The following is a 71,926-nucleotide window of genomic DNA, read 5'->3' on the forward strand; positions in this document are numbered from 1 at the left end:
AGACACATCAGCTGAGATTAGATTACAGAGGTGGTCGGGTTGACAGGGTAAAGTGTAAGCATGAGACCCGAGCTAGGACAAGCAGAACTTGCAGGTCTATTACAGATGTAGGGGAGAGAAGTGCCAGGGTGACTCTCGAGTGTCTGGCTTGAGCAACTGGGCAAATGGTGTGGATCAAAAAAGCAGCAGGTTGGAGGGAGGACGGGAGTGCTAATCGAAGTTCTGGAAGTTTTAGGTTCGATACGACTCTGAGTGGCGATGTCAATCAGTCAACTGAATATCAGGTGTGAAGATCGGCAGAGCGGGCAGAACCAGAGACATTCATTAGAGAGCAAGCAGGTAGAGGGCACTTAACCTATAGGAAGGATAGAGCGAGAAAAGGGCCAGGAAAAGTCCTAATGTGTAGAGAAAGGCAGAGGCTGAAAAGAAGCAACGGTGAGGTCAGAGGAATATCTTTAGGGTGTGATCACGCCTACGCAAGTGGGTAAAATGAGGGCATAATGACGCGCACTGGATTGCAATAAACAGCTTTTATTCTTTTATCAGAGATAGTATCTAGCTTTGTAGCCCAGGCTGCAGTGCAGTAGCATGCTCATAGCTCGCTGCAGCTTCATTGGGCTCAGGCGATCCTCTCGAGTAACTAGGGGTACAGGCGCAGGTCATTGTGACAGGCTTTTTCTTTTTTTTTTTTTTAGGAAGAGAGGGTCTCACTATGTTACCCAGGCTGGTCTCGCAGTCTCGCACTCCTGGCCTCGAGCGATCCTCCTGCCTCGGCCTTTCGGCCTCCCAAAGTGCTGGCCTGTGTCCAGCCAATGGCTGTTCCAAATTAGGGTCTACGGCCCCGCCCCGCGGCCACGCACAGTCCTGTGCACCCAGACTCGACGCTAACAACAGCCGCAAGCTTCCCTGGCCCCGCCCCGCAGGGTCCTCGCCCCACCCCGGCTCCACCCCTTTCCCAACCCTGCCAGGCGCTCCAATCGCATGTGGAATTATTGCTCTACCCAGGCGGTGGTGTCGATCTCCGCTCCAATTGGGGCCGTACCATGGCGGAGAAGACTCAAAAGAGGTGGGTCTGCTGCTTGAGAAGAGCCCTTTCTCAGCTTTGCGTAAGGGTGGAACCTGTTCCTGGTCGCCAATGGTGGCGACTCAGAGGGTGTCTCATCCTGGGCCTTCGGGCTGAAGGTACCTCAAGCCCAGACCTGGCGTCCACTGAGGGAGGGGGCTACGGAGTGGGGGCGGGGAGGGCTGAGAAGGGACGCGGAGTCGCCGCCTGGAAGGTTTTTGTTCCTGTCTGTCCTTCCCTCCTCGCAGGCGCCTGCGCAGAGGGGGTCTCCCGGCGGGGCTGCGAGGGGAGGGTGACGTCAGCTTTTTCCTGGGGCGCAGGGGGAGGCCGGCTCCCTTCTCCCGCATAATCGGCGGTGCTTGGGGCGGCTGTACCCCACGGCTTGGCGCTGGATTCTCTGCTGCATGTTGCGAGACCCCCACGCCAGTGCTGGCCGCACCCCAGGCCCTTCCTGTCTCTGGAGGGTGGGGTGTGTAAAGGGATTTATGGTCGCTGTCAGAAGGGGGGCCGCGCCTCGAACTGTGACACACACGCACGCACACACACACTATATATTAAGATGCAGGGAGTACATGCGCAGATTTGTTGCACAGATATATTGCGTAATGGTGAAGTTTGGGCTTCTGGTGTACTTATCACCCAAATAGTGAACGTTGTACCCGATGGGTAATTTTTCAGCACTCACACCCCTCCTACCCTCGCTGCTTTTAGAGTCCCCAGTGTCTGTTCAGTTTCCCTCTTTATGTTTCTGTGTACTCATTTTAGCTCCAACTTAAAAGTGAGAACATGTGCATTTGATTTTGTTTCTGAGTTATTTCATACGGTAATGGCCTCCAGTTCCATCCATGTTGTTGCAAAAGACATGATTCCTTTCTTTTTTATGGCTCTGTAGTATTTCATCGTATAGATACACATTTCCTTTATCCAGTCATCCGTTGATGAACACTTAGGTTGATTCCATACTTTGCTGTTGTGAGTAGTACAGTGATAATCAAAGGAGTTTAATTGTCTTTAGTACGATGGTTTTCTTTGAGTAGATATCTGGGTCGAATGGTAGTTCCATTTGGATTGGTAGTTCTGTATGAATTGCTGGGTCCAATGGTACTTCTGTCTTTAGTCCTTTGAGAAGTCACCATACTATTTTTTTTTTTTTTTGAGACGGAGTCTGGCTGTGTCGCCCAGGCTGGAGTGCAGTGGCGCGATCTCGGCTCACTGCAAGCTCCGCCTCTCGGGTTCATGCCATTCTCCCGCCTCAGCCTCCGAGTAGCTGGGACTACAGGCGCCCGCCACCACGCCCGGCTAATTTTTTGTATTTTTGGTAGAGACGGGGTTTCACCATGTTAGCCAAGATGGTCTCGATCTCCTGACCTCGTGATCCGCCCGTCTCGGCCTCCCAAAGTGCTGGGATTACAGGCTTGAGCCACCGTGCCCGTCCCATACTGTTTTCAATAGATGAACTAATTTACATTCTCACCAATAGTGTATAAGGTTAGAACTGTGACATTTTCTGCCAGGCGTGGAGTGGACAAGCTCCTTTGTAAACGTGTGAGGACGGCAATTTTGGCTTCTTCTCCGGTAGTCTTCATTGCTGGGGTCTGTTGGTGGCTGTTGGTGGCTGGGATGACACAAGTGCAAAAGTAAAGCCATTTTGAACAGCAGCAGTGTTGAGCTCCCTCTGCTGACTCTTTTTGAAAAAGAAAACTGACATTGTTTCTGGTGCCATAAATTAAAATTTAGATTTTTCTTCCATTTAAGCAGATACTCTATAATTTTTTTCGTAAGCTAAAGAGGAACAGATGTGTTATAAATATTATGTGCAGTAGATAGTAGCTTACAGTGAAGATGAAGGTATTGTTGACTTGTTACTTTAACAGATCTGAGGTTAAGTCTTGCCCTCCCATCTGCCGACTCACCTCTCTGCTCCCACCACTCCGAGATACAGAGGGGTCCTTGCAGAGATATTGGGACCACGTTTTAGTTGGCCTAGTTGTGAATTAATTCTTCCCTGCCCCACTGAGAAGTGTGCTGATTGTGATGCAAGCATTACCTGGGATCTCTCCCTTGGGCGTAAAACTGAAGGCAGGGGGCACTTGTGAGTCTCTCCTACTCTCAGTTGCCCAGGACAAGTTAAATGTTAGATAATGCTCTTTTCGTAATGAGAAGGAAGCTGAGGAAATGGAAAATTGCAATGAGAAATAAGGTCTAAAACAAGAGACATTTTATAGAGGCTAATTTATTTGACCGGGGCTTAATAAAACTGCATATTTTACCATAAAAACCCACTTTAAATGAAAAATATCAGAGAAATGACATTTACAGATGGTGATACATTCAAGGACAGTGTCATTCATTTATCATGGAAAAACATCTGGAGTGACAGGATGTTTCCAGAAAACTTTCAACTAGAAGAGAGATGACTGATTTCAGGACAGTGATGCCCCAGGAATGAACTCTGCTCCAAGAAATTTCTAGTCTCTGAATTTCAGTTTTTTCTGTAAATATGAGAGGGTTAGACCAGATGATTTTCTGCTTTTACTAAAAGTTTTCTTTCTTTTACTTTCTTCTAATTTCTTCTAATCTTACTAAAATCTTTCTTCTCCAATACAGTAGGGGGGCTACATATTTTCTGTTATTTCAGCAGATTGACTTTTTTTTTTTTTTTTTTGAGACAGTCGCTCAGGTTGGAGTGCAGTGAAAGCTTTGCACCATGCCTGGTTCCTTTTTTTTTTTTTTTTTTTTTTTGAGATGGAGTCTCACTCTGTTGCACAGGCTAGAGTGCAGTGACGCAGTCTCAGCTCACTGCAACCTTTGCCTCCCGGGTTCAAGCAATCATCCTGCCTCAGCCTCCTGAGTAGCTGGGACTACAGGTGCCCACCACCACACCTGGCCAATTTTTGTATTTTTAGTAGAGACGGGGTTTCACCATGTTGGCCAGGCTGGTCTCGAACTCCTGACCTCAAGGAATATGCCCACCTCGGCCTCCCAAAGTGCTGGATTACAGGCGTGAGCCACTGCACCTGGCCCAGATTGCCTCTTGACAGGCTGTATCACCCAGAAGGACCATTGGTACGATTTCATTGACTTATGCCTTGTAAAAAGGCAGAGCCTGACAAAATGATGGAAACAGCTGGAGCTGTGTCTATTCTCAAAACCATTTCTTGAAGATAGACTCAGGGATTAGTAGTGTTTTCTATTTGATACATTATTTTTCTCTTTACTTAGATCTTTAAAAATAACCTGCGGTGTGAAGGTTTGACCACCCTAAATTGTGAAAGAAAAATTTGTGTATGTCTTTTTTTTTTTTTAGTTCATCACACTAGTAGGGAAATTGGTACAATCTGAAAAATAGTTTTCATCTTACTTTGCCTGTATATTAGGGAATACTCTGGGGTAAGATTCTGGCATAGAAATGATGGAGAGACATGTTAATGAAAGAATCTTTACCCTTCTGACTCTCACAGCTATATTTTTAGAACTCTCTTGTGAGCTTCAAAATCTGTCTTTTCAATTACTTATTGGGCATATCTGGTGACCATTCCATAGATACCTCAGACTGAGTTAATCTAAAATTTAGCCAAATGTCTTTTTTCTCTGAAATCTGCCCCTCCTCCCATAGGCTATTCTCAGATAGTGCCATTAGTTTTCCAGATCAGAAACCTAGAGGCTTTGACTTTGCTCCTTGGCTCCTGACTTTTGGTTAGTTTTCTTTTTCTTTTCTTTTTTCTTTTTTTCTTTCTTTCTTTCTTTCTTTTTTTTTTTTATTTGAGACAGGGTTTCACTCCATCACCCAGGCTGGAGTACAGTGGTGCGATCTCGGCTCACTGCAACCTCTACCTCCTGGGCTCAAGCAGTCCTCCCGCCTCAGCCCCCCAAGTAGCTGGGAGTACAGGTGTAAGCCACCATACCCAGCTAAGTTTTGTATTTTTTGTAGAGATTGGGTTTTACCATGTGACCCAGGCTGGTTTGGGTTGTTTTTCTGGCATAAATGAAGCTGAGTCAGAGCGAGTCAGAGCAGCTGATTTTGAGCCCTGGAATTTCAGTTTCCCTCTCCATCAGAAATCATCACTTCCCAGGAAGGGGACAGGATGGCACCAGTTTTCTTATTTCACTCCATGCCCCTCACCCCCATCCTTCTGTAGTTGATATAGTTTGGCTGTGTCACCACCCAAATCTCATTTTGAATTGTAGTTCCCATAATTCCCACATGTTGTGGGAGGGACCAGGTGGCGATAATTGAATCATGGGGGCCGTTTCCCCCATCCTGTTCTCATGATAGTGAGTGAGTTCTCACAAGATCTAATGGTTTTATAAGGGACTTCTTTCTTCACTGGGCACTCATTCTCCTCCCTGCCACCATGTGAAGAAGGACATGTTTGCTTCCCCTTTTGCCATGGTTGTAAGTTTCCTGAGGCCTCCCCAGCCATGCTGAACTGTGAGTCAATTAAACCTCTTTCCTTTATAAATTACCCAGTCTCAGATACATCTTTATTAACAGTGTGAGAACAGACTAATACACTAGTCAAACTTATTTCCCCTCCACAGAGAAGAAAGCAAATATAGTTTGCTCTTTATATCCGTGGGTTCCACATCCATGGATTCAACCAACCTCAGATCAAAAATAGGAAAAAAAAATTGTGTCTGTAAACAATACAGTATAACTATTTTCATAGCATTTTCATTATATTAGGTATTATAAATTATCTAGAAATGACAAAGTATGAGAGGATGTGTATAGGCTTTATGCAAATATTGCAGCATTTTATATCAGAGACTTGAACATCTGAGGATTGGTCTGGGAACCAATCTCCCAGATACTGGATACTGAGGGATGTGACTATACACACCTTATGGTCCTTGGGGCCTGTAACAAGGAATGGAAAGTACCTACCTTCAACGTTGCCTAGAAACCAGATTTTTGTTAAATGTGTTTGTTGCCAAGTCTTGTTTCTATTTCCTAGACATACCTGCAGCTTCTCCTATGTGCTACCAGTGCATTTGATATGGTTTGGCCCTGTGTCTCCACTCAAATCTCATCTTGAATTATAATGCCCACCTGTTGAGGAAGGGACGCGTAATCCAAGTGATTGGATTATGGGAGTGGTTTCCCCCATGCTGTTCTCATGATAGTGAGTGAATTCTCACAAGACCTGATGATTTTATAAATGGTAGTTTTCCCTGCGCTCTCACTGTCTCTCTGTCCTGCTGCCTTGTGAAGAAGGTGCCTGCTTCCCCTTTACCTTCCGCCATGATTGTAAGTTTCCTGAGGCCTCCCCAGTCATGTGGAACTGTGAGTCAATTAAACCTCTTTCCTTTATAAATTACCCAGTCTCAGGGAAGTTCTGTATAGCAGTGTGAAAACGGACTAATACAGCATTTCAGGCCTGCATTATCTCTGTAGGATTAGACCAGCTGCCTCCCTGACCCCCACCACTGCCAAGTACTTCTTCATACAAGTGTCAATTATCTGCATACCATTTTGTGACATTGTTGGCTTGGGAATGGGAATCCTTCAGTGACTTCTTGCCTACAGTTGCAAATTCAAATCCCTTGTCATGGTGTACAAGCTTGTTCATGGGCTGGTCCTGCTTTTCCTCTCAGCCTTACCTGCTCCCTTTCTCTTCATGACTTTGGTGCTTCTACTCATTCAGTGATGTCCAACCTGGGAGGGGGAAGAGGTTTTTACTTTGTTACTTACTAGTCTCTGCTTACATGTATGCATATGGTATTTCAACATAGATAGAACAGGTAAAATAGTGTTTTAATATTTTTACATAAGTGTTCTTGCACAAACATTTACACTTTTCTTTTCTTTTTTTAGATGGAGTCTTGCTCTGTCGCCCAGGCTGAAGTGCAGTGGCGCTACCTCGGCTCACTGCAAGCTCCGCCTCCCGGGGTCATGCCATTCTCCTGCCTTAGCCTCCCCAGTAGCTGGGACTCTAGGCGCCCACTACCATGCCCGGCTAATTTTTGTATTTTTAATAGAGACGGAGTTTCGCCATGTTGGCCAGGTTGGTTGGTCTCAAACTCCTGACCTCAGGTGATCCACCCACCTTGACCTCCCAAAGTCCTGGAATTACAGGTATGAGCCACCATGCCCAGCCCAAAGTGGAACAATTGGAAATCAAAATTTTGAAAAATCCAAACAAAATTACAAAGACAAAATATCTAAAATGTTAGTGTTATTTCATAGTAGCTGAGAGCAGATTTAACACCATGAATGTCATTGCCATTTAGAAAAATTCTTTTCTTGCCGGGCACGGTGGCTCACGCCTGTAATCCCAGCACTTTGGGAGGCCAAGGTGGGCGGATCACAAGGTCAGGAGATCTAGACCATCCTGGCTAACACAGTGAAACCCTATCTCTACTAAAAATACAAAAAAATTAGCCGGGCGTAGCGGCGGACACCTGTAGTCCCAGCTACTCGGGAGGCTGAGGCAGGAGAATGGCGTGAACCCGGGAGGTGGAGCTTGCAGCGAGCCAAGATCGCGCCACTGCACTCCAGCCTGGGGGCAGAGCGAGACTCCGTCTCAAAAAAAAAAAAAAGAAAGAAAAATTCTTTTCTTAATGAAAAGAAGTTTCCTAATAACCATCACTGTAATGGGGAAGTCATTTGATGCACTTCCTCATGTCAACTCATGGTTCAGCTAGGGTCGGTGTTTACATACAGCTTTGTCAAACGAAAGATAACAGCAGAATAGAAAAAAGCATCAATAAGTTATATGGAAATTATTAGTCTTTTGAACAATTTGTACTACAATTTATATTACTTTGTGAAAAGTTTCTCGTGTGTGTGTGTGTGTGTATATATATATGAGAGTAAATAGAAATATTTGTAAATTTTAAATTTCTAAGTTAGTATTACTTTGCTGGTTGTTAAATAGTTTAAATGTATATTTTTTCACCCTGCCTTTACAAAAATAATGGCATATTACATACTGTCCATTTTCTCACTTCACTTTTTTTACTTTTAACAATATAGCTTGGAGATCATTCCATTTTTTTTTTTTTTTTTTTTTTTTAAGAGATGAGGTCTCACTATGTTGCCCAGACTGGTCTTGAATTCCTGGGTTTAAGCAATTCCCCTTCCTGGCCTCCCAGAGTGCTGGGATTACAGGTGTAAGCCACTGTGCACAGCCATTCCAAAATCTTAACAAGGGATTATTCATTCTTTTTCATGACCATGTAATAGTCCATAGTATACCATATTTTATTAACTAGTCTTCCACTGATGAATATCTAGGTCGTTTTCAGCTGTTTGCTGTTTAGAAACATGCTGGTATTAAAAGAAAAGGTTCAAAACTCTTCTCAAGCATTTTAATACTATAGCACATGTGATTTGGGATGATGGACAATATACCAATTAAAAAATTTATAATCTATTAAAACCTTACCCTCTTACCATTGACTTTCCATTTTTCCATCTTTTTTTTTTTTTTTCCTGAGATGGAGTTTCACTCTTATTGCCCATGCTTGAGTGCAATGGCACAATCTCGGCTCACTGCAACCTCCGCCTCCCAAGTTCAAGCGATTCTCCTGTCTCAGCCTCCCGAGTAGCCGGGATTACAGGTGCCCACCACCACACCCAGCTAATTTTGTATTTTTAGTAGAGATGGGGTTTCTCCGTGTTGGTAAGGCTGGTGTCGAATTCCCGACCTCAGGTGATCCGCCCACCTCAGCCTCCCAAAGTGCTGGGATTACAGGTGTGAGCCACTGCACCTGGTCTTTTTTTCCATCATTTTTTAAACCTTGTTTTCATTACAGTGTCAGGGTAGCTTCTCCAACAGTATTTTTAATCTTACCCCTGGTAAATGTTACCTTTTTCTTGCTACAGTGTGAAGATTGCTCCTGGAGCAGTGGTATGTGTAGAAAGTGAAATCAGAGGAGATGTAACTATCGGTAAGAAAATAGTTTACTTACTGTTTTTCAAGAATTAATGTGATTTAATCTATTTTAGTGCTTTACAATTAGATACTGTCTTCCATGTTTATTTCACGGATGTCCTAGTTTTGTTGACAAAATAATGCATTTTCTCCTATGTGTTTAAAATTTCTGAAGGAATACAGTGTGATGGAGGCTGTGTTTAAACTCCTATCTGAAATACTAATGAGGCTGTATAACAAAGTCATTCGTGTATTTGAGAGAGATCTGTTGTGTACCTGCAGTGTGCCAGGCACTGTGCTACGGTGCTGCCTTTGTGGGGCTTCGTGGAGAGCGTGGGCCATGGAGTCAACGGACCTGGGCTGCTTTGCTCCTTTTTCCTTTCTTGCTGGGTTACTTTGGACATATTACTTAACCTCTCTAACCTTGATTTTTTTTTTCCCATCTACATAATTGTGTATACCAGGATCAAGTTTGGCTGCATGTAGGGGTGGCTTACACCTGCAGAGGTTTATTCTCTCATATAAAAAGTTTTGAGGTAAGTAATGCAGGGCTGATCAGTTGATTGTCCAGCATGGACCTCCTGTCCTGTAGGCCAGGAAGTGATGGCTAGAGCACCAACTGTCATCTTGGATGAGAAAGGGGAGGCATGGAAGCAAAAGGGCATGTGTCCCAGCTGTGAGTCAGCTCCCTTTAAATAGCCTTCCTGAAAGTTCCACACGATCCTCCCCTGCAGCTTGATGTGTCCATGAGATTGTCTTAGCCATGAGACACATCAAGCTGCAGGGGAGTTTGGGAGATGTAGTCTTAGCTGGTTGCATTGCAGCTGCTAATGAGATTAGGGTTCTATTACAAGGAAAAAGAGGAGAAGAGATATTGGATGGCAATGAGCAATTTTCATAACATGCAAAATAGTAGTGTCTACCTCTTAGGTTTCTTGAAAGAGAACATGAAAATTGTGAGTAGTGAGCTGTCAATAACCGTTTGCTGTTAACGTGGTCAGATCTTCTCAGTGTAGCCTTTCCAGAGCTCAAGTCCAACATTTTACTTACATGAACTTGACTAAGTTCCTCAGACATTTTACTCTGTTCTTTTACCTGGGGTTTTCCTGGATATGGTGCCCTTGCAGTTTTATTAGTGTGAGCTCATTCTTACCAACAGCCGCATGTCACCTGTATGCTACCAGACTAAAGTGTTCAGTGACCTATTACACTTTCAGAGAGGAAATACACTTTATTTCCTTAAATGAACAGTTTCTTTAATAGAAAAAAAACCCTGTAATGTCATATTTTTTCCCCAAAAATATCCAAGCCTCCAAACAATTTAGGCATCTTGTCTTATAAAACCAGTGGAGATTGTGCCAGTATTAGGGAACATTGTTAAGAATTTGCCAGGTTGGTTGATTTAATTATTTTAAATTGAGATACTTTAAAAATGTAGAAGATGGCCCTGTTTCTTTTCATTGCTGTGTTAACTCTTTGTCTTCTGTATTATCTAAACCACTTGCAAAGTGTTTATGAAGGAAAATGAGGAGGGGCATGTTTTTTAATTTTTTACAATCTACTGCAGACTGGGACCACATATTTACCAAAATGCTCCTCTGTGTTCTTTTTACTCATCATTTTACTGCATTATAATTGTGGCTATCATCATGATATTCTAGGAATAATACCTTATAGTAGTTTACAACGCATTCTTCAGTTAGAAGGAAAGTAAGACTGAAGTAATTATGTAGATTTTCCCTGGCATTTCTACTTCTTCCCCATTTTACATTTTGTCTTTTTTTTTAAAAAAATCCCCCAATGTTACAACAACTCCGTTTTTTGTTGTTGTTGTTGTTGTTATTTTGTTACAGGGTCTCGCTATTTTGCCAGGCTGGTCTTAAACTCGTGGGCTCAAGCGATCCTCCTGCCTCAGCTTCCCAAAGTGTTGGGATTACAGGTGTGAGCCACCACACCTGGCCCCACAACAACCCCATTTAAAATAACTATATAATGTCTACTATAAGATAGATATGTAGATAGCATATGTAGATAGTATAGCTACATCTGCAGGCATAAATATACACAGACATTACGTGGGTGGGGGATATGTATTTCAGATTTGAAATAACATCTTTTACGGAAGATTTTCTGGGCTGTAAAGGCATTATCTGTGCAAGGAAGGTAGCTGCCAGTGATTGGTGGACCACTGCCTAGGACTGAGTTTTAGGGGTATCAGGGATCAGTATTCACTTTCCTGCTTCTCCCTCTGGTTTTCACTACGTTGTGCTCCTCCCCCTTTATGCCTCTTATGTTCCTACTTTCCCTACATGTTGAAATTATTTAAGAAAGCAGAGGCCAGAAAGAGTTCAAGACCAGTGTGGAAAATATAGTGGGATGAGAGAGAGAGATAGAGAAGGGAAGGAAAGGAAGGAAGGAAGAGAGAAAGAAAGAGGAAAGGGAGGGAGGGAGGAAAGGAAGGGAGAGAGAGAGAGGAAGAGAGAGAGAGAAAGAAAATAAAGAAGGAAGGAAAGAAAGAAAAGGAAAGGAAGAGAAAGAGAGGAAGGAAGGAGAAAAAAGAAAAATTAGCAGAAGGAAGGGAGGGAGGAAGGGAGGAAGGAAGGGAAAAATTAGCCGCATGTGGTGGCGCATGCCTGTAGTCCCAGCTACTTGGGAGGGCTCAGTGAGCTGTAATTGCACCACTGCACTCCAGCCTGGATGACAGTATGAGACCGTGTCTCCAAAAATATATATATATATTACATAAGGAGGTACATTGTTTAAAGCTATTTTCCATCTAGTTTGTTAGTTAGTTAGTTAGTTTGTTTAGAACCAAGGTCTTGTTCTGTTGCCCAGGCTGGAGTGCAGTGGTGTGGTCATGGCTCACTGCAGTGTCAAACCTCCTCACTCAAGTGATCCTCCCACCTCAGCCTCCAAAGTAGCCAGGTCTACAGCGATGCACCACCACACCTGGCTAATGTTTGTATTTTTGTCCAGGCTGGTCTCAAACTCCTGGCCTCAGCTGATCCTCCTGCCTTGGCCTACCAAAGTTCTGGGATTACAGGTGTAAGTCATCGCTCTTGGCCCTTCAACTAGTTTTTGACCACTAGCTGGTGGTGCACAATTCTGATAGTTAAAATGACATTTTAACACAGACTTTCTTTCTTTCTTTTTCTTTTTTGAGACAGAGTCTGTCTCACTCTGTTGCCCAGGCTGGAGTGCAGTGGCGTGATCTCGGCTCACTGCAACCTTCACCTTCTGGGTTCAAGCGATTCTCGTGTCTCAGCCTCCCAGGTAGCCAGAATTACAGGCATGTGCCACCACACTTGGCTAATTTTTTTTTGTATTTTTAGTAGAGACAGGGTTTCACCATGTTGGTCAGGCTGACTTCAAACTCCTAACCTCAAATGATCTGCCCTTTTCGGCCTCCAAAGTTAACACAGATTTTCAGTGATGGATTATAACATAAGAAGTGGTAATACATTTTTAAGGAAAGAAATATCTAGCGATTTAAAGTTTATCACAGCAGATGGCCTCCAAGTGAATACTTGTTAAATTTACTTTGACCAGTGTTTCTTTTTTTTTTTTTTTTTTTTTTTTTTTTTTTTTTTGAGACGGAGTCTCGCTCTTCCACCCAGGCTGGAGTGCAGTGGCCGGATCTCAGCTCACTGCAAGCTCCGCCTCCCGGGTTCACGCCATTCTCCTGCCTCAGCCTCCCGAGTAGCTGGGACTACAGGCGCCCGCCTCGTCGCCCGCTAGTTTTTTGTATTTTTAGTAGAGACAGGGTTTCACCGTATTAGCCAGGATGGTCTCGATCTCCTGACCTTGTGATCCGCCATCTCGGCCTCCCAAAGTGCTGGGATTACAGGCTTGAGCCACCGCGCCCGGCGACCCAGTGTTTCAAAACAAGAAAATTTTTGCTCAAATACTGAAGAGAAAAAAACTCAATTTTAAAAGTTAAGGAAAATTTGAGGAAAAATGAAGGTTCAGAAGAGTGTTACAGTTACTGATGGTTCTGTCTTCTACAATTCTTGTCTCATTTTTGTTATATATGTTTCTTATCTTCAACTGTATAATACGGGAATTTTCCAGAATTGGTATTTAGATAATCATTTTTGTCATTGTTGTATTTGGTATAAAATGTCTCAAGTCTTTTGGCTTCTATTAACTCATTTTTCTGATGTAATGCATCAGATTAAAAAGCTCCTGGGAGATATAATTATAAAAGCAAAGAGTGGAGATAAGTCATCTGATTACAACTCTCACCACCCTGCTTTATTTTTCATCTTAGGGCTTTTATTGTTGCTTTTGCTTAGTTTATCTGAGTTAAGTAGCAATAAACTATAGTTTAATTCATAGTTTTTTTTTTCAGGATGTTTTGTGTAATTTTCCATCCTCTAGTCATGTATACTTTTACAAATTATTCCATTCTGAAATATTTTAGGAAGGAAGTAATGTTTTCCTTTGCTGTGTTTCAGGCTAATGGAACTTTAAACTCAATCTGTTTTCCTAGAAAAGCAGGTATTTGTTTTTTCAGAGAAACTAGCTGGATGCTTGGAAGTAGGGTCCTTACCCAGAAACCCTATAACTTGAAACTCTGCTGGAGCCTGACCCCCTTATTCAAGGCTGTTCAGAGACAAAGCCTGGGAAAAGTAACAGCCCACTTGTGAATTATAATTTGGGTAAATAAGGTTTCATAGCATCAAGCCTATTTTTAGTTAGTCTGCCTTAATTCGTGGGCCATGAATTATTTCCCGTAAATCTTTGAGAGCTGAAAACCTTTCCGAAAGGTACCTTGAAGCACAGTCCCATGGTCCATTACAGGGCAAGAGGCTGGGACAGGACTTAGTCAGGACATCAGTATGTGAAGGCAGAATTCTTCACAGTGGAAATGTTTTGTGCTGGAAGCACTTTGTCCCACTTATTTAGTCTCTCTAGGAGAGTTTTAATACAGACCAAAAGCCTCCCTTTCATTGCAGCAGTCTTTTTCAGTAAGGCAGAACAGTGGCTTTGACTTGAGAAATTATCACCTATAAAGCACTCTTACAGGTACTTCAGCTTACAGTTCAAGAAAATTTAGTTGTCACAAAAACAGAGCTTAAGGCCTTTTGAATTATTTATTGACAAATGGAAATGTATACAAAAATTGCTTTCTGTGGCAAAGATAGACAGGAAAAGTGTCCTTTACCAGGGAAATGGAAATTGGATGCAAGGAATATCTTTCTGGCTATGTGGCACCAAGCCCAGCCAACCCATTTAGAAAAATAATTCATCAGCCAGTAAGGCAGTTCCAACTCTAGACACATTTATCCAAACAAGGAGATAAGCCAAATAGGGCTTCAGCACATTTGGTAAGAAAATACACAAACTACCCTGCCAGAAGGAGCGCCAGGGTTCACAGCAAGCTTTCAAACAGTGTTTTCCATGGTGACAGGGTTTTATTTTTAAAGCACTTTAACCTCAAGACCCTTAAACTTCATGTTGAATTCAGACCCGATCTAGGTATAATAAAAGTGCTCATGGCATCAGAAAAGCATGAAGTGAACCATGGCCACGTTTCAGTGTGCTATTTCTAATGGTGCTTGAGTTGCTGGGCTCTGGACTCTCTGCTGCCCAACCTCCCATCATCAGACCACACAGACAGAATTATCCGCATCATTCACGGAAATCACAGCCTTCCTTTAAGAAGTTCACCAGGCCAGAGGCAGTGGCTCACACCTTCAATCCTAGCACTTTAGGAGGCCGAGTCGAGCCGATTTCCTGAGTTTAAGAGTTCGAGACCAGCCTGGGCAACATGGTGAAACCCCGTCTCTACTAAAATACAAAAAATTAGCTGGGCGTGGTGGTGGGCGCCTGTAGTCCCAGCTACTCGGGAGGCAGAGGCAGGAGAATTGCTTAAACCTGGGAGGCCGAGGTTGCAGTGAGCCGAGATCGTGCCACTGCACTCCAGCCGGGGCGACAGAGCGAGACTCTGTATCCAAAAAGAAAAAAAGTTCACCAAACCAAAATCTTAGCGGTTACATATCCTGAAGTCCGCTTATGCTAACCACTTAATTCTGTGCCCAGAAAAGACCCACAAGAAGTTGAGAGAAGCTATTTGATGTATTATTGCCTGTGACATTTGCTGTCACCTCACAATTTAAAGTTGATCGTTTCTCAAACTTTTATTTCAGCCGCTTAACACTGGGACCTGTAGTTTGCAATGCTGCCAGCAGGTGGAGGTGGTGTCTAAATCACTGGTCTCACCTAAATGCAGCGGTGCTTTCTCTGCCTCTCTGGACACAGCCCTCAGATTTCTAACCAGGCATTTTCCAATTAGTTGTTTAGTAATCATTAATAATGATAAAGACAGTAATAATAATAAAATACATACTTAAAATAGTTCACATATTATTTTTTAAATATTGTGTAAGATGTCTTACAGGACTTAGGTTTATCTTATTTTTTTTTTTTTTTTTGAGACAGAGTCTCACTTTGTCACCCAGGCTGGAGTGCAGTGGCGCAATCTCAGCTCACTGCAACCTCTGCTTCCCGGATTCAAGTGACTCTCCTGCCTCAGCCTCCCAAGTAGCTGGGATTACAGATGCCCGCCACAATGCCCGGCTAATTTTGGTGTTTTAGTAGAGATGGGGTTTTGCCACGTTGCCCAGGCTAGTCTCGAATTCTTGTGCTCAAGTGATCAACCTGCTGTGGTCTCCCAAAGTGCTGGGATTATAGACGTGAGCCACCACGCCTGGCCTATTTTGATTTTTTAAAATGTGTGCTTCTGGTATCTTCTGAAAAAAATGTTTAAAAATTTTTAAAAAGTGTCCTTATTTGTTTGGGTTCTTTATGTAAGAAACATGGATTAGCCAGGCGCGGTGGCTCAAGCCTGTAATCCCAGCACTTTGGGAGGCCGAGACGGGTGGATCACGAGGTCAGGAGATCGAGACCATCCTGGCTAACACGGTGAAACCCCGTCTCTACTAAAAAATACAAAAACCTAGCCGGGCGACGTGGCGGGCGCCTGTAGTCCCAGCTACTTGGGAGGCTGAGGCAGGAGAATGGCGTGAACCCGGGAGGCGGAGCTTGCAGGGAGCTGAGATCCGGCCACTGCACTCCAGCCTGGGTGACAGTGAGACTCCGTCTCAAAAAAAAAAAAAAAAAAAGAAACATGGATTAGTCATTTTTGAAAGGGAAAAATGAAACTATCACTTGTTTTCGTTAGTTTTAAAGAAACACACAGGTCCCAGGGGTATCTTTGTCTTGTCAAGAGCTACAGCTTGATGATCAGCAGAATATCTAGTGTCTCTGGCTACTTATCTAGCAGTGGCAAAGGATCTGCTTTCTGTCACAGACGTGACGATCACTTCCTTCTATCTTTTTTTTTTCCCCCTCAGAGAAAAAAAAAAGACACTGTCAGAGACAGTGTCTTGCTCTGTCGCCCAGGCTGGAGTGCAGTGGTACAATCATTGTTCCCTGTAGCCTTGAACCCCTGGACTCAAGCAATCCTCCTGCCTCAGCCTCCCAAGTAGTTGGGACCACAGATGCACCCCACCATAACTGGCCAATTTTTTTTTTAATTTTTCATTTTGTAGGGAAGGGGATGTGACTCATTGCCCTGGCTGGTCTGGAACTCCTGGCCTTAAGTAGTCCTCCCACCTCAGTCTCCTGAAGTGCTGGGATTACAGGTGTAAGCCACTGTGCTCAGCCCCATAGCTAAGATTTTTAAAGCTAGTTATGGAAATACTTTCGTTAATCTTTTTACTGTCCGATCATGTGGTGTGGAATTTTTCCCCTTGGCTAACAGGAGGTATTACCCTGATACATGAGTAGAGGTGCAAAGCGGTTCTTTTTCTTCTGTGTCCCAGACCAGAACGTTATTTTGCTTACTATGAAAAAGTTATGCATTAGCTCTTAGTAGTAAATAGTGATAAATATCCCATTTTTTAAGAACCATGGTCCAGACCCCACAATCCCTCTTTCAAACATTATTTCATATAATTCAGATTTCAGCCCAATGAAGTGGGTTACAGATCTCTTCTTTTTATAGATGAGAAAACAAGCCTTTGTGAGAGTAAGCACGTCACCTTTAGGTGATAGAGTCCGGTGTCTAGACTTTCTAGACAAGGCGGGGGGTGGGGCTGGCTGGGGCTTTGATTATAAAGAACCTAAAAGAGGCAGATTGTGTCCTGTTATCATAGAATATTTTGACGTAAAATATAAACCTGGTGTGGTGCAAACTATAAGTTTCAGTTGGTTCCCACAGCTGGAAGCCTTACAGTTTCTCCTTTAAAAGAAATCCACTGCTCGTTTCCCTATTGTTTAGGGCCTCAGCCCCGAAAGTGGGATGTCTAAAATGCCATTATTAAGGGACCTGTGAAATAAATTATGGTATATTAATATAAAATGAGATACTTTTCAGCCATTAAAAAGAATATCTATCTAGATATACTTACATGGAAAAATCACCATGAAATAAACAAATTGTAGAAGAACAGGTGCTATTTCTTGGTTTGAAAGAAGTGTGCTTAAAATGCCTATTTTTCTCCAAATCATATTTATTTTTAAACTTTTTAATGAGATATAGCTTATATGGAGTGATATTTACAGATTTTTTTTTTTTTTTTTTGAGACGGAGTCTCGCTCTGTCACCGGGATTGGAGTGCAGTGGCCGGATCTCAGCTCACTGCAAGCTCCGCCTCCCGGGTTTACGCCATTCTCCTGCCTCAGCCTCCTGAGTAGCTGGGACTACAGGCGCCAGCCACCTCGCCCGGCTAGCTTTTTGTATTTTTTAGTAGAGACGGGGTTTCACCGTGTTAGCCAGGATGGTCTCGAACTCCTGACCTCGTGATCCGCCCGTCTCGGCCTCCCAAAGTGCTGGGATTACAGGCTTGAGCCACCGCGCCCGGCCTACAGATTTTTTTTTTATTGTTTTTTTTTGAGACGGAGTCTCACTCTGTCACCCAGGCTGAGTGCAGTCGTGTGATCTTGGCTCATGGCAACTTCCGCCTTCCAGGTTCAAGTGATCCTCCCACCTCAGCCTCCTGAGTAGCTCGGACCACAGGTGTGCACCACCATGCCTGGCTAATTTTTTTGTATTTTTCGTAGGGACAGGGTTTCACCATGTTAGGTAGGCTGGTCTCAAACTGCTGACCTCAAGTGATCCACCCACCTCGGCCTCCCAAAGTGCTGGGATTATAGGCATGAGCCACCGCCCATAGCAATATTTACATATCTTAAGTGTACAGTGGAGCTTACATCTGGAATAATATACCCCAAACTTTTAAGAATAGTTACCTCTAGGTAATGAGATTAGCATAAGAAGATCTTTCACTTTTTGCTTTGTTTGAATTTTTTGTAATGATCATGTTATTATATAAATATGTATATATCTGTGAATATGTGTGTATATATGCATATATATTTTTTGTTTGTTTTAAGTAAAAGATTAGATGCACACATTTACACTCATGTTCAACTTGAGAAGCTTCCCAGGGATCTCAGAGATCCATCCCATCTTCTATCCTGAAATCTTCCATCCTGAATAGGAGAATATGCCTGGGAAATTTTACTTTAAAAGCTGAAGATTTGGAAAGCCAGAAGTGACTGAGAGATCAAGGCCACTCTCTTGTTATTTCTTACCAGACTGTGCGTCCTGATAAGAAATGTTGGGGTGTTGGACTGAGCAGCCTGTTTTAGGCCCCCACCCTCCTTATCAACCTCCAGCAATTCCTCATCAGGAAAAAGAATAGGCGTCCCTGAGGTTCTCTCCAATTCTCTGGGCACCAGAAACACCTCCTTATTTTTAGTACATTTGTGAATGAGTGTATATTAAGCATTCCCAGTTTTCAAGATAAAAAGTTCAAAAGGACAAAAATAACATGTATTTATTTTTGTTGCCACATATCATATAGTGAGGCATCTCAGCTGTCACAGGCAGATAATAATCATGAATTGACAATTTATATAATTAGGTGGGGCACAGTGGCTCACGCCTGTAATCCCAGCATTTTGGGAGGCTGAGGCAGGAGGATTTCTTGAGGCCAAGTGTTCAAGACCAGCCTGAGCAACATAGTGAGACCCCATCTCTAAAAATTAGCTGGATGTGGTGGCATGTGCCTGTAGTTCCAGCAGCTCAAGAGGCTGAGGCAGGAGGATTGCTTGAGCTCAGGAATTGAAGGCTGGAGGGAGTTATGATCACGCTACTACACTCCGGCCTGGGTGATAGAATGAGACCCTGTCTCTAAAAAAAAAAACCAATTTACACAATTGCATACTGAATTTCTTGGACGGTGTCACTTTCCTAATCCCCCACCCCCTCCGTCAACACTTCTGTCCACCCTCCCTTACTTTCAGAGTCAGTTATTTCATCTGCTTTTGTTTACCCATAAAAATTGCCTTGAGGGGTACATGGGATGGGTATTGGAGAGAGGCTGAAGGAGGCTATTGTTTTCCCATCAGTGGTTTCATTATCACCAGAACCCTCAGCCTGTGGTAGATAAAGCTGGGAGGGAGTGTGTTAGCATTCCAGGCTCAGGGCGGGGTACCGTGCTGGTGAAGTGAGAGTAATGAGGGCTCTGGCTGTTCCCTTCAATTCGAGACTGGAGGCATCGCCTCAGGGCTCCCCACGCCAAAGTCCTAGGACTCCAGTGATCACCTTTGGGTCCTTCTGCTGCCTCCCTTTAACCTTTTCAGCTTTCACTGGTTTGAGTCATATCCTGGGCCAGACGGCAGAAGCTGTGCCTCCTTTCAGTAGGTGTACTCGTAGTAGGGACACTGACAGAGGAGCTAAGCTGTTAGATCCCATAATTTCTGACTTCTGTCCACCCATATTTCTCCTTTTTTTTTTTTTTTTTTTTTGAGACAGAGTCTTGCTCTGTCACCCAGGCTGGAGTACAGTGGCATGATCTCAGCTCACTGCAGCCTCTGCTTCCTGGGTTCACACAATTCTCCTGCCTCAGCCTGCCAAGTAGCTGGGACTACAGGCACATACCATCATGCCTGGCTCATTTTAGTATTTTTTGGTAAAGGTGGGGTTTTGCCACGTTGGCCAGGCTGACCTCGAACTCCTGACCTCAAGCGATCTGCCCATCTCGGCCTCCATATTTCTTCTTAATTATGTAATAAAAAGACTAATTCAGAGGCACACTCACATAAGAAAGCAGAGCATGTTAAGCAAAGAGAGCCTTACCTTGCTGAGGGAAAAGAAGGAATTAATTTTTATTGCCAACTTTGTGTCACATGCTGTGTCTCCCAACATTATCACCCCTAGCCCTTACAGCAACCCTGTGGGACTGGTGTTGTCATCACCTCTGTTTCACCACTGAGATCATGGGAAGCTTCTGAGTGGAGGCTGAGCCAGAGCTGTCTGGCTATAGTGCCTGTGCCATTTCACTCACATTTGCTTGCAACTTGGCCCTGACTACTGATGATAAAGCCCGGGAGATAGTATCTGTGAAGTACCTAGCTTGGTGCCTGGCACATACTTAGAAAATGTTCCTCCCAACAGCCTCACCCATCCTCAGTCACCTTCCACCCTCATGTTGGAAGCATAGCCTCCACCACTAATTTCTTCTCAAACTATTTTTAACAGGACCTCGGACAGTGATCCACCCTAAAGCACGAATTATTGCAGAAGCTGGGCCAATAGTGATTGGCGAAGGGAACCTAATAGAAGAACAGGCCCTTATCATAAATGCGTGAGTAAGACTCTTATACATACTGTGAACCAAGGACCATGGGTAATGGTTTTTCTTAAATTTAGCTGTCTGTAAGAACCTTTTCAACTGACATCCAGGAGGCCTACTATTTTAGAGCTAGAGAAACATTAAGGGTCTTTTTCAACATAAGTAAAGAAGCAAACCAAAAACCATATGAGGGAAAAGACTTGTCCAAGATGAGAGAGCTGAGTAGCTGCCTAGAATCTTTGATGCTGGGCCTGGTCATCTTCCCCTTACATATGGCTTTCTCACCCATTCCTTAAGCAAACATTTCCTGAGCACTTCAAGCCTCCAAGTGCTGGGCCCACCACCTTGCAGAGAGTTTTTTTGGATTTTTCGATTCTAGCTGAAATGTTATTACTCATGCCTAAACATGTGAATTTAACTCTAATATATTTTTTCACATGTTTTGCACAGGTGACACCCAGAATTATAGTTGAAAAATGTGGCCGGGCGCGGTGGCTCAAGCCTGTAATCCCAGCACTTTGGGAGGCCGAGATGGGCGGATCACGAGGTCTAGGAGATCGAGACCACCCTGGCTAACACGGTGAAACCCCGTCTCTACTAAAAATACAAAAAACTAGCCGGGTGAGGTGGCGGCGCCTGTAGTCCCAGGTACTCGGGAGGCTGAGGCAGGAGAATGGCGTGAACCTGGGAGGCGGAGCTTGCAGTGAGCTGAGATCTGGCCACTGCACTCCAGCCTGGGTGACAGAGCGAGACTCCGTCTCAAAAAAAAAAAAAAAAAAAAAGAAAGAAAAATGTGGAGTCCTAGAGGCAATTTTTTAACTGTAATGATTAAAAAATAATAAAATACTAGAACATGTGCATGATCATAGTGAACCAGACTGTAAAACCCATGAATTTTTCATAAACATTTATAAGTTCTTTCTAGATAAAATTTTGGGAAGGAATTCAAGCTTATACCTAATTTATAGCAACCATGTATGGAATTTGTAAGAAAGACCTTGAGAAAATATTTAACTGTCAGAAAAAGACTGATTTAATGCTTACTTAGGATTTAAAATACATTTGGCACCTTCAGTGTAAGTCAATTAACAGCAGTTATATTCTGCAGTAACTCAACTGTCAGAGATAAAACACCATTTAAAAATGGCGTTCTCCTCTTAGAACACAAACATTTTATCTTCCAAGTATTTCAACTAGCTAACTAATAGCAATAATTATTTTATGTGAATATCTGTTTATGTTTCACAATCCCAAATAATTATTAAGAGTGGGAAATTTTCAAGTTAGGCATGGTTTTGATTCTAATTAACAGCCTAAAAAGATAGCTAGCATCTTTTTTCCTTTGTCCTGGAGAAGACCCACTGGACTTTGAATTTAAAAAATAAACTCAAGTAGGCCGGGTGTGGTGGCTCACACGGGTAATCCCAGCACTTTGGGAGGCCAAGGTAGGTGGATCATGAATGCGGTCAGGAGTTCAGACCAGCCTGACCAATATGGTGAAACCCCGTCTCTACTGAAAATACAAAAAAAAAAATTAGCTGGGCATGGTGGCACCCAACCTTGTAGTCCCAGCTACTTGGGAGGCTGAGGCAGGAGAATCACTTGAAGCTGGGAGGCGGCGGTTGCAGTGAGCCAAGATTGTGCCACTGCAAAACAGCCTGAGCGACACAGCAAGACTCCATCTCAAAAAATAAAATAAACTAAAATAAATAAACTAAGGGAGGCCGTTCTTCTCTACACACCAATGACTTCTTCATTTTTCAGTAGCTCTCTTCAACTCAAAATCAAGCCTGCTCTAGCATACAGGATGAATGAATGACTTAAATTAAGAAATAACTTTTTTTTTTTTTTTTTTATTATACTTTAAGTTCTAGGGTACATGTGCATGACGTTTATATCATGTATAACTCCCCAATGCAATCCCTCCCTCCTCCCCCCTCCCCATGATAGGCCCCAGTGTGTGATGTTCCCCTTCCCGAGTCCAAGTGATCTCATTGTTCAGTTCCCACCTATGAGTGAGAACATGCGGTGTTTGGTTTTCTCTTCTTGTGATAGTTTGCTAAGAATGATGGTTTCCAGCTGCATCCATGTCCTACAAAGGACGCAAACTCATCCTTTTTGATGGCTGCATAGTATTCCATGGTGTATATGTGCCACATTTTCTTAATCCAGTCTGTCACAGATGGACATTTGGGTTGATTCCAAGTCTTTGCTATTGTGAATAGTGCCGCAATAAACAAACGTGTGCATGTGTCTTTGTAGTAGAGTAATTTATAATCCTTTGGGTGTATACCCAGTAGTGGGATGGCTGGGTCATATGGTACAAGAAATAACTTACATAGGCTGGGCGTGGTAGCTCACGCCTGTAATCCCAGCACTTTGGGAGGCCCTGACTAGTGGATCACCTGAGATCAGTTCGAGACCAGCCTGGGCAACATGTTGAAACCCCATCTCTACAAAAATACAAAAATTAGCCGGGCCTAGTGGCACGTGCCTGTAGTCCCAGCTACTTGGGAGGCTGAGGGAGGAGAATCTCTTGAACCCGGGAGATGGAGGTTGCAGTGAGCCAAGATGGCACCACTGCACCAGCCTGGGTGATAGAGTGAGATTCCATATCAAAAAAAAAAAAAACCAACAACAAAAAAAGAAATAACTTACATAGTCATATCTTTTAAGCTTGATGTAGGTAAAATTTAAAGAATTCACCCAAATTCGAAAATGGGAAGAAGATTGCTTATCGTGTTACTGACTTTTTGGATGATTTGTTTCTTCTTTTTACAGTTACCCAGATAATATCACTCCTGACACTGAAGATCCAGAACCAAAACCTATGATCATTGGCACCAATAATGTGTTTGAAGTTGGCTGTTGTATCCTTTACAATAATCTACCATAAATAATTCCTGGCTGTCCTTTAGTACCTAAGTCTTCTGTAGAAATTGTAAAACTGTCACAATTTGTCTATCAAATATACTTACATTCATAATATATATTATAATTACATTTTTAAAAGTAGGTCATCCAGGCTGGGTGCGGTAGCTCATGCCTGTAATCCCAGCACTGTGGGAGGCCGAAGTGGGCAGATCACTTGAGGCCAGGAGTTCAAGACCAGCCTGGCCAACATGTTGAAACCCTATCTCTACTATTAAAAAAAAAAAATTACAAAAATTAGCTGGGCACGGTGGCGCATGCCTGAAATTCCAGCTACTCAGGAGGCTGAGGCAGGAGAATTGCTTGAACTCAGGAGGCGGAGGTTGCAGTGAGCCAAGATTGTGCCACTGCACTCCAGCCTGGGTGACAGAGCGAGACTCCATCTCAAAAAAGAATAAAAATAAAAATAAAAGTAGGTCACGTAGCTCTTTGAACAGACTTTTTGAATAGTATATATTTTTTAAATGGTCCCTTCTGTTCCTGTAAATAAGTCAATAAAGTAAGTATGCCATTTTTAGACAAACGCAGACACACACATATCTTTAGCTCAGCACTTTGAAAGTAACCACTTCTTTTGCTGGTTGACAGGTAGCAATGGCTAAGTGACAATAAACATAGAAACAGCAATGCTGGCTTCCTTCTTGATTGAAGAATCCCAACTTTGTCAGTGTGTCTCCTATATAGGTTTAGGTAGACAACACATTGTCTGATTCAAGAAAATGGTGTGGAGGGGTGAAAATATTCCATTATTCATGTGTTGTCTTTCCCCCTCCCCCAGAATGTCTCCAGTTCTTTTGCTTAGTTTAGTACTCTAAAAAGATAGTAAAATCAGGCCAGGCGCGGTGGCTCATGCCTGTAATCCCAGCACTTTGGGAGGCCGAGGCGGGCGGATTACCAGAAGTTGGGAGTTTGAGGCCAGCTGACCAACATGGAGAAACCCCGTCTCTACTAAAAATACAAAATTAGCCGGGTGTGATGGCGCATGCCTGTAATCCCAGCTACTCGGGAGGCTGAGGCAGGAGAATCACTTGAACCTGGGAGGCGGAGGTTGTGGTGAGTCGAGATTGCGCCATTGCACTCCAGCCTGGGCAACAAGTGAACCGAAACTCCGTCTCAAAAAGATTGAAAAAAAAAAGATAGTAGAATCTTACGGTGTCAGCAAAACATACAATATATAGTAGAAAATATTTAGAAGGAAAAATCTAAATGTTCAACGATAGCAAGATATTTAAATAAATTGAACTATGAGCATAAAACCACTAGGACCATTAATCAGTCTTTTAAAATTATGTTCTCAAATATTTTATTTTATCTTTTTTGAGACAGGATCTTGCTGTGTCACCCAGGCTGGCATGCAGTGGCACAATCATAGCTTACTGCAACCTCAGCTTCTAGACTCAAGCATTCCTCCCATCTCAGCCTCCCAAGTAGCTGGGATTATAGGCGAACAGCATCGTGCCCAGCTAATTTTACTTTTGGTAGAGATGGTGTCTCACTCTGTTGCCCAAGCTGGCCCTTGAACCCCGAGGCCCAAGCAATCCTCCCACCTTGGCCTCCCAGAGTGCTGGGGTTACAGATGTGAGCCACCCTCCCTGGCCTAAAGATGTTAATAGCGTGGAATAATGCTTGCAAATTTAAGTGAACTGAATAACCTATAAAAGTTTATTGGCCGGGTGCAGTGGCTCAAGCCTGTAATCCCAGCACTTTGGGAGGCCGAGACGGGCAGATCACGAGGTCAGGAGATCGAGACCATCCTGGCTAACACGGTGAAACCCTGTCTCTACTAAAAAATACAAAAAACTAGCCTGGTGAGGTGGCGGGCGCCTGTAGTCCCAGTTACTCGGGAGGCTGAGGCAGAAGAATGGCGTAAACCCGGGAGGCAGAGCTTGCAGTGAGCTGAGATCCGGCCACTGCACTCCAGCCTGGGCTACAGAGCGAGATTCTGTCTCAAAAAAAAAAAAAAAAGTTTGGCCGGGCGCGGTGGCTCAAGCCTGTAATCCCAGCACTTTGGGAGGCCGAGACGGGCGGATCACGAGGTCAGGAGATCGAGACCATCCTGGCTAACACAGTGAAACCCCGTCTCTACTAAAAATACAAAAACTAGCCGGGCGAGGTGGCGGGCGCCTGTAGTCCCAGCTACTCGGGAGGCTGAGGCAGGAGAATGGAGAATGGCGTAAACCCGGGAGGCGGAGCTTGCAGTGAGCTGAGATCCGGCCACTGCACTCCAGTCCCGGCGACAGAGCGAGACTCCGCCTCAAAAAAAAAAAAAAAAAAAAAAAAGTTTATACAGTATGATTCCCACTTATATACAGGAAATTCTATATATTTATATAAAGATATATCAAAATTTAACAGTGTTTAAATGATTGGGTGATGGATAATTTTAATTATCTTGAAAAAATTATGAAAATACTCATAAAATCAGGGTATAAGGTACTCGTTTCTTCAAAAACAAGTCATTTATTTATACCTAGAGATATTTATGTTTAAAGATTAAACCATTACCACAGATTGCCCAGAGCAAAGAGTTCTGGTGAGGGTGAGCCTGCATGGCCCATCTGACACCTCTGTCCTTTGTCCCAGTGCAATATAAAAACATACTGTGTTAGTGGGGACTAAAGGTGAACATATTTATAGTATTTACCTAACTCTGGCTTACAGATTCCCAAGCTATGAAGATGGGAGATAATAATGTCATTGAATCAAAAGGTAAGCTATGTTCAGAGTTTTATTGTCAAAGCAGTGACCTCTTTTCTCTTTGTGTTGTCCTGGGAAACAACCTAATACAAACTGGCAAGGTGGTGTGCTTGGAAGGGGGCTACAATAGCTGGCAAACTAATTCTTTGCCAGTAAGGAACCTAATCTGGTTATGTGGTTGTCTGGTAATGTTAAATACATTAAATTTAAAATCAGCTGTGTACAGGATTGAATTAAACCATAAAGTTTAAATGAAAGATTCAGAAAAGGTTTCTACTAAATACTAGTCTCTGAAATTTTAGTTGGTTAGTGTTGTTGTAGAATTAAAGGAGGGGAAAAATCACAGTGTCTCTAGCAGTTGCTTTCTTTAATTTCAGAAATACTTTTCCCTAACCAATCAGAAACCAATATCATGAGCTTGTAAGTGGGACCAGACAGGAGATTACGTAAAGTCAGTGTCACTACTAGGAAGCAACTTCAAGAGCTTGTCCCACCAAGGTCCAGAAAGAACCTGGATGATGACAGTTCTTTAGAATAGTGGGTTATCTTTCTTGGTCCTGAGTGGCATGAAAGAAAATGCTGCTTTTTTAAATAATAAAATGAGGCCGGGCGCGGTGGCTCAAGCCTGTAATCCCAGCACTTTGGGAGGCCGAGGCGGGCGGATCACGAGGTCAGGAGATCGAGACCCTCCTGGCTAACACGGTGAAACCTCGTCTCTACTAAAAATACAAAAAACTAGCCGGGCGCGGTGGCGGGCGCCTGTAGTCCCAGCTACTCGGAGGCTGAGGCGGGAGAATGGCGGGAACCCGGGAGGCGGAGCTTGCAGTGAGCCGAGATCGCGCCACTGCACTCCAGCCTGGGCGACACAGCGAGACTCCGTCTCAAAAAAAAAAAAAAATAATAATAATAATAATAATAAAATGATACTTTGTGTTAATCTACTTAATGACTTTTATTTTAATTTGGATTATCAATGATCACTATTATCATCAGCATTTTCTGTTTATGCTTACTGTGTTTCAAACCTGTGCTCATCACTTTACATCTGTTCTTGCATTTATTCCTTAAACGGTGAAGTAGAGTGGCCTCTTTGTTTTATAGATGAACTTGAGCTTAGAGACTTTGCAGTGACTTTCCCAAGGTCACACAAATAGCACCAGAGCTCCATTTTGAATCCATCTGACCCTGGCTTGTACTGCCTGCCTCTGTGTTGTCCATACAAACTCCAGACTGATGTATTTTCTTTAACTTTTTTCTTAAGGCCAGTTTACATTTTTATACCTAAATCATCTTAGGAAAAAAAGTGTTGCAATCATTTGATGTCTTAAGTTGCAGTTCTTTCTATGTTTTCATTGCAGCATATGTAGGCAGAAATGTAATATTGACAAGTGGCTGCATCATTGGGGCTTGTTGCAACCTAAATACATTTGAAGTCATCCCTGAGAATATGGTGATCTATGGTGCAGACTGCCTTCGTCGGGTGCAGACTGAGCGACCGCAGGTACTAGAACCTCTCTTTAAAAAGAGTTCTGTCTGCTAATTTTCCCAAAATACAATGTAATTGTCTTCATGAGGCAGCAGGTACACTATTTAAGAAGAACATAATTAAAATAAAAGAGGCTAGGCTCAATGACTCATGCCTGGAATCCTAGCACTTGGGAGGCCGAGGCAGGAGGATGACTTGAGGCCAGGAATTTAAGACCAGCCTGGGCAACATGGTGAGACTCTGTCTCTACAAAAACTAGAAAAACTTAGCCAGGTGTGGTGGGGCATGACTATAGCCCAGCTACTGAGGAGGCTGAGGTGGGAAGATAATGCTTGAGTGTGAGATTACCATGAGCCAAGATCATGCTACTGCACTCCAGCCTGAGCAACAGAGACCCCAACTCAAAAAATAAATAAATAAAAAGAAAACAATGAGAAACATCCCGAAAAACCAGGATTTAACTGCAGTTCAATCCCTGAAACCAGGATTTAATTGCAGTTCAGTTTTTAGGTTAATATCAAAAATATATACAAGGATGACGATGACAAGTCAGTTATGAGAAAAGATCCAGAAATGTTATTCTTGGTCTCATGCATTGTCACTGACAATGCGTAAACAAACCGTACAAGCCATATTGATTTACTCCTAAAATATCAGTCTTCAAATTTAAGGAATGACCATACTACATTTATCCTGTGCCTCTACCTGGGGTGTGTCTATTTAGTTTATTGCCATAGCTTCATAATAAACACAGTTTGTGAATAAGAAAGTGTGTTTGGATATTTTCCTGGCTTGAAAAATTATCTCCTCCTAGAAACTCAGATCAAGAATAATGTAGAGTAAATATCTGGAGTTTAATATTAGAGTAGGAGATGAAAAAGGGCATTTGGGCTTCCTTTGGACGTAAGACATTTGTATTGCAGTTCTGAGCCTCATTGCTTGGCACATTCGATGTATATTTCTTCAGTTACCTAGCCTCCTTTTCTTCCCACTAAAGAAAATAGTTTCAAGCACTGTGGGAGGCCAAGGCAGGCAGATCACTTGAGCCCAGGAAGGAGTTCAAGACCAGCCTGGGCAACATCATGAGACCATAAAAAATCATCAGTTGGGCCTGGTGGCATTCACCTATAGCCCCAGCTACTTGGGAGGCTGAGGTGGGAGAATCGCTTGAGCCCAGGAGGTCAGGGCTGCAGTAAGCTCTGTACCACTGCACTCCAGCCTGGCTGACAGAGTGAGGAGCTGTCGCAAAAAAAAAAAAAAAAAAAAAAAAAAGAGTAGTTTCAAAACATAACTATGCCTCTGATTCTTAGCCATATTTTATCAGGAATCAAAACTCCAGTTCTTTCTGGGTTACTCTATTTCTGTAATGTTTGGCTTCATTATTCTTATTATTATAAGCAAGTATTACTCTATAGACTAAAAAGGAAATAAGGCCAAATCTAGTCATTTTTTTACTTTCTACATAACAGCAAAAATGACTGAAGACTGGGAAATGAAGCTGGTGTTGGGGAAGGGAGATTAGAATTAAGTGAGCAAGAATATCTGAAACTTATTATTTTATAATACGCAATATTGTCTTCCACATTTCACTAATCATAAGGACTATATAGAGGTCTTTATTAAAAATAAAGATTCCCCGAACTTATTGAGTCACAGTGCTAGGGCAGGGGCCTAAAAAGCTATATTTTTTACAAGTACTGCAGTGAGTTTTACAGTCAGGAAAATCTGGGCAGTACTAATATATAAAGAGTGAAGATCAGACAGGTGTACCCAAGTACACCTCAGCTGTGTGGCTCTGTAGGTCACGTGGAAAACAAAATACTCTGGGTGTTTTAATTATGTCGTCTTCTGTAATCGGAACTTTTTAACTTCTCAGAAGCCAAGATGAAATCTACAAAAGCGAGTTTGAAAAGTGACTTCTGTATGTTTTTATATAAATATATAAAATCTGTTGGCTTTTTCTTGTAACTAGAGTTAGCATATGTTCATTATAAATTTAAAAAAAAGAGCAGGTAAGCAAAAATGAGTCAATGAAAATCACCTGTAATTCCACAACTTATTTATTAATAACCATTGCTACCTGGAACTTTTTTTTTTTTTTTTTTTTTGAGACAGGGTCTGGCTCTGTCACCCAGGCTGTAGTGCAGAGGCACAACCATGGCTCACTGCAGCCTCAACCTCCTGGGCTCAATCCACCTGCACCCCCCCGCCCCGCCCTGCTTCCACCTCAGCCTCCCAAGTAGCTATGATACAGGGGCGTGCCACCACACACAGCTAATTTTTTACTTTTTTGTAGTGACAAGATCTCCCTATGTTGCTCAGGCTGGTCTGGAACTCCTGGGCTCTAATCATCCTGCTCTCTGGGCCTCCCAAAGTGCAGAGATTACAGGCATGAGCCACCACGCCTGGTCGCTGCGTGGTACTCTTGACTTTGCTTTCTGCCAGTCAGCTTTAATTACCTTATGTTTTTAGCCCCAGACACTACAGCTGGATTTCTTGATGAAAATCTTGCCAAATTACCACCACCTAAAGAAGACTATGAAAGGAAGCTCAACTCCAGTAAAGAACTAAGAACAGTATATGCCATGAAGATAACATTTGGTCTTTGACCACTGTCTTTTGAATGGGCCCACAGTGTTTAGGCACTCTTAACAATGCACAGAATAATACGTGTTCACTGTATTTTGTAAAATTGGGTTGAGAGGAAACTAATGGAGTTTCATTGTAATTGTCCTTTGTAATTTATATAAATGTATTATTTTCATATATCCTTGCTTCTTTTCTGATAATTTACAGATTTAGCTTTTCTTTTGTTGTATAAACTGCTGCCACAAATTTTAGTTATGTGAAAGACTACCCATGACAAGAAAAGACATACTGTTATGTATTTACATTCTAGCATAGACTAAACTGAATAAAAAGGCTGATAACAGCGCCTTTAGTGGGCATAATCAGGTTTTCTATTTGAATTAATCTTTTCTCTTAATTTTTATTGTGTACTAGTTGTATTAAAGCTAATGTGTTTACTTTTTCCTCTTGTGGATTTGTAGCTGTTTAAAATTTCAGGTGAAACTTCAGTAGCTATTGAATTAATTTAGACTTCACTTTGTTTTTAAGAAAAATAACGGTTTTTTTTCTTTTTGGTGAAACAAAATCAGGGAAAGATGTCTTCAGTAGAATACAAATAAGTGGCATTCTTGGGTTTCTGAGGACAGTGAAACTAAAATAAATTTTGAAATTTATACAAATTTCTGAAATTGTTAATATTTTAGCATAGTACTAATCACTCATCATTGAGCTTTATTATTCTATTGTCTGTAGTGAGCAAGATGTTGAGAATTTTATAATTCCAAATTTTTAAGGTAATTCAAGTATACATTTACTGGAACATACTTCTCAACTTTTGAATTAGTAGATACTGACTAATACTAAGATACTAAAATACTAAGATATTTTCTCAAAATTTAATTTTTATTTATTTATTTTAGAGACAAGGATCTCACTCTCTTACCTAGGCTGGAGTGCAGTGGCACAGTCTTTGCTCGCATGGGTCACTTGACCTCCTCAAGCTGAAGTGATCCTCCTGCCTCAGCCTCTTGAGTAGTTGGGACTGCAGGCATAAGCCACCATACCTGGCTTTTTTATGTTTTTTAACTTTTTGTGGAGACAGGATCTTGCTGTGTTGCCAAGGCTGGTCTCAAACTCCTGACTCAAAATTTAATTTTTAATTGTGAATAGAGAAAAATATATTTTTGAATTTCTGAAACTGACAGCGCAAATTAGCCCAATTGTTCAAAATTGGAATGATTTTGGTAAGAATACTCATGACTAAACTTGGAAAACTATACTGTAGTGGATGGAACATTGAGCTTTTGAAAAGGAGAACATAAATGCCCTATTTCTGTTAACTGCTATTTATTCATTTTTCAACCCCCTGGTGATCAGTTCAGAATGTTGTTGATCATGGAAATTTTCTAGATAAAAGAAATCAGAAATTACAAGACAGTCTTTGAAATTCTATACTGGTTCTAATGTATTCTCTCTGGACAGGCTCTGATATGCTAAGTAAATGGCCTTTCCAAACTACACAGGTACTATGTGGGGCAACAGTGAGATGCCTTCTAAGGACTTGATAAGAAGAAATCACCAGAGAATCAACACATAGTGAGGAGAGTCTCAGTGCTTCCCAGGTACACTGTAGGTTATTACATGATATTAACTCATTTGAGGAAAGAAAATAACCAAAATTATCAACTCACCAAAATGGGATTTGAAGAAACAAAATATGACAGTGTATATACAGTGTTATCCATGAAAAGGAAGTCCTGCATCCAAGAAATGTGAGTAATTCAGTGACCCAAAGTGTTCTCTACTTCAGTTAGGACTAGTTTATCAAGACCCAAGGTATGTGGCCTAGGGAGAACATACCTTGAGACTTGCCACTTCTTTTGGCACTAATTACAAGTCTAACTGAACCATCTTCTGATTGTTAATATGGCCTTTAAGCTATTATTGTTCAGGAAGAGGGAGAATTCTGCATAAGGGCACCAAAATTTCATTCTGCACATAGTAAATTTAGAGAAATTCTCTAGTTTATACGTCAGTCTCGTGAATTTTGTTTGTGTGGTTCTGCCCCCAAGTTTGTCAGTTTAGTCTATGAATTTCTGACTATTCTAATGAAACATAGTTTCTGATTCTTCAGGATAGAGAACCAAAGCTCAGACAGATAACTGCAAACTTCACTCTTTGGGGCTTCTGCATAGCCAGGCTGTCAGCCTTCTCCTAGTGGCACTCTGTCTCACTTGAGACTACACTCAAACTGCATCCCAAATATTCTAGACAAATAAGCTAAGTGGTTAGGAGAACCCAGACATCTGTGTGACATGAGGTAGTAACTGGACAGGGAAAAGAGAGAAACCATTTTATCAAATCATCTTATTGCAATCTGGCACTAGCTCTTTGGTCAAGATGATGGATCTTCGCCAATTGAATAGTGTAAGGTCTGGAAACAGTGATGAAACTTCACTTCATCCATAAGCACACACTGTAGTAGTTATGTATGCTGTGTAACAAATTACCCCCAAAACTAAAACAACACACATCTTATTAGCTCACTCAGTTTCTGAGAATCAAGAATCTGTGTATGTCTTAGCTGATGCTGGGGCTGCAGTATCCATTTCCAAGATGGCGCACTAACATGGTTGTTGCCAGAAGGCCTTAGTTCATCATCACATGAGCCTCTCTACAGGGCTGCCTGGGTGTTCTCTTGACATGGCAGCTGGCTTTCTCCAGAATGAGTGATCCCAGAGAGGACAGAAGCCACAGGGCCTTTCATGACCTAGTCTCTGAAGTTGTACACGATCATTTCCACTGAATTTGATTTGTTAGAACTGAGTCACTAAGTCCATTCTACACTGAAAGGATGGCGAATTAGGCTCTACCTTTTAAAAGGAATGGCATCAAAGAGTTCATGCTCATATTTTTATTTTTTAATTTTATTTATTTATTTATTTATTTTGAGACAGTCTTGCTCTGTCACCCAGGCTGCAGTGCAGTGACATGATCTCGGCTCACTGCAACCTCTGCCTCCCGGGTTCAAGTGATTCTCCTGCCTCAGCCTCCCAAGCAGCTGGGACTACAGGCGTGTGCCACCATGCCCAGCTAATTTTCGTATTTTTAGTAGAGACGGGGTTTCGCCATGTTATAGGTTTGAACTATATTGGTTTCGAACTCCTGACCTAAGGTGATCCACCTGCCTCCGCCTCCCAAAGTGCTGGGATTACAGGCGTGAGCCACCATGCCCAGCCCATGCTCATATTTTTAAACCCCAGCATGTACACACACATCCATGTACATCTGGGTTTCTCCTAGTGCACTATCAGCATCTCTTTAGAGAGTCTCCACACTGGGAGGAAGATGACTTTGGGAAGGACTGCTGTATATTAATTGCCATGGCACATGATGTCATCAGAGGTCATCTTATCCACTTGAAACCCCATTGTGTAGTGTTTTCTGACACCAAATGTGTGGTTTTTCCAACACCAGCAACCGATTCTCCAACACTAACTGAATGTCCAGCAATTCAGTACAGTTCTGATGCTATCTGGAGTTAGCCCAGACCCCACACTCCCATAGAACTACCCCCACTTCATTTGTCAGCATCAAATAGGGTGCCCAAACTACCCATACTTCTGTCCAGCCAACTCCAAATTGGGGTATTCCCATGATCCCTCAGGCTCAGTAATTCTCTAGAATGACTCAGAGAACTCAGGAAAGTGTGTGTTCACTACTGCAGATGTATTACAAGGGTACAACTCAGGAACAACTGAAAGGAAGAAATGCCAAGGCCATGAGATGGGATGGGATGGCACGGTTTCCATTCCTTCTTTGAGCACGTCAGCCTCCCAGCACAGCACCAGCCTGGAAGCTTTCCAAATCTAATCATTCAGGAGTTTTTATGATCCAGTGTGTAGTCCCTCTAACCTCCCTGGAGTTTGTGGGTCAGGGCTGAGAGTTCTGATCCTCTAGTCATATGTTCTCATTAGCATACAAAAGATGGTACATTCTGGTCAGGCATGGTGGCTCACGCCTGCAATCCCAGCACTTTGGGAGATTGAGGCAAGCAGATAACTTAAGGTTAGGAGTTCAAGACCAGCCTGGCCAACATGGTGAAACCCCATCTCTACTAAAAATACAAAAATTAGCCAGGCATGGTGGTGAGCATCTGTAATCCCAACTACTTGGGAGGCTGAGGCAGAATTGCTTGAACTCGGGAGGCGGAGGTTGCAGTGACCCAAGATGGCACCACTGCACTCCTCCTGAGGGCAAGACTCCGTCTCAAAAAAAAAAACCCAGTAATTTCCAAGGGCTTGAGAAACTCTGTGCCAGGGACCAGGGACAAAGACCAAATATTTTTTATTTAGCCACACCTATCTTCTTAGAAATTTAGATTACTTTCCTTTAAATATAACATAAATTTCATTAAGCATCAGTTTAACTTGTTGAGGCTTAACAGAAACTATTAACAAAAACCTTGAGAGACAAGAATACTGAGCGGGAGAAATAATACAAGAACTATTCTTAACCCTAATATACTTTGTCAAGTCTGACTTTTTAAAAAATCGCATTAAGCTTGCGTAGAGCTGACTACATACCAAGCACTGTTAAAAGCAGTTTACGTGTAACTCATTAATTGCACATTATTTCATTTAACTGTATTAATGAGGTAGGTGATATTACTATATAGCCTTATTTTGCAGAACTGGAAATTGAGGCACAAAGAGGTTAAGTAACTGCCAAAAGTCCACTCAGCTAGTAAGTGGCATTCTGGCTCCAGAGTTCATGATCTTAAGCACATTCTCCATTGCTTTATTGGAAGACTAAACCTTTTAAGGTAGATACTCTATAATTCAGTGGGCTTCCTAAATGCAAATAGGGAAAACAGATGTGGATTCACCTTTCCTAAAGGCTTTGCCTGTCTTTAAGTTCTTCAACTACATGAGACTGAAAGAGTCCAGGGGTCATCACCCCCAAATATGGCACCTTGGTACGCTGATTATTTTATATTGAAGGTACTTGGGAATCAGCAGATGCCAGAAGAGGCTTTTCTTTGAGGTTTCCTTATCTACCTAAAGATCTGCCAGAAGAGAACACAATTGTATTCTATCCTTTCCCTTGTTTTTCATCAACCAAGGAAGAGTAAACTCATCACTGAAGAGACTGAAAGTCAAACACCACATCCAGAGTCCAGATGAACTTCATCCCACACCATTATCTGTTCTTTGTCTCCATTCATCTTCCCTAAAAACTATTTACTTTTCCTCTAAAAGTTGCCTACATCCCCCACTTCCCTCTCCCCTATGGAGAAGGGGATATAGCTTCTAAATCTCATTGGGTATTGAGGACTTACTTTCCTGTGATGCTTCCATGCATGTGTCAGAGGTGTTTGAACCAGAGGGACTCCATCTTGAGTAGGGACTGGATAAAATGAGGCTGAGACCTACTGGGCTGCATTCCCAGGGGGTTAAGGTATTCTAAGTCATAGGGTGACATAGGAGGTCAGCACAAGATATAGGTCACAAAGACCTTGCTGATAAAACAGCATGTGGTAAAGAAGCCGACCAAAATCTGCCAAAACTAAGATGGCGGCCAAAGTGACCCCTGGTCGTGCTCACTGCTCATTATCATTATAATGCATTAGCGTGATAAAAGACACTCCCACCAGTGCCATGACAGTTTATAGATGCCATAGCAACATCAGAAAATTACCCTATATGGTTTAAAAAGGGGAGGACCTTTCAGTTCTAGGAATTATCCACCCCTTTCCCAGAAAACTCATGAATAATCCACCCCTCATTTAGCATATAATCAAGAAATAACTATAAGCATCCTCAGTCGAGCAGCCCATGCCACTGCTCTGCCTATGGAGTAGCCATTCTTTATTCCTTTACTTTCTTAATAAACTTGCTTTCACTTTATTCTGTGGACTCACCCTGCATTCTTTGTTGTGCGAGGTCTGAGAAGCCTCTCTTGTGATCTGGAAGGGGATCCCTTTCCAGTAACACATGTACTAAATGTGTGTCCCTTTTCTGTTAATCAGCCTCTTGTCAGTTCATTTCATAGACTTGGATTAATTGAAACTTCAGGAGGGCTGAAGGAAAGTACTCTTCACTCCTACCTGGCAAAACAATAGGGAAATTTTAAAAGAGTTGTTTGATCTTCCCATTGAATTCAATAAGAATTACCCAAAGGGGTACCCGATGCTGGGGCTCCAGGTCATTCCATACAAAACTTTAAATTGGGTCTGCTTGGGGTTTTGTTTTGTTTTTTAAGAGACAGGGTCTTGCTGTTGCCCAGGCTGGAGTGCAAGTGGCACAATCATAGCCCACTGCAATCTCAAACTCCTGGACTCACACAATCCTCCTGCCTCAGCCTCCTAAGAAACTAGGACTACAGGACTGTGCCACCATGCCCAGCTCAATCTTTTATATTTTTATAGAGGAGAGGGTCTTGCTATATGGCCCAGGCTGGTCTTGAACTTCTGGCCTCAAGCAATCCTCCTGCCTCAGCCTCCCAAAGTGCTGGGATTACAGGTGTGAGCCATTGTGCCCCGTCTGGGTCTGCTTGTTACAACTAATTAACTGTAGTGGTAATTTGTGGTGGTGTTTTGTTCTGTTTTGTGTGTGTGTGTGTGTTTTGCTGGTAAAAGTAATACATTAATAATTTCATTTTACACAGTTTAGGAGGTGGGGAGAAAACACTTCTGATTCCATGGCCCCACCTCGAGCACCACCACTGTAATCGTTTTGGGGCTAATTTTTAATGTGCAATCCAAGGTGAAAGACGATCTGTCAGATAGATTCATTCTTAAAGCTTCATAATCCCCATGTAGACCCGCTATTTTAACACAAGAGGGCACCAGTAGACAGTATAATCCCCCCTCCCACCATCACAGTGTCTAGCAAATGGGTGCTCTTGGAGAGTTTTATTTATTTTTGTTTGAAGACAGGAGCTGGCTCTGTTACCCAGCCTGGAGTGCAGGCGTATAAACACGATTCACTGCAGCCTCAATCTCCTGGGCTCAAGTGATCCTCCTGCCTCAGCCTCCTGAGAAGCTGGAACCACAGACTTGTGCTACCAGGCCCAGCTAATTTTTTAAATTTTTTTTTGTGGGGATGGAGTCTCCCTATGTTTCCCAGGATGGTCTCGAACTCCTGGGCTCAAGTTGTCCGCCTGCCTGGGCCTCCCAAAGTGCTGGGATTACAGGCATGAGCCATCGCTCCTTCTGACCCATTTTAAGGATACTTTAGACTTTAATACTTTATTAAACAAAACGAGGAGCAGTTCCTTTCCTTTTGAGTGGTGCTAAGTCCCTGAATTTAGACTTTCTTTTTTCCTTTTTTAAATTTTCAGTGACAGGGACTCACCATGTTGACCAGGCTGGTCTTGAACTCCTGGGCTCAAGCCACCCTCCTGCCTCAGCCTCCCAACGTGCTGGGATTACAGGCGTGAGCCACCATGCCCCGCCTAGATTTTCCATTTCTTTTTTTTTTTTTTTTTTTGAGGCGGAGTCTGGCTCTGTCGCCCGGACTGGAGTGCAGTGGCCGGATCTCAGCTCACTGCAAGCTCCGCCTCCCGGGTTTACGCCATTCTCCTGCCTCAGCCTCCCGAGTAGCTGGGACTACAGGCACCCGCCACCTCGCCCGGCTAGTTTTTGTATTTTTAGTAGAGACGGGGTTTCACCGTGTTAGCCAGGATGGTCTCGATCTCCTGACCTTGTGATCCGCCCGTCTCGGCCTCCCAAAGTGCTGGGATTACAGGCTTGAGCCACCGCGCCCGGCCGATTTTCCATTTCTTAAACTAACTCAGCTTTCGTTAGCTACCTGTATGGTTCAGACTTTTGAGCCAGTCTCTGCTCTCTGTGAAAAATAATGCCTGATGCTCAGAACCCAAATTTCCCCTACTAGGAAGTCGTCTGCTCCTTGGTAGGCTAATCACCACTCTCCCTGAGTTGTATGCTTTCCAAAAATCAGTTGTATTTGGCCAGGCATGGTGGCTCACCCCTGTAATCCCAGCACCTTGGGAGGCTGAGGTGGACGGATCACTTGAGGTCAGTCCAAGACCAACCTGGCCAACATGATGAAACCTCATCTCTACTAAAAATACAAAAGTTAGCTGGGCGTGGGTCCCTGTAATCCCAGCTACTCAGGAGGCTGAGGCAGGAGGATTGCTTGAGCCTAGGAGGCGGAGTCTGCAGTAAGCCAAGATTGCGCTGCTGCACTCCTGCCTGGGCAACAGAGCAGGAATCAGTCTCAAAAAAAAAAAAAAAAAATCAGTTGTATTTGTTCCAAAACTTGTTTATGCAAGTTGTACTTACTAACGATGTAATTTAATTCAGTATTACCAAAATCAAACAATTATGAGTGTGAAGAGAATAATCTCTATGAAAATAAATTGAAAACTTGGGAAAGACCTGATAAAGACATGTTAAAGAAAAAAATGCTGTGGAATTAGGTGTGGGCAAAACAACCATGAATGTTTGGGAGGGAGAGAGAAATGTTAAAATATAAGACTTTGCCCTCATTTTGCTTCATAAGTGTCTTGAGTCCTCATTCTACTGAAGCTGAAATTGATAATGCTTCTTGCTGTGCTAATCAGTGTCCTCTGTGCAGCCCCTGTCAGCAGGCCCACATGCAAAGCAAAGGTCTTAGCCTGACATCAAAGGAATGATGGGTAGATAAACCTGTTTATGTTTTAAGTTAAAAATAAAATTTTGAAGATATATATTATAATTTTATGAAGCCCCATATAGCTGACTTTTTTCTTTAACCAACCAACTACAGATTCTGACTGTGTAGTCAGGATGGCCGGGTGCAGTAGCTCATGCCTATAATCCCAGCACTTTGGGAGGCTGAGGTGGGTGGATTGCTTCAGCCCAGGAGTTTGAGACCAGCCAGACCTCATCTCTATTAAAAAAGAAAAAAAAAAAAAAAAAAGAAGAAGAAGAAGAAGAAGAAGAATCAGAATTTCTACAGTAGAAGAAGAAGAAGAAGAAGAAGAATCAGAATTTCTACAGTAGAAGAAGAAGAAGAAGAAGAAGAATCAGAATTTCTACAGTACATTTCCAGGAGCTGCCAAACAGTGGTATAAGGAAATGAATTGCCTGGGCCTCAACACATCCTCAGTGTCAGTGACACATGTATACTTTCAAATGAATAACCTCATTTTTATGAAGATTATACTTTGGCATCCCTTATCTGTAGGCTAGCTGTGCTTGATTGTAATAGAATAGATTTTTAGGACGTAATCATCATTAATGTATCTGTGTTGGTCTGTTTTCACACTGCTGATGAAGACATACCCGAGAATGGGCAATTTACAAAAGAAAGAGGTTTATTGCACTTACAGTTCCACATGGCTGGAAGGCCTCACAATCATGGCAGAAGGTGAAAGGCACATCTCACATGGTGGCAGACAAGAAAAGAGGGCTTGTGCAGGGAAACTCCTGTTTTTAAAACCATCAGATCTCATGAGACTGAGACCGAGACCAACTCACTATCACAAGAACAGAACAGGAAAGAGCCACCCCCATGGTTCAATCACCTTCCACCAGGTTTCTCCCACAACATGTGGGAATTGTGGGAGTTGCAATTCAAGATGAGATGTAGGTGGAGACACAGCCAAACCATATCAGTATCTACGCCTGTTAGTTCAAAGAACAATTTCAAGTCTTTCAACTTATCCTGCAACTGTGCCTTAAATATGTTCCCTTTTTACTTAAGGCTACCTGGCACTGCTGTGGATGTGTAATATATTTTGCTTAAATGCTTAGCACGAAAGGGAAGACTTCCACTTTTGGTTGCTGTAACCAGTGAACTTTTGCCCCTATGTTCAGTAGACTTTGTAATCAGAAAAAAAAAAAAAATGACTATATTGAATCCCAGATGGCATTTTTTTTTTTTTTTTTTTTAAGAAAGGGTCTCTCAGGCTGAAATACAGTGTCACTATCATGGCTCACTGCAGCCTTGACCTCCCAGGCTCACATGATCCTCCCACCTCAACCTCCCAATAAGCTGGGACTATAGGCACGCACAACCATGTGCAGCTCATTTTAAAATTCTTTTTGTAGAGACAAGATCTCCCTATGTTGCTTAGACTGGTCTCTAACTCCTGGGCTCAAGCTATACTCCTTCATTGGCCTCCCAAAGTGCTGGGATTACAGGTGTGAGCCACAACACCCTGCCCCAGAGGGCATTCTTTACATTCTAACTTTATCATAATGCAATTAGAAACATTAAAAAGCTCTTTACTAAGTTACAATTATTAAATTTTGTTTGTCCCACATAAAATCAAGTGCATTTTCAGTTTTGAATGTTGAAAATTAAGGGTGAAATCTCTCATGTTGTAAATGATATTTTGCTAAGGCTGCCTTCCTCTTTTTGCAAGATATGTGGCCCCTTCTGTATTTTTAAAGCTCTGCACCAAAGAAGAGTCATATGAGATCAAGGACAAGCATCTGTCTTCCATGTCTTGGTCCATTTAAGCTGCTATAAGAAAATGCCATAGACTGAGGGACTTCAACAACAGAAATGTATTTCTCACAGTTCTGGAGGCTGGGAAGTTCCAGATCAAAGCACTGGTAGTTTTGATATCTGGTGAAGGCCATCTGTTTACCGTGCCCTCACATGGCAAAAGGGCAAACAATCTTCCTTGGGTCTCTTTTATAAGGATGCCTCAGCCTCCCGAGTAGCTGAGATTACAGGTGCCCGCCACCATGTCCACCATGCACAGCTACTTTTTTTTTTTTTTTTTTTGAGATGGAGTCTCATTCTGTCATCCAGGCCGGAGTGCAGTGGTGTGATCTCAGCTCACTGCAACCTCTGTCTCCCAGGTTCAAGCAATTCTCCTGCCTCAGCCTCCTGAGTGGCTGGGATTACAAATTAGAGATGGGGTTTTACCACGCTGCCCAAGCTGGTCTCGAAGTCCTGGCCGCAGGTGATCTACCCACCCACCTCCCGAAGTGCTGGGATTACAGGTGTGAGCCACCACACCCGCCCCAAATCCTTTCTTATTAGCTGATTTTCATAAGCAAAGGCTGACATTGATTGGTTGGTTTGCAAAAGCATGTTCACTGAGGCTAGTTGTCACGAATTAATTGAACAGATTTAAAATTGGTTCTGGTGGCTGTTTGTTACCATGGCTACAGAACAATCAGTCTTTCCCTAAATTTGTGAGACCCTTTTTATTCTCATCCCAACTTCTTCCATGTTTTCAATAACCTCTTCTATGCTCCCTCTCAGGAGAGCCTCTGCTCTTTTTTATTCATGTATTTATTCAACAAACTTATGGGGTTCAGGGGAGAATAACACAGTTCCTGTCTTCAGAGTACCTACAGTCTAGAGAGGGAGCCCAGCTAAACAGTTAATTCCAATTCGGTATGGAGGAATGCCCAGGGAACCTGAAGAGGATACTCACTTTGAGAAACAGGGAAGTTTCACAGGAAAGGTGTGTTAGTCTGTTTTCATGCCGCTGGTAAAGACGTACCCGAGACTGGATAATTTATAAAGGAAAGAGGTTTAATTGACTCACAGTTCCGCATGCTGGGGGGGCCTTATAATCTTGGTGGAAGAGTGAGAGATGTCTTACATGGTGGCAGGCAAGAGAGCATGTGCAGGGGAACTCCTCTTTATAAAACCATCAGATCTCATGAGACTTATTCACTATCAGGAGAACAGCATGGGAAAGACCCACCCCATGATTCAGTTACCTCCCACCGGGTCCCTCCCTTGACATGTAGGAATTATGGGAGCTACAATTCAAGATGAGATTTGGGTGGGGACACAGTCAAACCATATCAAGAGGAAAGCCTTGACTGGACCTTGACCTTGACTCAACCTTAGCCCTTACTCTATGAGCACAAGTACACAGGACAAGGCTTGTAATGGTTAATACTGAGTGTCAACTTGATTGGATTGAAGGATGCAAAGTATTGTTCGTAGATGTGTCTGTGAGGGTGTTGCCAAAGGAGATGAACATTTGAGTCAGTGGACTAGGAAAGGCAGACTCACCCCTACTCTGGGTAAGCACCATCTAATCAGCTGCCAGCTGAATAAAGCAGGCAGGAGAAGATGGAAGAGCAGACTTGCTGAGTCTTCTGGACTTCACCTTTCTCCTTTGCTGGCTGCCTCCTGCCCTCGAACATCAGACTACAAGTTCTTAAGCTTTTGGACTCTTGGACTTACACCAGTGGTTTGCCAGGGGCTCTCGGGCCTTTGGCCCAGACTGAAGACTGCACTGTTGGCTTCCCTACTTTTGAGGTTTTGGGACTCGACTGATCCACCGCTACCTTCCTTGCCCCTCAGCTCGCAGACAACCTATCTTGGGACTTTACCTTGTGATTGTGTGAGTCAATTCTCCTTAATAAAATCCCTTTCATATGTATATCTATCCTATTAGTTCTGTCCCTCTAGAAAGTCCTGATTAATTTAAGTCAGGAAAAGGGTCTTTCAACAGAAGCAGCTTAACAATAGTTACTAATATTCTATGTTAATCATAGAGATAAGAAATTAATGGTTACCTACTGTGTCCTAGGCATTTTCCTGGGTGCTTTAAATGGATTGTCTTCCTAAAACCTCACAAAAACCTTATGATTAGATACCACTAATACCTGATTTTCCAGTGGAGAAATCTTGTCAGGGAAACAAATATAATAACTAGGTTATTAACAATGATCTTAGCCTTTATAAAGAAATTTATAACTAGGTTATAATAACAAGGTTATGTGGTGAGTAGTGCAGCCTGGATTCAAATACAGACAGTCTGACTTGGATACCTATGAAGACTTAGCTTTGATTTTTTTTTTTTAATCTTGCCCAAATTTCTATCTAAGGGGACTGGGGACTCATGCCCTACAAACCACAAATCCTCGTCAGATGGGTTTTATTTAACACTATCTATCATGACTTACTTTCCAACCTGACTCTGGCATAACATCACAGGACAAGGAAGAAAATCAAAATATTTTACCCCAAAACATGTTTCTTTGCCATATCTTGATATGGCCCGGCAAAGCTGTTCTTTCTGGGGGAAAATTTGCATCTGTAAAGAATCTCTGTTAACATAGCTAGATTTTTTTCTTCCAGGTCCTCCCAATCCTGAAGAGATTAATTAAAACTCTAGCACCTTTTAAACATCTAAATAGGAAACACTTGTCATCTATTGTGTCTCAGGGCAGCCACTAGAAGACTTCAGAAGAATCTTGATGTCCACAATTTTTTATTCTAACCTGAACATTTCATTTCTATCGATCTCAGGTCTTTAGACAAACTCAACCAACTGTCAATCAGAAAACATTTAAATTTACCTATAGCCTGAGAGCCCCTGCTTTGAGTTGTCCCGCCTTTCTGCACTAAACTGATGTATTTCTTGAATGTATTTGATTGATGTCTCATGCCTCCCTAAAATGTATAAAACCAAGCTGCACCTCCACCACCTTGGGCACATGTTCTCAGGACCTCCTGTGGGCTGTGTCGGGCCATGGTCACTCTCACTCACATTTGGTTCAGAATAAATCTCTTCAAATATTGTACAGAGTTTAACTCTTTTCGTTGACACCTGCTTGACCCTTCTTTGATAAATTACAAGTTCAGTAGAGGCCACCCAAGGGTAACCCACAGAAGAAGTTCTTCAATTTCTGTGTGAACCATTCATAATCCATTTTAACAAGACATTTACAAAGTCTGATTTACAAACGCATCACAATTTGCATTTGGAAAGTATTTTAATAATGTTCACAAGGTAAAATTCATTGATTTTGGGGAACTAATTGTGCACAACGTGTTAATAAAATTTCAACTAATTCTGGCCGGGCGTGGTGGCTCAAGCCTGTAATCCCAGCACTTTGGGAGGCCGAGACGGGCGGATCACGAGGTCAGGAGATCGAGACCATCCTGGCTAACACAGTGAAACCCCGTCTCTACTAAAAAATACAAAAACTAGCCGGGTGTGGTGGCCGGCACCTGTAGTCCCAGCTACTCGGGAGGCTGAGGCAGGAGAGTGGCGTGAACCCGGGAGGTGGAGCTTGCAGTGAGCTGAGATCCGGCCACTGTACTCCAGCCTGGGTGACAGCGAGACTCCGTCTCAAAAAAAAAAAAAAAGGCCGGGCGCGGTGGCTCAAGCCTGTAATCCCAGCACTTTGGGAGGCCGAGACGGCGGATCACGAGGTCAGGAGATCGAGACTATCCTGGCTAACACGTGAAACCCCGTCTCTACTAAAAAATACAAAAAACCAGCCGGGTGAGGTGGCGGGCGCCTGTAGTCCCAGCTGCTCGGGAGGCTGAGGCAGGAGAATGGCGTGAACCCGGAGGCGGAGCTTGCAGTGAGCTGAGATAGATCCGGGCCACTGCACTCCAGCCTGGGCGACAGAGCGAGACTCCGTCTCAAAAAAAAAAAAAAAAAAAAAAAAAAAAAAAAAAAAAAAAAAAAAAAAAAAAAATTCAACTAATTCTACACAATGCTATATTTTAATGGCTGAAGTATTAAAAATTTATATCCGATTATTAAACAAATGATAACAGTAATAATTCTAATTGTGCTATCAGGTAAAGAAATTAAAGTAAATTTACAGAGTAACAGTAATCTTATCCTTTATAAAGAAATTTATAACTGACCGGGTACAGTGGCTCATGCCTATAATTCCAGCACTTTGGGAGGCCAAGGTAGGAGGATTGCTGGAACCCAGGAGTTCAAGACCAGCCTTGGTCATATAGGAAGACACCTCTTCAAAAAATACAAAAATTAGCAGGCATGTTGGCACCTGCCTGTAGTTTCAGCTACTCGGAAGGCTGAGACAGGAGGATGGTTTGAGCCTGGGAGGTCGAGGCTGCAGTGAGCTGTGATCACACCACTGCACTCCAGCCTGGATGACAGAGCAAGCCCTGTCTCAAAAAAAAAAAAAAAAGAAAAAGAAAAAAAGAAAAGAAAAAAAATTCTGACTACTGCCATCCTCAAAAAGCTAAGAATGATTGCTCTGAGATTTTCAACAGGGAAAGGTGACTAATACATCCTTAATGTTTGCTTCCATTCGCATTTCTATCTCGATGTTAATTATTGCTTAAGTTATGCATTTTGCCTTGGTTACCATTTTTCCTAATTCAGGATTTGGGGGTCAAGAGGTAAAAACACTACTTCAAACTAGCTTAAGCAAAAGGCCTTTTCTGGGAGGCCTTGGAGATAGCTCATGGATTCCAAGAGCACCGAGGATAGCCGGCCCCACAGAGGGCTGGACCAGGAAGCCGGCGCTGGCTGCCTGTGCTTTCGTTCTCTCTCAAATTTGTCTGCTCTGTAGGTCTCTCAGCAGTCACACGTGGTCGCTGCTTATGCATGCACAAGATCCACCGTGGCAGCTCTTAGCTCCCTGGTTTATGTGTCTTCTGTTGCTTGCCCTGCAGGAATGACTAAGTAGCATCTCACAGTCCCAATTTGAAACTCTTAGGATCCAGAGAGTGTGGTCCTGTATTGCAAGCACAACTACTGCTCCCGAACAGGGGCAGCTCTCAGGAAAGAGGGGCAGGAACTGAGAGAAATCATCCATGTCTCCTACTCCACTCATTTGAAAAGGAATTTGCTTGTCTAAGTATTCCCGAATTTCAGAAAAAAGAGATAGGAGAAAGGGTTAATGGACCAGACCAGGGAAGCAGAGACAAAAGGAGTCTGGGCCTGGTCCAGGTCAGTCTTTCAAGGAAGAGTGTTTTAGGTGGCAGAGACAAAAGGAATCTGGGCCTGGTCCAGGTTGGTCTCTCTTTTTTTTTTTTTTTTTTTGAGACAGAGTCTTGCTCTGTCACCCAGGCTGGAGTGCAGTCGCCGGATCTCGGCTCACTGCAAGCTCCGCCTCCCGGGTTTACACCATTCTCCTGCCTCAGCCTCCCGAGTAGCTGGGACTACTCGCCACCTCGCCCGGCTAGTTTTTTTTTGTATTTTTTAGTAGAGACGGAGTTTCACCGGGTTAGCCAGGATGGTCTCGATCTCCTGATCTCATGATCCACCCGTCTCGGCCTCCCAAAGTGCTGGGATTACAGGCTTGAGCCACCGCGCCCGGCCAGGTCGGTCTTTAAAGGAAGAGTGTTTTAGGTGGCAGAACCTTCAGAGGCAGATGCACAGTTCTTATCATGAGTGACTGCCAGACCGTGTCAGTTAAGACAGCCATTTCGAGCTGCTGAAAGCCTGACCTTTTATAGTCACAGAGTCCTCTGGTGAGAACTGATCCTGGAAGAGTGTGCTTGTTTGTGTCTTTATCTGGTTGGATGCAGTCTTTACTTTTTATTTGTTTATTAAACAAAACGTCTTATCCTTGTTGGCAGAGCCCCCTGTGGAATATAAAATGGAGTCTTTTTCTAAGATGGAGGTAGTTATGTCAGGGGTGCTCAATACAGTAGTGGATGACTGTGAGCACTCCCTTCAGCTGTGATTATTCTAGTCTAGGGTCCCATTTGCCACGGACCTCACAGAAGGGTTACATCCAGATTATGAGAGTCCGTGGAAGCCCTTGACCTTGGCTGTGCATTGACACCCCCAGGCCAGACCTCAAAATCTCTGAAAAACTTTAAAAGTTTCCCAGGTGGCACATACCCCTCAAAGGGTAAAAATAATTACACTTGAATTTGCAAAACAAGGCTAGAAATTTTTTTGTAGATTTTAGTTTTATTATAAATATAAGTCACATTCAGTACATGAAATTTGGGAAAAAAGGAAAGAAAAGGAAAACACATTCACAATCCCAACATAAAGAGACAACTACTTTTTTTTTTTTTTGAGATGGAGTCTCGCTCTGTTGCCAGGCTGGAGTGCAGTGGTGCGATGTCGGCTCACTGCAACCTCTGCCTCCCAGGTTCAAGTGATTCTCCTGCCTCAGCCTCCCGAGTAGCTGGGACTACAGGCACATGCCACCATGCCCAGCTAATTTTTTTTTTTACTTTTTAGTAGAGACGGGATTTCAGCATGTTGGCCAGGATGGTCTCGATCTCTTGACCTCATGATCTGCCTGCCTCGGCCTCCCAAAGTGCTGGGATTATAGGGGTGAGCCACCACACCCGGCCAAGAGACAAGTACTGATACCACTTTACTATTACTAGATTATCTTTTGTCTTTTCTTTCTTCTTCTTCTTTTTTTTTTTTTTTTTTTCTGAGAGGGAGTCTTGCTCTGCTGCCCAGGCTGGAATGCAGTGGCGTGATCCCACGTGATCTCAGCTCACTGTAACCTCTGCCTCCCAGATTCAAGTGATTCTCCCAACTTAGCCTCCTGAGTAGCTGGGACTATAGGCACGCTCCACCACACCCAGCTAATTTTTGTATTTTTAGTAGGTATGGGGTTTCACCATGTTGCCCAGGCTGCTCTTGAACTCCTGAGCTCAAATAATCTGCCGGCCTTGGCCTCCCAAAGTACTGAGATTACAGGCATGAGCCACTGTGCCTGGCCTCACCTTACTAGATTTTCTACTAGTGTTTTTCTTATCCATAATTTAATTTAATTTATTTATTGAGACAGAGTCTTACTCTGTTACCTAAGCACAATCATGGCTTACTGCAGCCTCCACCTCCCAGGCTCAAGTGATCTTCCCACCTTAGCCTCCTGAGTAGCTGGGACTACAGGTACATGCTACCATGCCTGGATAATTTTTCAAGGTTTATGTAGAGATGATGTTTCACTATATTGCCCATGCTGGCCTCAAACTCCTGGCCTCAAGCAGTCTTCCTGCTTTGGCCTCCCAAAGTGTAGTTTCTTTTACACCTTGCCTGGAGGCACCTGGAAATTTGTGAGAGTAACTTTGAGTTAACACCCCTGATTTCTGAGGGCCAACCTACACTGATGTTCCCAAAGTCTCTCCCAAAGATGGTATAACCGGGATAGAAGGTAAGTTCCCAGCCCCAGAGGGAGCACCGCAGGACTTAATACCATCCAAGTGATGGGAGCCAGTTGCCAGCTGACAGTGGCTTTTCCTGCCTTTCCAGTGAAGGTGTCATGTTGTCTCTCTCAGATTTCAGAAGACCCCTTGAAAATGGCTTCCTGCTGGACGCGGTGGCTCACACCTATAATCCCAGCACTTTGGGAGGCCAAGGCGGGTGGATCACCTGAGGTTGGGAGTTCGAGATGAGCCTCACCAACATGGAGAAACCGTGTCTCTACTAAAAATACAAAATTAGCCGGGCATGGTGGTGCATGCCTGTAGTCCCAGCTACTCGGGAGGCTGAGACAGGAGAATCCCTTGAACCTGGGAGGCAGAGGTTGCAGTGAACCAAGATCATGCCATTGCACTCCAGTCTGGGCAATGAGAGTGAAACCCTGTCTCAAGAAAACCAATAAGGCTTCCTAGTGTCAGGAGTTCTTGTCAATGGGCAGCTGTCCTCCTCTCTGGAAATCTAAATTCTCTTTTAAAAGTTTATATTTCAATTAGGTTATTGTGCATAATTATTTTGTGTAATTTTGTAGGGCTACTTAGGAGAAGTGAAACAGCTTAAAGAAATGATGCAAGCCAAGCACAGTGATGGCTCAGGCCTGTAATCCCAGCACTTGGGAGGCTGAAGGGGAGGATCACTTGAGCCCAGGAGTTTGAGACCAGCCTGGGCAACATGCTGAAACCCTGTCTCTACTAAAAATACAAAACTTAGCCAGGCGTGGTGGTGCAAGCCTGTAGTTCCAGTTACCTCAGTAGGCTGAGGTGAGAGGATCACTTGAGCCTAGGAGGTCGAGGCTGTAGTGAGTCAGGATCATGCCACTGTACCCCAGCCTGGGCAGCACAGTGAGACACTGTCTCAAAAAATGAAAGAAAAAATAAATAAAAAAGAAATGATTACATATATACTACATATTTGTCACAAAAATAAAAAGAGTCCAACACTGTAAAATATTTGAAGAGATTTATTCTGAGCCAAATATTGTCGCAGACAAAACTCCTCAGACACCAAGTTAAAGAAGGAAGGGGTTTATTTGGCAGGGGGCATCGGCAAGACTCCTGTCGCAAGAGCCAAGCTCCCCGAGTGAGCAATTCCTGTCCCTTTTAAGGGCTCACAACTCTTAAGTGGGTGCACATGACAGGGTTGTGATTGATTGAGCAAGCAGGGGGTATGTGACTGGGGGCTGCATGCACTGGTAATGAGATTGGAACAAAACAGGATAGGGATTTTCACAGTGCTTTCCTGTACAATGTCTGTAATCTATAGATAACATAACCGATTAGGTCAGGGGTCGATCTTTAACTACCAGGCCTAGGGTGTGGCGCCGGGCTACCTGCTTGTGGATTTCATTTCTGCCATTTAGTTTTTACTTTTTCTTTCTTTGGAGGCAGAAATTGGGCATAAGACAATATGAGGGGTGGTCTCCTCCCTTAATATGAGTGACCAATGAATGGCCTGTGACACAGCCCCAGAAGATCCTAAGAACATGTGCCCAAGGTGATCAGGCTACAGCTTAATTTTATATATTTTTATACATTTTAGGGAGACATGTAATCAACACATGTAAGATGTACATTGGTTTCATCTAGAAAGGTGGGACATTGGAAGGTGGGGGTGGCATTCCAGGTCATAGGCGGATTCAAAGAGTTTTTGATTGGCAATTGGTTGAGTTCTTTTCTAAAGACCTGGAATGTCTGGGTGAAGATAAGGGGTTGTAGAGATGAAAGTTTTATTGGCCGGGCGCGGTGGCTCAAGCCTGTAATCCCAGCACTTTGGGAGGCCCAGACGGGCGGATCATGAGGTCAGGAGATCGAGACCATCCTGGCTAATATGGTGAAACCCCGTCTCTACTAAAAATACAAAAACTAGCCGGGCGAGGTGGCGGGCGCCTGTAGTCCCAGCTACTCGGAAGGCTGAGGCAGGAGAATGGCGGAAACCCAGGAGGCGGAGCTTGCAGTGGGCTGAGATCTGGCCACTGCACTCCAGTCCGGGCGACAGAGCGAGACTCCGCCTCAAAAAAAAAAAAAAGAAAGTTTTATTATGTAGATGAAGCCTCCAGGTAGCAGGCTTCAGAAAGAATAGACTGTAAATGTTTCTTTTCAGACTTAAAGAGTCTGTCCTATCAGTCTTCAGGTCTCTGTGTTGATGTTAATGTTGGTCAGCTGGGCCTGAATTGCAAAAGGGAGGAGGGAAAGAGGAGGCATGTCTGACATGTCCCCTTCCCATCATGGACTGAACTAGTTTTTCAAGTTAACTTTGGAATGCCCTTGGCCAAAGGGACAGGGTCCATCAGTTGGCTTAGAATACTATTTTTGGTTTACTTATTTATATGCACACACACCTGCATACATTGTTCCTGAGGACAAGTGCAAAGACTATGTGTCTATGACTACACATGATTTATATTGAAAAGGAGAGTAAGTCAGATTTCATTCTAGAAGACTTGACACACCACAAGTCCATTACGATCCATGGGCAGTGATGGAAATGACAAAGCGTCCTTCCAGAATACAGGTTGAGTATTCCTTCTCTGAAATGCTTGAGACCAGAAGTGTTTTGAATTTGAGAGTGTTTTTATTTTTTTATTTTTTATTTTTTACTTTTATTTTATTTTATTTTATTTTTTTTGTGAGACGGAGTCTTGCTCTGCCGCCCAGGCTGGAGTGCAGTGGCCGGATCTCAGCTCACTGCAAGCTCCGCCTCCCGGGTTTACGCCATTCTCCTGCCTCAGCCTCCCGAGTAGCTGGGACTACAGGCGCCCGCCACCTCGCCTGGCTAGTTTTTTAGTAGAGATGAGGTTTCACCGTGTTAGCCAGGATGGTCTTGATCTCCTGACCTCGTGATCCGCCCGTCTGGGCCTCCCAAAGTGCTGGGATTACAGGCTTGAGCCACCGCGCCCGGCTATTTTTTTTTAATATTTACATTATGTAATTACCAGTTGAGCACCCTAATCCAAAAATCTGAAATCCAAAATGCTCCAATCCTTTGAGCATCATGTCAGTGTTCAAAAAGTTTTGGATTTTGGAGCATTTTGGATTTTGTATTTTTTGGATTAGGGATGCTCAACCAGTTCCTAGTTAATAGAGGAAAGGCTTTTGCCCCCTGCCATGCCCAAAAAGAGACTTTTCTGTTTTGTTTGTATAAAATACCACTGTTTCAACAAAGTAAACATTAGTAGAATAATTCAACAAGAATGGTGGTTGTTTTCCTTCCTAGTAAAAAATACAAATACACCTCCTAGTCTTTAGAATTTAAGAACAAACAAAGCCTTCACAATTGATCACTCTTTAGAAAATCATGCCAAACATTTGTTTCCCTGATTTGTATGCTTCCTCTTTCTAATGGTAATTTGCAGGGGGTTAAGACTGAGAATGTATATACATCAAGATTAATAAAGTAGAAATGAACAGAGCAACAGGGAATGTGGAGAAGCAGATGTGCTAGCCCTGACTAACTAACCACTGTGACTGATTGTGAGATGATTTGACTTTGAGACCAGGTACACAAAGCAGTTAGCAGAAAACCTGGAACACAGGAGGTGCTAATAAAAGGTAGCTAATAGTATTATATTTCACAACCAGTATTATGCTTCTCACTCATGTTGTGTCACCAAATGAAGTTGCAGCTACACTCATTCATTTTTTTTTTTTTTTAATTTTTGATATGAAGTCTCACTGTGTTGCCCAGGCTGGTCTCAAACTCTTGGCCTCAAGTGATCCTCCTGCCTCAGCCTCCCAAAGTGCTGGGATTACAGGCTGGAGCCACTGTTTCCAGTACATCCATTCTTAAGGCTTTAAAATAATTCTGGAACAAGACACCATTGGGTGGACCCTCCAGCCCAGTCCAGCATCAAGTTCTACTGGACAGTGTGTGAGCCCACTCTTCTTTTTTTTTTTCTAATAGATATGAGGTTTTGCTATGTTGCCCTGGCTAGTCTCGAAATTCTGGGCTCAAATAATCCTTCCACCTTGGCCTCTCAAAGTGCTGGGATTACAGGTATGAGTGAGCCACCATGCCCAGCTGCATTATTTTGACCCAGGAACTTTTGAGCCTTGCATTTCAGGAAATAAAAAACAAGAATTAAACTCACAGTACTCTTTCACCATAAGTTTAGTTCTTCCTTCTCTGCCTGGAAAATTTGGAAGCAGTAAGGTCCCCAATATATTGGTCTGAAAAACATCTCTGTGATTTTTGGTAGCCATGACAAATAAGAAAAAAGAGTAAGGCTATTGTTTCATCACACGATGAAACAATAAAGGAAGCTTTCAGCTAGAAGGTCCTCAGAAAATATTTCCAGTGCAGGTCAGAGAGACTGCAGAATCCAACCAAACAGGATTTTCCTCTTATCACTGCACATCTGGATCTGAGATTACTGCCCTCAATAACCAACTTGTACACCCTTAAGACCCCAGAGCTTCCTAGAGTCTCCCAGCAATGCCCAAGTGTGGGGTGTGGAGAGAGAATCTCACTTGCTACAACAGACAGTGGTTTGCATCAATAGCACAACTGCTGACCTTGGAAAAAGCCAGCAAGAGGCCAGGCGCAGGGGCTCACGCCTGTAATCCCAACACTTTGGGATCCTGAGGTGGGTGGATCACCTGAGGTCAGGAGTTCGAAAGCAGCCTGGCCAGCATGGTGCCACCGTGTCTCCACTAAAAATACAAAAAAAATTAGCCAGACATGATGGTGCATACCTGTAATCCCAGCTACTAGGGAGGCTGAGGCAGGAGAATTGCTTGAACCTGGGAGACCAGTAAGCCAATACAGTGCCATTGCACTCCAGCCTGGGCAATAAGAATGAAACTCTGTCCTAAAAAAAAGAAAAAAGGAAAGAAAAAGCCAGGAAGATCCCATCTAGGCCTAAAGGCCAAGGTTCTCTTTATGCCTTCCTGTAGCTCTTCCCTTTTGCCTCCCTCCAAATCCTTAGATCCTTCCATTCTTTTTTTTTTTTTTTTTTTTTTGAGACAGGGTCTCATTCTGTCACCCAGGCTGGAGTACAGTGGTGTGATCATAGCTCCCTGCAGCCTCAGACTCCTGGGCTCAAGCAATCCTCCCAACTAGCTGGGACCACAGGTATATGCCACCGTGCCTGGCTAATTTTTAAATTTTTGGTAGTGATGGGGTCTCGCTATGTTGCCTAGACTGGTCTTGAACTCCAAGACTGAAGCGATCCAAAGTGCTGAGATTACAGGCATGAGGCACCATGCCTAGTTCCATTTTATTCTTTGATTCACCTAAGACAATATCAGAAGGTAGTGTGTAAAAGCCTGGCCTTTCCCCAGGTATCTCAGCATAGTACATGGTGAGCACTCAATAACTGAATTAGAACCAAAAAGCAATTCACAACAAAAAAGGCTCTAATGCTGTGAATTCGGTCCAGATTTTTCTTTTTGTTTTGTTGGTTGGTTGGTTTTTTTAATAAACATGGTCTGCCTCTGTTGCCCATGCTGGAGTGCAGTGGTGTGATCATAGCTCACTATAGCCTCAAATTCCTGGGCTCAAGCGATTCACCCACTTCAGCCTCCCAAGTAGCTGGGACTACAGGCACTTGCCAACATGCCCGGCTAATTTTTAAATTTTTGGTAGAGATGGGGTATTGCTATGTTGCCCAGGTTGGTCTCGAACTCCTGACTCCAAGCAATGCTCCTACCTCAGCCTCCCAAAGTTTTGGGATTATTCCATTCACAGAAGGAAAGGGGGAAAAAGAAAGAAGAAGTAGTGTTGATATTACAGCCATGAGACATTGGAAAACTACTTTTTCAAATAAGGGAATGTATTGTCAAAATTAAAATGTCTAGATGATATCTTACAGATTTCCCCATACACATGACCTCGCCCTTTGCCCACATCTGTTGGATGTGCCCTCAGCCTCTATCTAATTCTTTTTCTCATATCAGAAACTACCATCAAATATTATTATTTGGTAACTCTTCCTTAATGAGAATAAGAGGATTTGGGGTGAGGGGAGGAACAATAGGTGGAGTATATTCTGTTTTATGAATTGATAAGAAGGAAAGGAAGGGTGACACGGTTTGGATGTTTGTCCCTTCCAAATCTCATGGTGAAATTTGACCTCCAGTGTTGGAGAGGCGGCCTAGTGGGAAGTGTTGGATCATGAGGGTTCATCCCTCATGAACGGTTTGGTGCCCTCCTTGTAGTAATGAGTGAGTTCTTGCTCACATGAGATATGGTTGTTTAAAAGAGTGTGGACTGGCTCATGTTTATAATCCCAGAATTTTGGGAGGCTGAGATGGGAGAATGGCTTGAGCCCAGGGGCTTGAGGCTGCAGTAAGCTATGATTGTGCCACTGCACTCCAGCAGGGGCAACAGAGCATGGCCCTGTCCAAAAAAGAAAGAAAGAAAAAAAAAGTGTGTCACCTCCCCCCTGTCTTTCTTGCTCCCGCTCTTGCCATGTGACACTGCCTTCTCCTCATTGTCCGCCATGATTGTAAGCTCCCTGGTGCCTCACCAGAAGCCAAGCAGATGTTAGTGCCATACTTGTACAGCCTGCAGAGGTACAGCCAAAATGTACCTCTTTTCTTTATAAATCACCCAGCCTCAGGTATTCCTTTATGCAACATAAATGGACTAACACAGAGGGAATGTGGACATGGTCAATTTCCAATAGTAATCAAATAGAAAATACTAATTTTTTAAAAGAAAAATTGAGGGTTAAATGTTTATTTTGTTTTATTTTATTTAATTTATTTTTTTGAGATGGAGTTCCACTCTTGTCGCCCAGGCCAGAGTGCAGTGGCACAATCTCAGCTCACTGCAACCTCCACCTCTCCGGGTCAAGCAATTCTCCTGCCTCAGCCTCCCGAGTAGCTGTGATTACAGGCGCCCGCCATAACCGTCAGCTAATTTTTGTATTTTTAGTAGAGATGGGGTTTCACCATGTTAGCCAGGCTGGTCTCAAACTCCTGACCTCAAGTGATCTGCCTGCCTCGGCCTCCCAAAGTGCTGGGATTACAGGCGTGAGTCTCCTTTTTATTTTAAGAAAAAAAAGAAAAAAAATCTGCATTTGGTCTCAATCCACCAAATGAATGTAATTTTCTTGGGATTTATCTAAGGCTAATCACTATCGTATCTTGATTCATTCATGGTTAAGAACTTCCAAAATCTGCCCTGTGTCCTTCGGAATTTTTATTTAACCCAAGAAATAGCATTAATACTAACATATGTATAGTTACATGATTATTATGAAAAGTAGAAAAATGAGAAAATGACTTATGCAGCTGTTAATATGATTGTTAAGTTATCCAGTCCCACCCCATCACATTCCCACGTTAAAAATCTTCAGAGGGAGGCCGGGCGCGGTGGCTCAAGCCTGTAATCCCAGCACTTTGGGAGGCCGAGACGGGCGGATCACAAGGTCAGGAGATCGAGACCATCCTGGCTAACACGGTGAAACCCCGTCTCTACTAAAAAATATAAAAAACTAGCCGGGCGAGGTGGTGGGTGCCTGTAGTCCCAGCTACTCGGGAGGCTGAGGCAGGAGAATGGCGTGAACCCGGGAGGTGGAGCTTGCAGTGAGCTGAGATCCGGCCACTGCACTCTAGCCTGGGCGACAGAGCGAGACTCCGTCTCAAAAAAAAAAAAAAAAAAAAAAAAAAAAATCTTCAGAGGTGACTATCAGACTTGATCCATGCATTAAGAAGTCTATTTGTTTGTACACAGGTCAGAATTGTAATAGAAATGATTCTGCAAATAATCTGAACATAGGTGCAGAACTCTTTATGGCCCTATCACACATTGTTGCTTATTTCTTGGGTTAAGTAAAATTTCCAACAGACACATGTAGTTTTTAGAGGTACTTAACCTTGAAGGAGGCAGGATAGCAACTGGCTCACACACGCCATGCGGCTCTTCTGATCATGAGAAGAGGGCTTTTTTTCTCTAACTGCTGAACGTCATGACCTTCATCAATCAGCCTGATACCTGATCCTTCAGCCAAGGAATAGCAGATCCTTAAGAAGTTTTTTTTCTTGTTTTTCTCCTGGAATGTTCCTACCAAAAGATCAAAACCATGCTCAGAAAAATGTCTGCCTAGTATCTAGCAGATATTTTATTTTCTTTTTTTGAGGCAGAGTCTTGCTTTGTTGCCCAGGTCAGAGTACAGTGGTGTGATCTCAGCTTCCTGAAGTCTTGAAATCCCAGGCTGGGCTCAAGCAAAATCCCTTCCTGCCTCAACCTCCCTAGTAGCTTGAACTACAGGCATGCACTGCCACATCCGGCTAATTTTTGTTTTTTTTGTAGAGATGGGGTTTCACCATGTTGTCCAGACGGGTCTCCAACTCCTGGGCTCAAGTGATCCACCTGCTCTGGCCTCCAAAATTGTTGGGATTATAGGTGTTATGCCTGGCATTTTTTATTTTTTTTGAGACAAGGCATTGCTCTGTCACCCAGGCTGGGGTGCTATGATGACATCATAGCTCACAGAAGTCGCAAACTCCTAGGCCGAAGCAATCTTCCCACTTCAGCCTCCTGAGTAGCCAGGACTACAGGCATGCACCACCATACCTGACTAATTTTTAAATTTTTGTAGAGATGGGGTCTCACTATGTTGCCCAAGCTGGTCACAAACTCTTGGCCTCAAGGAGTCCTCCTGCCCTGGCCTCCCAAAGTGCTGGAACTACAGGGATAAGTCACTGCACCCAGCCGACAATGGCTATTTATTAATATTATTGTTATACAGATCCTCAGTAAATTTCAAATGAGAGCAGAATTTCTAAATTAGAGCATAACACTATTAAAATATTGGAGAGTTTGGAACTTGGGGAGGTATAATGGAAGAAATCTCCTTTGTTAAGTAGAGACAAAAACCCAATTCTTTGTTTTTTCTTTTTGAGATAGTGTCTTGCTCTGTCACCCATGCTGGATTGCAGTGGCCTAATCATGGCTCACTGCAGCCTCGACCTCCTGGGGTCAAGTAATCCTCCCACCTCAGCTTCCTGAGTAGCTGGGACCACAGGCACATGCCACTATGCCTGGCTAATTCTTAAATTATTTTTTGTAGAGACAGAGTTTCACTATGTTGCCCAGGATGGTCATGAACTGGGCTCAAGCAATCCTCCTGCCTCAGCCTCCCAAGTGCTGAGATTACAGGCGTGAGTAGCCGCACCCAACTGCAGCTATTTTAAAATCCCAGCTTGCTCCCTGTTAGCTAGGTCTGTCAACCCGGAAGCCAGCCTCATTCTCCGCTGCCTCCCTCTATTTTCCATGCCCACCCCTGCCTTTCTTTCAGTGGATGATTTATACTAGGATCTCCTAATGGCTCCCTTTACTTCAGTTAGTTTGAGTGGGGTTTCAGTGAGACACTCGAAAAACAAAGACCACTAACTAATGCAGGCAGGGGGAGCTGAGCAGTGAGGGACAGGGCACAGAAGCCAAAAGACCACAGAGAGGCAGAGACCATATCGTGTCCCCAGCACCCACTCAGGGTCTGGCACAGAGTAGGCCCTCAAAGAGGATTTGGCGAATCAGCGACAGAGTGGCAGCCAAAGAGAGCGCCTGCTCCTCAGTGCACAGAAAAGTGGCCGTGCTGCCGGGGCCACTCTGCACCCCGGGCTCACCCCCGGATCTGAGCTTCATCCCACACATAGTGAGTCCTCGCTGTGTGTCTGCCCCAGGTCGCCATGAGGCTGGGAGGGCCATGCCGGGATGAACTGTTTGCAATTAACTTGGCCATCACCCTCCGTGCACTTTAGATGATCCCAGTGAGTCGCTTGCAGCCAAGTGCCTCATTTGCTTTATGTCCCAAGAACTGCACCATAAGGTTGACCGGGAGGACTGCGGAGGTGTTGGTCAAAGAACACAAAATATCAGACAGGAGGAATAGTTCAAGAGATGCATTGGACATTGTATTAGTTCACTTTCACACTGCTATAAAGAACTGCCTGAGACTGGATAATTTATAAAGGAAAGAGGTTTAATTGACTTATACTTCCACTTGACTGGGGAGGCCTCAGGAAACTTACAATCACCGCAGAAGGCAAAGGGGAGGCAAGGACCTTCTTCACAAGGTGGCAGGAGTGGGGCAGGGGTGGGGTACATGGAGAGAATCGCTTTTTTTTTTTTTTGAGACAGAGTTTCGCTCTTGTTGCCCAGGCTGGAGTGCAATGGCGTGGTCTCGGCTCACCACAACCTCTGCCTCCCAGATTTAAGTGAATCTCCTGCCTCAGCCTCCCTAGTAGCTGGGATTACAGGCATTTGCCACCACGCCCAGCTAATTTTGTATTTTTAGTGGAGACGGGGTTTCTCCATGTTGGTCCGGCTGGTCTCAAACTCCTGACCTCAGGTGATCCGCCTGCCTCAGCCTCCCAAAGTGCTGGGAATACAAGTGTGAGCCACTGCACCTGGCCATAAGAGAACCACTTTTAAACCATCAGATGTCATCGTGAGAACTCAGTATCACAAGAACAGCAAGGGGGAAATCCACCCCCATGATCCAATCACCTCCCACCAGGCCCCTCCCCTGACACATGGGGATTACAATTCGAGGTGAGGTTTGGGTGGGGACAGAGAGTCAAACCATATCAGACATCATGGTGACTACAGTTAATAACAATGTATCGTATTCTCGAAAATTGCCGAGAGTACATTTTACATGTTCTCACCACCAAAAAATAAATATACGAGGTAATGTATGTGTGAAATAGCTTTAAGCCAGGCACAGAGGCTCACCTGTAATCCCAACACTTCGGGAAGCCAAAGCTAGCAGATCACTTGAACCCAGGAGTTCAAGACCAGCCTCGGTAACATAGCGAGACCCTGTCTCTAAAAGTAATCTTTAAAATTAGTGAAGTGTGACGGTGTGTACCTGTGCTCCCAGCTACTCAGGAGGCTGAAGCAGGAGGATCACCTGAGCCCGGGAGGTCAAGGCTGCAGTGAGCCATGACTGCACCGTCACACTCCAGCCTGGATGACAGAGTGAGACCTTGTCTCAAGAAAAATAAAGAGAGAGAGAGAAAGAAATTTTACACCATGAATATATACAATATTTACCTATCAATTACAAACAGAAGAGAAGGATGAGCATTTGAGTTGTACAAATGAGATTAAGGCTCAGAGAGATCAGGCAGCCTGCCCAGGGCGCAGTGCTAGCAGGTTGCCATAGCGTGGTGTCCAGCAAAACCTTACCCAAGTGCCATGCTTCTTCCTGAATTCCCTCCACTCAGAATTTTGTTTCCTTTCTAGATATCACCTCAACCCATCCTTTCCTTTCCTCCTGCCCCTTCTTAGTCTTCAGGAATAACTTAGGGCCATGAAGCACCGTAGAGAGAAGAGGCATGTTTCGGAGGGAGGAGCAGGGATAGGGACACAACAATCGGTGGCATCATCCGGCTTCCTGGGGCTCTGGTGCCTGCACTGCCAGATCTCACCAATTCCTGTAGCCCCATCCCTGTTGGTTATCCAGACGCTGCCTCCAGGGCTCCCACTGTCTGCCTACTGATGCTGTATCCCTGGGCCCAGTTTCACTCAGATCATTGCAAGCTTCTGGTGTCAGCTGTGCTCACTCAGCACTTGGCCTCTTGGTTCACTGCGAGTGTCCGTGATGTCATCCTGGCCTACACTACAGCTTAGGTGTGGACCTCAAAGACTCTGAGCTGCAATCAGGAATCCCACTCTGTTCTCTTCACCATCCCCTCCCCTCTGTGCTCCATCCCCTCCTGGAGGCTGCTCTGCAGGTCTGGAGCTCTCCGCCATTCCTTCCACCTGGCTGCTTGTACCTGTCTTCCATGTCTCAACCCAACCCCCACTTCTCCAGAAAGCCCTTCCTGATGACTCCAGCCATTGCCGCTTCCCCTGCCTCAGCCCCTTGACAAGCGCCATCTTCATCATGCATGGGGGCACTTGACTTAGAATTTTTTTATAATTACATCTTCTTCTATTCTCTAATGGTTTAATATTTTCCTCCATTGTATTTCTTTAAAGATCAAGGGCTGGGCCGGGCGCGGTGGCTCAAGCCTGTAATCCCAGCACTTTGGGAGGCCGAGACGGGCGGATCACAAGGTCAGGAGATCGAGACCATCCTGGCTAACACGGTGAAACCCCGTCTCTACTAAAAAATACAAAAAACTAGCCGGGCGAGGTGGCGGGCGCCTGTAGTCCCAGCTACTTGGGAGGCTGAGGCGAGAGAATGGCGTAAACCCGGGCGGCGGAGCTTGCAGTGAGCTGAGATCCAGCCACTGCACTCCAGCCTGGGCAACAGAGCGAGACTCCATCTCAAAAAAAAAAAAAAAAAAGATCAAGGGCTACACCACAGCATGATTACACAACCTTGCACAGAAGTTTTATGTCTAGCACAGAACTTACACTCATAGGAAGTGCTCAACAATGAATCCTCATAAAGTTAGTAAATCAAAAATTGACTAGATGCACATGTGACAGTACATCTAGACACACCAGATCTACAGAAGGATAGCTAAGTCTATTATTCAGGGGAAAAGCTTTTTAAATTTTTTTCTTTGATATGGAGTCTTGCTTTGTTACCAGGCTGGAGTGCAGAGGCATGATCTCAGCTCACTGCAACCTCTGCCTCCCGGGTTCAAGCAATTCTCCTGCCTCAGCCTCCGGAGTAGCTGGGACTACAGGCGCATGCCAGCACACCCAGCTAATTTTTGTATTTTTAGTAGAGACAGGTTTTCACCATGTTGGCCAGGGTGTTCTCAATCTCTTGACCTTGTGATCCACCTGCCTCGACCTCCCAAATTGCTGGGATTACAGGCATGAGCCACCGTGCCCAGCAATTTTTTTTTTTTAATAGGGTCTCACTCTGTCACTCAGTCAGGCTAGAGAGCAGTGGTGATGTCTTGGCTCACTGCAGCTTCGACTCCCCAGGCTCAAGTGATCCTCCTGCTTCAGCCTCCCATGTAGCTGGGACTACAGGAATGTGCCAGGATACCTGGCTAATTTTGTTTATTTTTTATCGAAATTGGGTCTTGCAATGTTGCCCAGGCTGGTCTCAAACTCCTGGACTCAAGCAGTCCTTCCACTTCAGCCTCCCAAAGTGCTGAGGTTAAGCAGGAGACACCGCATCTGGCCGAAAAAGCATTTCTTATTTGAGTGCCTTCTGTTTTCTAATAACTGAGCTACCCTGAAGGAGAAAGGCATACTAGATGAGAATAAGCTACAGCCTCTGCTCTCTGAGGTTTATAGTCTACCTGGGGAGCAGAACCATAAATTAATGATTGTAGTGCAATGTGACAAATGCAATAATTAAAGTAGCTGTGACATTCCATAGTGGGGGCAGAAGTCAGAGCTGCTATGATGGCTCATAGAGCAGACTTCACAGAACACTTGATTTGGGTCTTGAAGGATGTGTAGAAGTTTGCCAGTTATAATTAAAAGGCCGAGCATGGTGGCTCACGCCTATAATCCCAGCACTTTGGGAGGCTGACGCAGGAAGATCGCTTAAGCCCAGGATTTAGAGACCAGCCTGGTCAACATAGTGAACCCCATCTCTATTATTAAAAAATTTAAATTTTAAAAAAATTAAAAAATAAATTAAAGGGAAAAAAAAAGGTTGTTTAGGCTGGGCACGGTGGCTCATGCCTGTAGTCCCAGCACTTTGGAAGGCTGAGGCAGGCGGATCACCTGAGGTCAGGAGTTTGAGAACAACCTGGCCAACATGGCAAAACCCCACCTCTACTAAAATACAAAACTTAGCCAGGCGTGGCAGTGCACGCCTCTAATCCCAGCAACTCGGGAGGCTGAGGCAGGAGAATCACTTGAACCTGGGAGGTGGAAATTGCAGTGAGCCGAGATCAAGCCACTGCACTCCAGCCTGGGTAACAGAGCAAGACTCTATCAAAAAAAAAAAAAAAAACAGTTTACTCTGGAAGTTATCATCATTTACCCCATCTATGGATGCCAGCTCATCTGCCCAGTCATTTTCATGCTGGACCAAGAGCTGGGAGACACCCTGTGCAAGCCTCCCCTAATTCTAGTAGAATATCCTTGTAGGACCAGTTCCCTGGGATTTGTGCGTGACCTACAATCTTAGTTTCAATGTAACATCAGCCAAAGTAATTAAAAATACTTTACCCAGAGACTGACATTAAATTCCCTTCTCTGTACCCAATTAAAAAAAAAAGAGCCTTATTAGATCTAAAATAAGCCCTGATTAGAAACAGCCTGTTTGAAAATCAATAAACTCTTCTTAATCCCTCCAGTGGAAAAAGAGAGAGGCTCCTCTGTGTCTTCCCTAAAAAGTCAGTATTTATACAAAGCCTCAGGTTGCTGGATTTGGAGACACAGAGGTGGCCTGTCCCTCCCCGAAGCCGCCTGCACCCTCTGAGTTCTGCCTGACTTATTTGGCTATAACTAATCTCTGCTCTAGGCTTGCTTACATTTTTGGGTTACCCTTTCGCCTGGAATGCATCTCAATGTTCTCATTAGAGCTGTCTTCCCAGCCCTGGCCCTCGCTCTCCTTTTGTTGCTGTTACTTTCTGTCCTGCCATAAGTAATCTTGACTGCTCCCAGCATGCAGCCAAGTCCTGGTGTGTTCCCCATCACTCTGACACTTTCTGCTCCCACGCAGGCCAGGCTGAGGCCCCGGGATGCTTCCCTCCCTCCGTCCCGTCGCCACAGCCAGGCAGCTTGAGTATTTACGGTAGGATTTTTTAAATTAATTTTTTAAATTATAAAATATATTGTATGCTTTTTATAGAAAACTGTAAAGGAAAATATTTAGAAAATCCTTATAATCCACCACCCAGAGTCAAACAGTTTTTTGGCATAATCCTATTTAGGAATATGTTTTGCTGGGCACAGTGGCTCACGCCTGTAATCCCAGCACTTTGGGAGGCTGAGGTGGGAGAATCACTTGAGCCCAGGAGTTCAAGACCAGCCTGAGCAACAATAGCAAGACCCTGTCTCTAGAAAAAGACAAAACAAACCCCCCCCCAAAAAAAACTAACAAAAAGAAATGATATTTCATTGTACATTTCATTACAAATGTAATATATCCTTTTCATTGTATATTTCATTGTATGTTTCATTATAAAACTTTATATTCAATTGTGAATGCTGGCCTTGTTTAATAGTTCATTGTATATTTCATTACAAAAGTAATGTATCCTTGGATATGATGTGATGTGAATGGCACTTAACTTCTGTGGTCTTTCTCCTCCAAATTCATAACCCAAGTCCAATTATGAGAAAAACAGCAGACAAATCCAAATCAAGGGAAATTCTACAAAATACCTGACCAGTATTCCTCAAAACTGTCAAGGTCATCAAAAACAAGGAAAGTCTGAGAAAATGCCACAGTCACAAGGGGACATGACCACTAAACATAATGTGGTATCCTGGATGGGATTCTGGAACAGAGAAAGGACATTAGAAAAACACTTGAGAAACTCCATTTAAGTATGGACATTAGTTAATAATAATGTATCAATGTTGTTCATTACTTGTGACAAATATAAAATGTTAACAATTGAGGAAACTGGATACCATATGGGAACTCTATTATCTTTGTAACTTTTCTGTAAATCTAAAACTATTCTTAAGTACAAAGCTTATTCTTAAAAAGTACTATGGCTGGGTGGGGTGACTCATACCTGTAATCCCAGCACTTTAGGGGGCTGAGGTGGGAGGACTGCTTGAGGACAGGAGTTTGAGATTAGTCTGGGCAACATAGCGAGTCCCTGTCTCTACAAAAAACAACAACATTAGCCAGGCGTGGTGGCTGGTGCCTGTATTCCCCACTACTTGCAAGGCTGAGGTGGGAGGATGGCTTAAGCCCAGGAGGTGGAGGTTGCAGCAAACCATGATCACACCACTGCACTTCAGCCTGGGTGAAAGAGCAAGACCCTCTCTCTTAAAAAAAAAAAAAAAAATTAATAAAGCAAAGATCAAAAAGTACCACATTATTATTGGGGGCAAATCAAACAATACAAAAGCATATAAAATAAAAGGCAACAGTGCTCTGCTTCTATCTCCTCATGTCTCAGTTGGCACTAGACTTATTTTCTGGGAATGTTTCCCCTTTATGCATAGTTAAGCTCATGTTGCAAAGACAATTTTGAATGCTGGCTTTTTGTTGTTGTTGTTTAATATTACAGCATAAGCATTTTCCCATGTACTTAAGAACTCTTCTTAAAGACAATTTTATAGGTTGCATAATATTCATTGCATTATTTTCTTGTCTAAATTAGCTGTGATCCAGGCCTTATGTTTCCATGAGGTTTGCTTTCATTATCCATGTCTTAGAGGGTTTCCCCCTGCAAGGAACTGCTCCTCTGTTTTCTCCAAGGCAACAGGGAAGTCAGCAAAATCTTCATCTGTGCTCTCCTGGGGCCTCCACAAAACTTTAGTCAAGTGTATTTCAGCAGAGTTCAAGTTTAAAGACTTTCTGTTTTTTTGTTTTGTTTTTTTTCACTTCTTCCCTTGTCTTTATTGCTCACAATAAAGGGACTTATCCATTAGGGATACCCAGGTGCTGTCATTGCTGATGGCTAAAAAGTATAACGTTTGAACGTTGATGTACTAGATAGAATAGTGCCCCCAACAACCCCACCTCAAAGCCGTATTCATCCAGAACCTCAGAATGCAACCTTATTTCAAATTAGGGCCTTTGCATATGTAACTTGGTAAAATGAAGCCACACTAGATTAGAGTGGGCCCTACATTCAGTGACTGGTGTCCTTATAAGAAGGCCATGTGAAGACAGAGACATACACACAAATGGAGATGGAGACGATGGAGACAGAGATTGGAGTGATGCATTTGTCTACAAGCCAAGGAGAGTCAAGGATGGTGACCACTGCCAGAAGCCGGAACAGAGGCATGGAACAGATTCTCCCTTAGAGCCCTGATATGATTTGGCTGTGTCCCCACCCAAATCTCACCTTGAATTATAATAATCCCCATATGTCAAGGGCAGGGCCAGGTGGAGATAACTGAATAATGGGGGCAGTTTCCCCCATACTCTTCTCTTGGTAGTAAATAAGTCTCATGGCCGGGCGCGGTAATCCCAGCACTTTGGGAGGCCGAGACGGGCGGATCACGAGGTCAGGAGATCGAGACCATCCTGGCTAACCCGGTGAAACCCCGTCTCTACTAAAAAATACAAAAAACTAGCTGGGCGACGTGGCGGGCGCCTGTAGTCCCAGCTACTCAGGAGGCTGAGGCAGGAGAATGGCGTAAACCCGGGAGACGGAGCTTGCAGTGAGCTGAGATCCGGCCACTGCACTCCAGCCTGGGCGACAGAGCGAGACTCCGTCTCAAAAAAAAAAAAAAGTCTCATGAAATCTGATGGTTTTATAAAGGGGGGTTCCCCTGCACACGCTCTCTTGTCTACCACCATGTAAGATGTGACTTTGCTCCTCATTCACCTTCCTCCATGATTGTGAGGTCTCCCTAGCCATGCGGAACTGTGAGTCCATTAAACCTCTTTACTTTATAGATGATTTGATCTCAGGCATGTCTTTATTAGCAGTGTGAGAACAGAAAAATACAGGCCCCTAAGAAGGAACCAACCCTGCTGACACCTTGACTTTCAACTTCTAGACTCCAGAATTGCAAGAGAATAAATTTATATTGTTTTAAGCCACTTTCTTTGTGATTTTACTTTTATTTGAAACAGGGTCTCAGCTGGGTGCATTGGCTCACTCCTGTAATCCCAGCACTTTGGGAGACTGAGGTGGGTGGATCACCTGAGGCTGGGAGTTCGAGACCAGCCTGACCAACAAGGAGAAACCCCCATCTCTACTAAAAATACAAAATTAGCCAGGCATGGTGGTGCGTGCCTGTAATCCCAGCTACTCTGGAGGCTGAGGCGGGAAAATCACTTGAACCTGGGAGGAGGAGGTTGCGGTGAGCCGAGATTGTGCCACTGCACTCCAGCCTGGACAACAAGAGCAAAACTCTCTCTCAAAAAGAAAAAAAGAAAGAAACAGGGTCTCACTCTGTCACCCAGGCTGGAATGCAGTGGTGTAATTATAGCTCACTGCACCCTCCTGGACTCAAGGGATCCTTCCATCTCTCAGCCTTCCGAGTAGCTGGAACTACAGTAGGCGCTACCATGCCCAACTCTTTGTAAAATTTTTTGTAGAGATGGGATCTCGCTATATTGTCCAGGCTGGTCTCGAACTCCTGGCCTCAAGTGATCCTCTCGCCTCTGCCTTCCAAACTACTGGGATTATAGTGGTGAGCCACCACACCCAGCTCCTTTGTGATATTTCATTACGGCAACCCTTGCAAACTAAATACAATGGGCTGTGGCCTCAGAGGGACCTGGGTCTGAGCACAGCTCTGGCACTTGTGTGGAATAGAAGGGCCGTGGATCTGGCTGCCAGGGTCAGCAGACATCTGAGGGGATTCACAGAGACCACGTGCAAAGCCGTGAGCAAAGGGCCAAGCGGTGTGCAGGTGCAGGGGGTAACGTCCTTCTCCTTGATCTCCCCGTCTGCTGGCCATTCCTTTCTGGTCAGACAGAGAAAGGACCACAAAGATCCACTTCCCCCTACTTTTAACTGTATCCATATTCTTTCTAAGACATTTAAGTTGTTTGCCAGAATATACCTTTAATACAAAAAGCCTCCAGGTTGAAAATATGTTGGCTTTAAAGCTTTGGCTGTGACAAAGCAAATTACTTCAGAGCTTCATTTAGTCCTAAATTATTTATAGTGGATTTGCTTTGGGAATACACGTGTGCGCACACACACGCACACAGCCTTAACAGTGATTGCTATATTTTCCAATTAATGGAAATGCTAAAATGAGCATGTATTACCTTCATAATAAAAACATGTTTAGGCTGGGTGCAGTCGTTCATGCCTGTAATGCCAACATTTTGGGAGGCTAAGACAGGAGAATCGCTTGAGGCCAGGGGTTTGAGAGCAACCTGGGTGAAGTAGTGTCTCTACAAAAAAACTTAAAAATTAGCTGAGTGTGGTGGCAGGAACCTGTAGTCCTTGCTACTCAGGAGGCTGAGGCAGGTGAATTGCTTCAGCCCAGGAGTTCAAGGCCACAGTGAGCTGTGGTTGTGCCACTGCACTCTAGCCTGGGTAACAGAGTGAAACACTGTTTCTTTTTTTTTTTTTTTTTTTTGAGACGGAGTCTCGCTGTGTGGCCCAGGCTGGGTGTGGCCGGATCTCAGCTCACTGCAAGCTCTGCCTCCCGGGTTCATGCCATTCTCCTGCCTCAGCCTCCCGAGTAGCTGGGACTACAGGTGCCCGCCACCACGCCCGGCTAGTTTTTTGTATTTTTTAGTAGAGACGGGGTTTCACCGTGTTAGCCAGGATGGTCTCAATCTCCTGACCTCGTGATCCGCCCGTCTCGGCCTCCCAAAGTGCTGGGATTACAGGCTTGAGCCACCGTGCCCGGCCTAAACCCTGTTTCTTAAAAAAAAAAAAAAAAATTATACTTTATAGGAAGATGCTGTCTGCCACAAAAACTGATTGTGGATGGAGAGATTCCCTGTAGATGAGAGGCTCCAGTTGGGGAGGAAAATGTAAGTGGGATGTTGGCAATAACTTTTAATGTGTGACACCTGGGAACTTTTCAGGTCCAAGAATTAATTGTCTTTAAGGTGCTATGGGGTACCATGAGGTCCTGAGGCAAATGTGTAGAGAGGGTTGAATTCCCCTCGCGAGGTTGGTGTGAGACAGCAGAGTCTTGAAAGAGTTTGGTGACTCAGTGTGACAATGGGCCAGAATGGCAAAGGAAAATACTTCTCAGTCTTGGGCTGCTGTGAATGAGAACCAGGAGGGAAGGTGAGGTCTGTGGGCAGAGGAGAAAGCCTCTGGGGTTCACCACAAGAAGGCGGACCATACCTGCCCATAGCCTCCTTCGGCGTCCTCTGGATATCCCAATGTCCCTTTCTGTAATAGTTATCTCTGGTGGCTTAACCTCAAAATTTACTGGCTTAACACAGAAAGACACATTTATTATCTCAGGGTTTCTGCAGGTACGGAATTCGGGATTGAATTAGCAGGATGATTCCAACTTGAGGCCTCTCAGGAGGTTTTGGTCAAGATGTCAGCGAGGGTTGCAATCATGTGAAAAATTGACTGGGACTGGAGGAGCTGTTTCCAAGGTGGATTGCTCACACAGCTGGCAGATGTGCTGGCTGTTGGCAGGAGGCCTCAGTTCCTTGCTAGGTGGATGCCTCCATAGGGTTGGTTTTCCCCAGAGCAAATATCCGAGAGGGAGCAAGGCGGACACTGCAATGTCTTTTATGACCTAGTTTCAGAGTCACACACACACACACACGCAGAGTATCACTTACACAGTATCTTATTGGTTACACAGGTTGACTCTATTCAGTGGGAGAGGGGGCTACACACACACACACACACACACACACACACACCACACAGAGAAAACCAAAAGGTGAGAGGGTCTCCTTGGAGGGTGCCATCTTGGAGGCTGGCTGCCACTCTCCGCAGGGCGCCATCTTGGAGGCTGGCTGCCGCATTCTCCATAGAACTAAGCCATGGGTGTACCTTCATCATTGGATCCATGGCTGGGACTGAATGCAGGGAAACCAACTCGGAGGCTGGAAACTTCCAAAACCTGAGCAACAATGTATTCTTTCTGAATCCTCAAAGTGAAGCATTCAAAATATGCCCAGACAAATGTTGAATTAGGGGGAATTCAACATTTCCCCCTACTTCTTTTGTTTGTTTGTTAGAGTCCTGCTGTCACCCAGTCTGGAGTGCAGTGGTGCAATCTTGGCTCACTGCAACCTCCACCTCTCGGGTTCAAGCGATTCTTCTGCCTCAGCCTCCTGAGTATCTGGGACTAGATGCACCTGCCACCACACCCAGCTAAAGTTTTTTTTTTTTGTTTTTTGTGTTTTTTTTTTTGAGATGGAGTTTCACTCTCATTGCCCAGGCTGGCGTACAGTGGTGCAATCTCAGCTCACTGCAACCTCCGCCTCCTGGGTTCCAGTGATTCTTCTGCCTCAGCCTCCCGTTTTCACCATGTTGGCCAGGCTAGTCTGGAACTCCTGACCTCAGGTGATCTGCCCGCCTTGGCCTCCCAAAGTGATGGGATTACAGGCATGAGCCACTGAGCCCAGATGCCCCCAACTCTTCTTAAATCATTTTTCCCTTTTGATATAAATTTTACATACCATGAAATGCTCAAATCTTAGGTATACATCTGCCCAGTTTTGAATAATGCTTTACACACCATGACTTAAATCCCTTTAGAAATGTGGAAAGTTTCCTCATGCTCCTTCCCAGTCAACTCCCCAGCCCTTGCCACAAACACTCACACACTGAGGCAACAACTGTTCTAGTATTTTCCACTGTAGAGTTTTACATGCTCTAGAATTTCAAATTAATTGATCTTTTGTCTGATTTCTTTTCTTTTTTTTTTTTTGAGATGGAATCTCACTCTGTCGCCCAGGCTAGAGTGCAGTGGCAGGATCTCGGCTCACTGCAACCTCCACCTCTCGGGTTCAAGCCATTCTACTGCCTCAGCTTCCCAAGGAGCTGGGATTATAGGCACCTGCCACCATGCCTGGCTAATTTTTGTATGTTTAGTAGAGACAGGGTTTCACCATGTTGGCCAGGCTGGTCTCAAACTCCTGACCTCATGATCCACCCACCTCAGCCTCCCAAAGTGCTGGGATTGCAGGCGTTACAGGCATGAGCCACTGCACCTGGCTGTCTGATTTCTTTTTTAATTAGCATGTTGATTAATCCATGTTGTCATGCACCAGTAATTTGTTTCCCCTAACTTTTTTTTTTTTTTTTTGAAATTTTGAGCCTAGAGAAGAACTTAAATATAGTACCATGAAGCCCCCTGGATCCTTGACCTAGACCTCTGCATCGTTAACGTTCTGTCATACTGGCTTTCATTCTTTCTGTCTCTCTTCTTTTCTTTTTACTGACCTACTTGAAAGTTGCACATACCAAGACACTTCATCCCTAAACATTTCAGTCCGTGCTCCAAACAACAAAGACACTCCCACATGACCACAATACCAATATTATGCCTAAGATGTTTGATATTGGTACAATATTATTGTCCAACATAGAATCTGTGTTCAATTTCTCTCCTAATGTCTTGTGTTTTCTTTTGAGAATGAGTCTCGCTTCGTCGCCCAGGCTGGAGTGCAGTGGTGCGATTGGCTCACTGCAGCCTCTGTCTCCTAGGTTTAAGCAATTCACATACCTCAGCCTCTCGAGTAGCTGGGATTACAGGCACCCACCACTATGCCTGGCTAATTTTTGTATTTTTAGTAGAGATGGGGTTTCAGCATGTTGGCCAGGCTGGTTCTCCTGACCTCAAGTGATCTGCCTGCCTCGGCCTCCCAAAGTGCTGGGATTACTCTCCTGATGTTCTTTAAGGAAGGGCAGGCACCCGTGGTAGGTAGTGTGGTGGAGTCTGGGAATACAGGGTCAGCTGCTCTGACCTTGGCCTTCCTCTTTTGTCTTTCCCTTACATCCCCCCCTGCTCCCCACCTCCTTCCTCTCCTTGGGCATCCAGTGTGCACAGTGCCCTAGCTTGGGTACCCACCCAGCTCTCCTGAACCTGCTCACGCCTCCTGAGCAGTTGATTTCAGCTCTATTTCTAGGAACTTTCCTTCCTTTTTTATCAGTGCCTGACCCCTCTGTGGTGCACCCTGTGCCCTCTCATGCACCCACCCCTAGGATCATTTGAATGAACTTTGGTAATGAGCAGGAAAGATCTTGTCCAGTCCTGGGGTACCACAGACACTGGAAAATAGTCCTCCCGTCTCATTTATTTTGTGTGTGTGGCTAGGTCTAACTGCTTAAATAAACCTCTCTCCTCAGTCTTCTCCCCAACAATAAAGTACTGGGAAGTTTTTCTGGGCTTAAACACCACTTTCTGCCACACAGACACAGATACACGCACACACCCACACATGCACTCACATACACACACAGTCACGCACACACTCACACACACACTACACCAGCAGCCTCACACTCAGATCAATTCTCTCCCGTCATCAACCCAAGCCTCTGAGTCTCCATTAGGGTGAAACAGGAGCTACTGAAACCCACCCAGGTAAATACTATGTTCAGAGGCAGAGCCACAGCCCTCTGAGCTCTGTAGTCTTACTGCATCTTGCCCTTGGTAGACCTCCTGGCTAGCCCCAAGCTCCTGCTGTCCCATCCATCCTCCCTGATCACTTGGTGGTAGAACAGAAACACACGCTTGGCTCCAGAGAGCAAGGACCTCCTATTTGCCACTCTAAATATTTATACTCGGTTCTGCCACACTTCCCTGCATTGGGGTGTTGAAGACATGCAGTAATGACCTTCTCGCTGCGGTTGGGAGGGAGAGGAAGGACGGGTTCAGGTATGGAGTTAACAGAGCCAGTGATGGGCTGAAGGCCTGGCCCATCTAAGGATTCTAGAGCCCAGGGAGCAGCATCGGACGCCAGCAACTGTAGATTACCTGCCTGCCTAGAAAACAGACAGGGACTGTGCAAAGGAGCTGGACCTTTTTGTTTTTGTTTTTGTTTTCTTTTACGAAATCTTGCTCTGTCGCCCAGGCTGGAGTGCAGTGGCACGATCTCAGCTCACCGTAAACTCCGCCTCCCAGGTGCAAGCGATTCTCCTGCTTCAGCCTCCCGAGTATCTGGGATTACTAAATCAGCTACTGTGCCTGGCTAATTTTTGCTTTTTTTTTTTTTTTTAGTAGAGACAGGGTCTCACCATGTTGGCCATGCTGGCCTCAAACTCCTGGCCTCAGGTGATCTGCCTGCCTTGGCCTTCCAAAGTGCTGGGATTACAGGTGTGAGCCACCGCGCCCAGCCAGGAGCTGGACATTGAGT

The 71,926-nt window shown here is 43.9% G+C and overlaps 1 protein-coding gene across 2 annotated transcripts; it reads left to right on the plus strand.

The window, feature by feature from the left end:
- The first annotated feature begins 679 nt into the window (after positions 1-679).
- DCTN6 (dynactin subunit 6) lies at positions 680-30,953 on the plus strand. Of its 2 annotated transcripts, XM_033229984.1 has the most exons (7): positions 680-1,066; positions 8,895-8,959; positions 20,498-20,603; positions 23,373-23,461; positions 26,184-26,231; positions 27,578-27,720; positions 30,178-30,953. In XM_033229984.1, exons 1-7 carry the CDS (start codon positions 1,044-1,046, stop codon positions 30,274-30,276), a joined length of 573 nt encoding a protein of 190 aa, XP_033085875.1. In that variant the 5' UTR covers positions 680-1,043; the 3' UTR covers positions 30,277-30,953. The 2 variants fall into 2 exon arrangements, with proteins under 2 accessions (XP_033085875.1, XP_033085884.1); XM_033229993.1 differs by lacking the exon at positions 8,895-8,959.
- Positions 30,954-71,926: the final 40,973 nt, after the last annotated feature.

The sequence above is a fragment of the Trachypithecus francoisi genome, unplaced genomic scaffold (assembly GCF_009764315.1).
Source record: "Trachypithecus francoisi isolate TF-2019V2 unplaced genomic scaffold, Tfra_2.0 Contig01440, whole genome shotgun sequence".
NCBI lineage: Eukaryota > Metazoa > Chordata > Mammalia > Primates > Cercopithecidae > Trachypithecus > Trachypithecus francoisi.

Bases quoted from the DNA above. Each gene is read 5' to 3' on its own strand.
- DCTN6 (XM_033229984.1), top strand. From the start codon at position 1,044: ATGGCGGAGAAGACTCAAAAGAG. The intron at 1,067-8,894 runs GTGGGTCTGCTG...TTCTTGCTACAG, and splicing joins GCGGAGAAGACTCAAAAGAG to TGTGAAGATTGCTCCTGGAG. The intron at 26,232-27,577 runs GTAAGCTATGTT...TTTTCATTGCAG, and splicing joins TAATGTCATTGAATCAAAAG to CATATGTAGGCAGAAATGTA.